General features: G+C 37.4%; 3 protein-coding genes across 3 annotated transcripts; 2 read left to right on the forward strand and 1 right to left on the reverse strand.

The window, feature by feature from the left end:
- Positions 1–5854: 5854 nt before the first annotated feature.
- On the forward strand, positions 5855–13611 carry LOC104221897 (kinesin-like protein KIN-5D). Its single transcript, XM_009773041.2, has 23 exons — positions 5855–6073; positions 6314–6649; positions 6737–6866; positions 7446–7601; positions 7677–8153; positions 8408–8505; positions 8588–8744; positions 8837–8906; positions 9010–9086; positions 9179–9232; positions 9317–9397; positions 9492–9603; positions 9914–10000; positions 10099–10274; positions 10919–11080; positions 11158–11265; positions 11382–11540; positions 11634–11717; positions 12070–12275; positions 12386–12487; positions 12577–12686; positions 12770–12921; positions 13024–13611. The coding sequence occupies exons 2-23, from the start codon at positions 6462–6464 to the stop codon at positions 13237–13239; spliced, it is 3162 nt and encodes a 1053-aa protein (XP_009771343.1). The 5' UTR covers positions 5855–6073; positions 6314–6461; the 3' UTR covers positions 13240–13611.
- Positions 13612–14479: 868 nt separating this feature from the next.
- Positions 14480–22612, forward strand: LOC104221896 (putative respiratory burst oxidase homolog protein H). Its single transcript, XM_009773040.2, has 15 exons — positions 14480–14817; positions 15152–15247; positions 15337–15499; positions 15578–15626; positions 15708–15821; positions 16239–17045; positions 17162–17254; positions 17342–17457; positions 17535–17637; positions 17807–17898; positions 17982–18129; positions 18682–18816; positions 18890–19018; positions 19095–19173; positions 22374–22612. The coding sequence occupies exons 1-15, from the start codon at positions 14580–14582 to the stop codon at positions 22481–22483; spliced, it is 2472 nt and encodes an 823-aa protein (XP_009771342.1). The 5' UTR covers positions 14480–14579; the 3' UTR covers positions 22484–22612.
- Positions 22613–32378: 9766 nt separating this feature from the next.
- On the reverse strand, positions 32379–33569 carry LOC104221899 (WUSCHEL-related homeobox 3-like). The gene is made up of 2 exons (XM_009773042.1): positions 33225–33569; positions 32379–32570 (listed from the first exon to the last, which is right to left on the reverse strand). Exons 1-2 carry the CDS (start codon positions 33567–33569, stop codon positions 32379–32381), a joined length of 537 nt encoding a protein of 178 aa, XP_009771344.1.
- Positions 33570–72089: the final 38520 nt, after the last annotated feature.

Raw genomic sequence — 72089 nt, forward strand, 5'->3', positions numbered from 1 at the left:
CCTCGCGCCGTCGTCGTCGCTTGGCTCGGCTTTGGCTTTGTCAAATGATCGATGAGATTAATTTTTTGACAAAGTTTATTTAATTAATTATTTAATTAATTATTTAAGAATTAATTAAGTGCCAGTCAGTTCATTAACGGAATTAACTGAAATCCAAAACGCTAAACTGATTTTCCCTTTTGTACACATTATGAGCAGACACCTCTTCCTTTCAAATATCTGTTCACATTATAAACAGATATCACACTTCTTCTGACAATTGCCTATAAATTCCGAGGCATGGCTTCATTTTCACATACTGAAAAAATATAGAACTTCCTTTTGAAAATCGTGCATTCTACTTCGCAGTTTCTCTTTCAAATTCGTAAGTGTGATTTTGCTCCGTTCTTTGAGTTCGTTGGTATCCTGCAGTTTGTATTGTCACTATTGCAGGAAGGTTTATTCTGTTTCATCCTGGGAGGATTTAATCCATTACCTTGCCAACTTGTGAGGGGGTTAAAATTCCTTAAGGACGCACAAGGAAATTGTGGACTCGGAATATTTCTTATAGTTTACTGTTTTTCCAGTTTCTTCTAACAATTTTTTTTTTCTAATTTCTATTTTAACACAATAGCGACAACAGTAATTGCTCTTTTTACAATAGACTTTTTAATTCAGATAGGAAATAGTAACGGCTATTTCACTTTTGATAAATACCTATATGTACTGGCTCAATAATGGAGTTATTAAACTGGTCCAGCTTTTGGCTATACCCTTTTACGGGCTTAAAGACAGCAACCTTTTATTAAACGTCTTGATAAGGTAAACTCGGCGCTAGTCAATGAACTTAAGACGGCAACATTTAAACGTTTTTTTCGATCTTACGCTGAATTTTTTTTATAACATGTAGAATCACAAATTTGTAGTCATAAATTAGCCTTAAAATAAAATCAAATTGGATTATACGTGTCATAAAGAAAGAGTTAATTTTATCTATGGTCATTGAACTTTTATGTTTATTACCCAAAAGTCACTTTTCTTTTTTTGGTTACGTAAAAATCATTCAACTTTGTGTTCATTACACAAAAGTCACTTTTCTTTCTTTTATTACACAAAAATCATTTTACTTTACTCTAGTTATCACAAAAGTCATAGTTTTACTTGAAAAGTCTATTATGCCCTTGTTATTATGTAAACCTTCATATTTATGTAATATCTTCTATATTATATACTATATATTATATTTTTACCTATGTATTTTATTTATAAATAAAATAACTTAATATTATTTTATTTATTATTTTTATAATATATTCGTATATTTAATTTTTTCTAACTTTAATTTTCAATATATATTAGTAGCATTATAAAATTTGTCAGTAACTTTAATATATATTAGTAGAGAGAAAAATCGGCAAGTACATTTCCGTGAGAAAATTCGCATGTAAACAAACAAAGAAAATGATGAAAAAATCATATGTTAATCTGAAGAAAAATTCCTAGGTAACTCTACATGCGAATTTAGCTGCGGATATTTTTTGGGGGATTTACCTGAACAATTGGGTATTTTATACTACTGAAATTCGAGAAAAACCGTTAAAAAGAATCGACCAAAGTTGGTCGATAATGACTAATAACCGTCCAAAATGCAACCATTAACGTGTTGTCGGTATTTTGAAGGTCGGAAGGTCCAACCAACCAAAGTTGGTCGGAAAATTACCGACCAACTTTGGTCGCCAATTAAATTCAAAAAAAAAAAAATTGCTAAAAAAAAGTTGTTTTATAATGCTACTAATATATCTTGAAAATTAAAGTTAGAAAAAATTAAATATACGAATATATTATAAAATTAATAAATAAAATAATATTAAGTTATTTTATTTATAAATAAAATACATAGATAAAAGTATATTATATAGTATATAATATAGAAGGTATTACATAAATATGAAGGTTTATTTAATAACAAGGCATAATAGACTTTTCAAGTAAAAATATGACTTTTGTGATAACTAGAACAAAGTAAAATGATTTTTGTGTAACAAAAGAAAGAAAAGTGACTTTTGTCTAATGAACACAAAGTTGAATGATCTTTACTTAACCAAAAAAAAGAAGTGACTTTTGGATAACAAACACAAAAGTTTAATGACCATGGATAAAATTAACTCCATAAAGAAACACATTTTTTTCTTCTAGAGAAATTTGAGAGATATAAATAACTTTCTTAAATTTCTAAAACATCACAAATAATATCCGTGAATTATTTTTAATAATGGTTGTGTTTGGATTTACTTACGCAAGTCAGAAATTATTATATCAAATATTCACATTCTCCCATCAATGAAAAAACAGCATAACTATCCACTATAAAATGTAGACAAATATGAGAAAATCATCTGACAATTTCGTCAATACTAGCTAGAATTTGAAGATTGATATATATCATTATCATCATATTGATTTCATCTATTGCTAGCAACACTCCTTAATAGAATCTGAACACTGATATATCTCATAATCGTTATATCTATTGCTAGCCCCACTCCTTAATTAGTATCGAAGAAAAGATCCTTGAGTAGATGAGAAAAAAAAAATCAACATCATTGAGTAAATCAATCACTATGATTTCGAAATATTATGGTATTTTAGTAAAGTCAAACAAGATACTCATATATAAGAGAAGAAAGGTGAACTGGTCATACCTTAGCAGCCGTCAATATGGGCTTGGCCCGTTGGGCCAACCCAACCCAGCCCAACCCAGTCCGTGATTTAGTAAAGTTGGGCTAGAATTTTTGGAGCCCGCTTAAAAACGAGGCTTTTAAGCCTGACTCGAGTAAGCCCGTGGCCCGTGAGGCTTGACTGAAGCTGGACCGGGTCGTGGGCCTAAAAAATATTTATTTAAATATATTAAAAAAAATAAAAAGTATACTGCCTTTAGAGATGAAAAGTCAGAATTGGATCTTTACTAAGATGAACCAAAACTTGATCTTGAGAAATTTCAAGAGATTCTAGAAAATATCTCGATCTTTCAATGATGGTGCGTGATGTACTTAGCATTCTTATTACCATTGTACCATCAGAATCAACATTTAGCATTGGTGGCGTGTTCTTGCAAAGTACAGAAGTTGCATTTAGTATGAAAATATCCAAACACTTGTTACTACTCGAAATTGGCTGCACAAGTTTTCCCGAACTCAAACTGGTAATATTTTTTTATGTGAATTTAAATATTATTAATTTTTAAAATTTATTATTTTTAACATTTAACTAATTAATATTGCGTATGAATTGTAGATGAAAGTGAAGATAACCTTGTCACAATCGGATTCAAATGTGTTTGATGAAGATGATGTGTTGGATATCTCATAAGCATCATGGATGTTCACTTGAATAGTTCGTTTTAAGTTTTGACTTTTAGTGAATGAAATATAGTCATGTCTTTTACTTTTTTAGTATTTATTGTGATATATTGGAATAATATAAAAAGTTATTAAGTTTTGCGAATTTTTTCCAATAAGATATTTTTTAACTTTTAAATAATTATCTTTTTTTTAGGTAGACTAGCCCAGCTCAGCCCGTCAATTGCTAAAGCCCATATGAGTTGGGCTGGACTAGCCCGGCCCGACTCATATTGACAGCTCTACAAATACAAATGAAGCTATGAAAGTGGTAATTTTAGTTTTCAAAGAGAGTTGACATTTAACGTATGCTAAACTTGCCGAATGTCGCATCTGTATAAGCTCCTAAAGCACTCAGAGACTATTTTTTGGGGAAATAAACCTTGAAACTATAAATAAGAAGATTCTTGAATTCAAAATTAACACCCGAGAAGAAAAGAATTAATTCAAATCATCCCAACATTACCGTATCCATTTTCACTAATTCATATATTTTAAAATAACCCTCAATATACTAATAAAAAATTAAGTTTCTTAATACCAACTCGATCAATTAATACATGACATGTATATGCACATACACTATCACTAAATCATAGTACTACAACAATAACAACAATTCGGTAAATCATAGTAATAAATTAATATATATTTTTACCTTAATATATCATTTAATTAATAATAAATTAATAGTATAATTTAGTATAAACACCGGATAGATGTAATTTTTTGGAGAGGCTACACGTCGTCCTCAAATCAGTAATTAATCAAGTAAACTAGTAGGAGTAACTAATTTTCACATTGTTAATACACAAATAAATAAACACCATTTTAGCATTCTCACCTTCTTTGTCGTTATTCTCATTTTCATTTTATAGTTGAAAATTGAGATAATTTCTCGCCTCTCGGTTAAGAATTTTCCAAATATCATTGGCAAACGGGGCGGGGGCGGAGCGGAGCGGGTTTAAGCTTATGCGGGGCGGGGCGAGGCGGGGCGGGTATGGGGCGGGTGCGGGGCGGGTTCAAGAGTATTTTTTAATTTCACTGCGGTTGTGGGTTGTGCATTTGTTTAATACCTGCATCGCACATTTGCTGCTTTTCATCAAAGAAGAATCAAATATTTTCGTAGAGTTGTAATCTACTTTCTCAATTGGAATCTGTTTTATAAACGTTCCCTTGCTCATCTTTATATCTTTATTTTTATTTTAAATTTTGTTAGTTCATATTCAGATATTACCACTTTTTTAGGTCATTAAAATTTAATATTGATGCGTCTGTTCGGTAGGAATGTAGCATACTAGTTTTAAGAAGCTATTTTAAAATTGATTATTATAATTAATTCACTAATTAAATTACCACTTTTATTATGGAGTAATACGCTAAAAGATGTTTTCTAACAAGATTAGTAGTAGATATATAGTAGCACATTAAAAACACTATGGACATAACTGGAACTATCGAGAAAAAGAGACAAGAAGGCCATAGGTTATCATTAATTTGTTTGGAATTTTAAAAAAAATAGAAACTACTTGTTAAAAATGAAAAAAATGATTTTTTTGCTTTGCGGGGGCTGTGCGGTGCGGGTTTGTGCGGGGCGGGGTGGGGCGGTTTGAAAACAGAATATCTTGCTATGTGGTGCGGGGCGGGGCAGGTTGAACTTTATGCAGATTATAGATGAACCCGTCCCGCCCTATTGCCATCTCTAAATGTCAATATCTGCTTTCTTACATTAATTTTTGAGTAAGTATTATTTATTTATGTATGAACGAACTCTTTAATTTTTCAACAGATATGCCTAATAACCAAGAGAATTAGAAAACAGTTACTCGCTCCGTTCCAATTTATGTGAACTTGTTTGATTGGGCACGAAGTTTAAGAAAAAATGAAAACTTTTAGAATTTGTGGTACTAAACAAGTCAAAAAGGAGTACAGAATATTTGTGCGGTTATAAAACATTCTTATTAAGGATAGAATTGTAAAATTAAGCTATTGTTTCCAAATTTTTAAAAGGTCATTCTTTTAGAAACGAACCAAAAAAGAAATAGGTTCAAGTAAACTGGAACGGAGGGAGTACTACCGTAAGTAATTTGAAATGGAACAACGAACTTCCCACCTTAAACCCGACATCCTTCCCTCCAAGAACTTCCCACCTTGCTCTTGGGGAGACTCAAACTCACAATCTCTTAATTGGAAGTGGGGGTTGCTTACCATCATAACAACCCTCTTGTCTGGAAATGGAACAGAAATATAAATTCGAAAAGCCTAAGCCCTAAGCTCACCTTACTTATCAATTATCATAGCAATCAAACTCTGTGGCATTTCTCGTAATAATTAGCAAAAGTGTGCCCTCTCATGACCAGATCCTTCAATTTTATTTAAAGCCTTTTCTTTCTGTTTTTATGTTACAACGGTCAAAAATCTATTTCAAATGCCCCGTAACAGCCACAAAATCTGAGTTTTCTCTTCAACTTTATCTCACGTCACGCGCATATGCACACAGCTGCTCTTCTCAATTCCTTCTAATACTATTTCTTTTTATAACCATAAAAGAAGAAAAAATCACCAATTTATCACAGTCTATTTCTTTTCAAATCAAAATCACTACATTCTCTCTCCAAAATCTTCTCTCTAAAACATCGCCGTTGTTCTCACATTGTGTTGAATCTCTCAACGGCCGCCCGGCGATTTCATCGTCGGTAAGTCTACACATTTTCTTAGTCGTTTGTCTGTATCGTACAAATATAAATGCATATACTTCAATCAATGTATTTCTTCTTTTTCCGATTTTTTTCATGATTTTGTTATTTGAATAATGAAATCTCAATTCTCAAGCATTTGATCAATCGTTTTCGATTTGACGGTGAATTTTCGTTTGCATTTACCTCTCACATCTGACGTGAAAATCTACATTTTCACCTCTCCTTATACTGTTTCAGCGCAATCGAGTGACATTGTGTTTCTGGAAGTTTCTATATTGCTACATCAGGATTTTGTTCTTAGATTTCTAAACGAGCTGAGTTGAATCAGAGAATCGGTAGAAACGGTTGTGAGATTGGAGGATATAATTAGAAGATCATTCTAGAAATGGAGTCGTCGCAATCTCAGCAGCAACAGAGAAGAGGAGGAGGTGGCTATGTCACGCGGTCACCGTCGCAGACACCGCGGTCGAGCGATAAGGCGGCTAGAGATCTGCGATCGGTGGAAGGAAATATGAGTGGAAAGCATCATGACAAAGATAAAGGCGTCAATGTGCAGGTTATTGTGCGTTGCAGGTTAGTAAAATCAGAGCATTTTGGAGCTTTAGTGTAACCTCTGAATTGAATTGATTGTATTTGATGGAATTGTTATGAAATATGCAGGCCGTTGAGTGAGGATGAGATGAGATTGAATACACCAGCGGTGATTTCCTGCAATGAGGGAAGAAGAGAAATTTCTGCTATGCAGAACATTGCTAATAAGCAGATTGACAAAACATTTGTCTTTGATAAGGTTTTGAATTTTTTTTATTTGATTTATCCTTATCTTGATAGCATTGGTACTGAAATATAGATAAAGGACAAATGAACATTGGCCAAAACGAAAAAAGAAAAAGAAAAGTGTAGAGTGTATAGTTAAAACGGTAATTTCAAGTAATAATTCGGACACATTGCCTGTTTAGAGCAGAATGATACAAGGAATTCATATAATAACCAGCTCCTACTAGTTTGATGCTAGAGGTGTATTTGCCGGCTTGATTGATTTAGACTGAATGCCCATACTTCTTGAGTTCCGGTACAAAATTAATTTTTCTGGTTCTGCTGAAAAAAAGAAAGATTTATACTTTTTGAAAATATATAGGACTTCTAATACTTTTTATTTGTATTTGCATAATATTGGCATGAGATGACTTTAAATGGAGTGACGTGGTCAGTAAGGATTCATATAGTTGACACCAACTTGTTTGGGATTGAGGCATAGTTGTGTTGTTGTTGTTGTTGTTGTTGCAAAGAAGAATAAAAAAGGTTGTGAATCAAGATATCTGGTGATTCTTGAGATGACACTAACATTGTGTTGGTTAATGCTATCCAGGTCTTTGGTCCTATGTCCAAACAGAAGGACTTGTATGATTCTGCAATCTGTCCTATTGTCTTTGAAGTTCTAGAGGGCTATAACTGCACAGTTTTCGCTTATGGGCAGACAGGAACAGGGAAAACTTATACAATGGAGGGAGGGGGAAGAAAGAAGGTTGGTAGCTGTTAGAAATGCATTTGTTATGCTAATTTCTTCTTCATATTAATTCATTACAGTCACCCCGTTTAGAATGGGGAATTTCCAAGTGATGCAGGTGTTATCCCACGAGCTATAAAGCAAATCTTTGACATATTGGAAGCTCAAAGTGCCGAATATAGTGTGAAAGTAACATTCTTGGAGCTGTATAACGAGGAGATAACCGATCTTTTAGCTCCAGAGGAATGTAATAAGTTTACAGATGACAAATCTAAGAAACCATTAGCTCTGATGGAAGATGGTAAGGGTGGAGTTTTTGTTAGAGGCCTGGAAGAGGAGATAGTATGCTCTGCAAATGAAATCTATAATGTCTTGGAGAAAGGTTCTGCTAAAAGGCGTACAGCTGAAACTCTTCTTAACAAACAGAGCAGTCGTTCTCATTCTATATTCTCTATCACAATTCACATCAAGGAATATACTCCAGAAGGGGAAGAGATGATCAAATGTGGCAAACTTAATCTTGTAGACCTTGCGGGTTCTGAAAACATTTCACGTTCTGGTGCAAGAGAGGTGAGACATTAAAATTCTGTAATTCGTTAACCATTGCATTTAGCAAGTTTGTTAGTAAGAAAAGGAAAAAAGAAAGAAAGAAAAGAACAAGCGTGCAAAAGTTGTTTTAGAAATGTCATAATTTTACCTTCTTCAGGGCAAATTATCCTGGAAGATACTTCTCAAGTTCTTTTTGGTTCTTTTTCCCACTTTGATTGTGTTTTTTCTGTAAACATTATAGTAAACTGTACTAGATGATAGATTTTCTTTTGCAGGGCAGAGCGAGGGAAGCTGGGGAAATCAACAAGAGTTTGCTTACACTTGGTCGTGTTATAAATTCTTTAGTTGAGCACTCTGGTCATGTCCCATATAGGTGCTTAAAAATCCATATCTATATTACACAATATTGTATGAAGCTTTTTACATACCTTGAGAAGCAGTTGTTGGTATGTCAGGGAGAGCAAAATAACAAGATTGTTGAGAGATTCATTGGGAGGGAAAACAAAGACATGCATAATTGCGACAATATCACCCTCCATTCACTCTATGGAAGAGACTCTGAGCACTTTAGATTATGCTCATCGTGCCAAAAACATAAAGAATAAGCCAGAGGTCAGTTTTCTGTGGACAATCAAGCATTCTCAAAAGCCGTCTGTTTGATTTTGTGTTCAACTGTCCTTGACTTTTCTTTTGCTGTTATTTAGATTAACCAGAAGATGATGAAATCTGCATTAATGAAGGACTTATATTCTGAGATTGAAAGACTGAAGCAAGGTGATACTGCTTTCTTCTTCTCTTTGTACATGAATCTCTATCTCGGATGCTAGTTAGATTATTTATGTTTTGAAACATAAAATTTCCATTTTAATGCCAACAGAGGTGTATGCTGCGAGAGAGAAGAATGGCATCTACATACCAAGAGATCGATATCTCCAAGAGGAAGCAGAGAAAAAGGTTAGGCCCTGATCCATAGATCCCCATGATTGGTCGAATTATCCTGTAATCTTTTCTCATTTATGGTAAACATGTTTTTTCTCCTCTCTCAGGCAATGTCTGAAAAGATAGAAAAGATGGAACTTGACTTAGAATCTAAAGACAAGGTATGCTACTGATTAATAACTCAGCTAGATCTTATTGACCATTGAGAACTCAAAACTCATTACATTTTTGCCTGCTGCAAACAGCAACTCATGGAGCTTCAGGAACTGTACAATTCTCAGCAGTTGTTGACCACTGAATTGACTGACAAACTTGACAAGACAGAGGTATATGGAGTTCTGACCCCACCTAATATCAGAAGCTTTCATTTGTTGTCCACCTCTTTCTCATGGAGATTAGCTATAATTTTGTATCTTTCAGAGAAAGCTTCAGGAAACTCAACATACTTTGGCTGATCTTGAAGAGAAACACAGGCTGGCAATTACAACAATAAAAGAAAAGGAATTTCTGATAACGAACCTTCTAAAGTCTGGTAAGCTGCATCCTCTGCGCATTGTCAAGGCAGACTCTTTCGATTAGCCATCTGCTATTGTTCTGAAATTGCATGCTTTTCCTCTGAACTTTGGGGTGAATATATTTTTTTTTGGGGGGTGGGTGTGGGGGGTGGGGGTTATGCAATTTTTGGTGTTTTTATAAACAATTTGGGATGAGGTCATATTTCTCTTTAAGGGAAATAATACCAAATTCACCAAAGGAGACACATTATGGAGTCTGGGTTTTTCGAGTCATTTTACCTTTCGGATTAGTTGTATGAGATATTTAAAGCGTACGTTTTCTACCAGAAAAATCACTGGTTGAGCAGGCCTTTGAACTTCGAGCTGAGCTGGAACATGCTGCATCAGATGTCTCAAACCTGTTTGCAAAGATTGGTATGTCAACAGCTTTTAAAGACTTGTAGATGTAATGAACTTTCTTTCTCAAATAAAGGCTGCATTGCACCTACTATACTGATAATGGTCGATTTCAGAGCGCAAGGACAAAATAGAATATGAAAACAAAGTTCTCATTCAAAAGTTCCAATCCCAATTAACTCAACAGCTTGAAGTTCTGCATAAGAGTGTCTCTTCCTCAGCCACCCAACAAGAGCAACAACTCAAACACATGGAGGAAGACATGCAATCCTTTGTATCTAGCAAGATTGAGGTATAGTTGACTTAAAATTTACCATGTACCTTTTAAAGAAGACACTCTACAATGTTTCTGGAAAAAGCTACAAGACTTAAAGTATGCACTTCTCTATTTACACTTACAGAATTCATTGTTTTCATGATGTCATGTCTACAAAGATTTAAGCATCCTTGACTTAACTAAATTAAGGGTTGGCCTTGCAATATTGCCTAGACCCAAGGATGTGATTATCATCATCTACATACCATTTTCGAGAAATTGCAAAAGCGCTTCTGTAAAACACAATCAAAACTATGTGTGATCCAAATTTACATGTCATATTCAGCAGTCGTCATGTGTCCTCTAATTATAGTGATGGATGGTTGATTCTCCTTTTCTTTTAACTCTTTTTTTTTTTCTCTCTCTCTCATATTCCTCTCAATAAATTTCATACGTGCATTTAAAAAATATCCATTCTGATGCAGCGGAATCTAGATGAAAAGACTTAAATCCAATTGTCTGAACTTAGCTAAAAATCTGAACCTGCTCTTTTGTGTCTCAACACATTTCGCATGCATGTTCAACCAGTGTTGGGTATAAAAAAGTATCCTAGCTAGCCATACATGCTTCAGAGATTCTTACTCCTGATAAATCAGTATGGGTTTTGGTGTACTTTTTAGGCTATGGAGGAGCTTCGAGGGCGCCTAGACAATTTGAAAATCATGTTTGGGTCGGGTATCGAAGCTTTAGATGGTTTGGCTGGGGAGCTCGATGGCAATGCTCGGTCAACTTTTGATCGTTTAAACTCTGAATTTTCTAAACATTCATCTGCTCTCCGAGAGGTATGCCTCTTTTTTAATTCTCTGAGAAATTCCAGGTAGTATTGACAATCAGCTTATCTCTTTGTATCGAAATGTAGCTTTTTGAGGAGATTGGCTTTGAAGCTAATACCTTGGTTAATGATCTTCAAAAAAGTCTTCACAGCCAGGAGGAGAAACTAATTGCATTTGCAGCACAACAGCGTGAGGTATCAGTAGTTTCTATTTTGTGAAATCTTCCCCCTTCACCCCTTGGTTCCCCTCTCTATAGCTCTCTCCTTTTCCTTCTCAAGTTTGGATGCTTTATATTTTGGATGCTTTATAGGCTCACTGCAGGACAATCACAACGTCAAGGTCATTTTCTGAAGTTACTGGCAACTTCTTTAAGACATTAGATATGCATGTCTCCCAATTGGGTGATATAGTGGAAGATGCACAGACAGTCAGCGACCAGAAGTTTTCTGAACTTGAAAAGAAGTTTGAGGTAATTGGAGTCATCCATGTGCATCTCTATTTCACTTAATGAAGGTCAATATGCATCTTAGCCCCGTTTCATATGGATATCTTCCTTTTACAGGAATGTGCTGCCAATGAGGAGAAGCAAATCTTGCAGAAAGTGGCGGAACTCCTTGAAGGATCAAATGCTAGGAAGAAAAAATTGGTATGGTGATTTATTGGTCATTTAAATGCGTGCATCATGATTTGCTTCACCAGCTGAAGAAAGGCATCAGTACAGTTTTGGCTAAAAATTTATATTATCCCTAAACCTAGACAAAGCGATAGTACTTGTACTTCATTGACCAATAAATATGGCAAAAAGATGCATAATCATGCCTAGTTTTTATGTATGAATTTTGTTTCTAGTGCTTGTACTTAATGATGGAATAATGTTATTCTTCATTTAACAGTGACAAGAAGAATACATCGTGGATCCGAGATGACAATTATTGACTTAATACTTTATCTACTGTAGACTGCGAAAGCTAATGGATATTTTACTTGGTCTGCTCTAGGTTCAAACCGCAATTAATGACCTCCGCGAAAGTGGTTACAACCGAACCAGCAGACTAAAACAAGAGATGTCAACCATGCATGATTCAACCACTTCAGTCAAAGCCGAATGGACCAATTATATGGAAATGGCTGAATGCCATTATCTTGAGGATACTGCTTCTGTGGAAAACGGGAAGAAAGAGATGGAGGAGGTGCTACGGTCTTGGTATGTTCTCCTAGCATATACCATATCACCTCTGATGAGTACTTATGTGTTCTTTGGCTGCTGAAGTTTTTCTTGGCCTCTCTCTGCTTACTTGAATACATATTGTGCAGTTTGCAAAAGGCAAAATTGGGTGCTGAACAGTGGACGAATGCTCAACGCGCTTTGATTAGTCTAGAGGAAAGAAATGTTGCGTTTATGGATAAAATAGTTAGGTTGGTTGATTCACTTGCTATTCAAGGATTTTGTCTCATAGTTCCAATATATCACCTTTTATTTACTGTGAGCTTGTATATTTTTGTAGCGAAGGATTGAATACCAATGAAGCATTGCGTGCACAGTTTTCTTCTGGCGTGTCATCTACTCTTGAAGACACTGATGTTGCCAACAAAAACCTACTCTCTTCCATTGACCGTAAGCTATAAAGTTTAACACATATATTAATGACCTTTGCTGGCTGCTTGGTATCTTCCGGCTAACTAAATTAAGATCTGCAGATTCATTACAACTTGACCGTGATGCTTGTGGAAACCTTGATTCCATGATTGTTCCTTGTTGCGGAGAGCTGAGAGAATTGAAGAGTGGGCACTACCACAAGGTTGTTGAAATTACAGATCATGCAGGGCAATGTCTTTCACAAGAGTACATGGTAAGGACATAGCGTTATATGACAGAAACTCTCGTGTCTATTATGTAGGGAATGTCATTATTCATGTAATTTGTTTCTCCAAATCTTTGTCACTTGTACTAGGTTGACGAACCATCATGCTCTACACCGAAAAAGAGAGCTTTCAGTATACCAAGCGTTGGTTCCATTGAAGAGCTCAAAACTCCTCCATTCGAGGAGTTGTTGAAATCATTTTGGGATGGAAAATCACTGAAGCAAGCAAATGGAGATGTAAAGCATATTGCAGAGGACGCTCATTCTTTGAGAGATTCAAGACTTCCCCTCACTACTATTAATTAGGACTATAGAAATTAGATATGGAAGCTGTACATAAGAATTCACCTACATGGACGAGTGAGGGATAGGTTAGTCGTAAGGGCCCTCCACCTCCAATCATAGCGTTGGGGGTTCGAGTCATCAAGGGAGCAAGTGGAAGAAGCCTCTATTGGGCTCTCCTTCAGTGAGGGTTTTGGATGTGGGTTACCATATCGCAAAAAGAAAGAGAGAAAAAAAGTTTCCTACATGTAATTTATGTTAGTGTATCCTATTCTTTAAATTATTATTGAGAAGAGTTTCACTTGTTTGAGCTCTTCTACGAAGCAGAGTTGGGAGTTTTCTGAGACAATGACAAGAATATAGTGAATGAGTAGCTTTGAGGTGTCTTTTGTTCAATGTGACATCTTGAGGTCATTCTTTTAAATTTTTAAATTTAAATGGAAAGTTTAAAGTTAAATTATTTCTAGCATAAAAATGGAAAGTTTAAAATTAAATTATTTCTAGCTATAAGAAAGATGTGTTACATAAAATAAAACAATGAAGTATATCATTTTGGATATTCATGGTAAATACAGTTTGACTGAGAGAAATGCTTGGCCCATGACAGACTTTGGAAAGCAATAAATCAATGGAAGAAGAAATTGCCAAATTAGATCCAAATCCAAGTCAACTGACTTATATTTGTGTACATAAGAGTCCGACAAATATTAGAAAAGGTTCTAAGCTTTCATCATTTTATCCATCAATGATAACTTCAAAACCCAAAAGCTTAAAGAGAAAAAGAATATCAAAAGGAAATAAATAAATAAAAGCAGTGGAGGACGACGTGCTTGCAAGTAGGAGCTGATTGGGGATCACAAAGGACTACTTCTTGCATTGAACAATTCGAACACGTCTTAAAGATGCATTTTCCCCACCAAATTTGATTCCCAAGAATGCAAGCATTGGAACATTGATAAATATATTTAATCATATGATCTGTCCCTAGCTTGCTAAAATTAAGATATTGTATTTGACATTACGGGTTAATGACAAATTGCAGTATCTTATGTATAAATCCAGTCATTTAGTGACTAAACTTTCATTCAACTACTCCTTGGCTGTTTTAAAATTATTCAATTAACTCAAAGAAAAGAACATGAATGCAAACTAAAAGGGACGGGGGGTGGATAATAGTCAGACTACATTTTAGCTGCTGTTTAGTGGGGGACACTATGGTTTTTGAAAAACGGTGTATTGTCAAACAACTGACTTAACGAACTCTCCTCTCTTTTCCCTCTATGCTCTAAAATCTCTTTTTCATCCACCAAATACAAATTCTGTGAACAGAGTATTTGCATCAAAGAAGGAGAGAATCACATAGTATGATGCCCATTGACAATGGGGACTTATCTAGAGACAATTCAGTGAAATGGATTCTTGAAAATGCTGAAATAGATAGTGATGTTCCGGATAATCAAGAACCTGTTAACCAAAAATCTTTCAAGAAAAATTTTAGCATTTCAAGAAGAAGAAATGGAGTTGTCCCAAGAATGGGGAGGATGCAATCAGGGGCTGCTAGAGGCCTCAACAGCTTGCGCTTTCTTGACAGAACAACCACAGGTATTGAATTCTGTAACTATTCTCATCTAAAATGTGTGAATTCGTTTTGATAATGGGGTGACGAATTACTAGGAGGTACAGGGTTCGAGTTCTCTATGGTAGCTAAAAACCCCCATAGTAGGTCTTCTACTTTGGTACTCTAGATTAATTGGACCAATAGATTCTGGACGCCAACTGATTATAGATAATGGTGGCGGTTAGATTTGAACACATGGGCCCTCTATGTGCTCGATCTAATACCATATTGAATTGTGTGATAATCTCATCAGTTAGTAATCTATTACAAAAAGAAAAAGGAAATTTTTTATTTACTGAATTATATTTTCAACAACAGGGAAGGAAGGAGATGCCTGGAGAAGTGTCGAGAAACGCTTCAATCAAAATGCAGTTAACGGGAGGCTATTCAGAGAGAAATTTGGGACCTGCATTGGTATTTTGTTCAACTTTCTGGCTTTTTCATAGTATAAACTTACTTTCAGTTATAGCAGAAAGTAACATTTCTATATTTTGCATAAATAGGTATGGGAGAAAGCAAGGAATTTGCTGGAGAATTATTTGACACATTGGCAAGGCGTAGGAAGGTTAACACAGAAAATGGTATAAATATAGATGAAGTGAGAGGATTTTGGGAGGACATATCAACTCAATCTCTTGATGCAAGGCTTTCTATTTTCTTTGACATGTAAGAAGTTATTCAATGTGAGAAAAAAAAAACTAAAAGCCTTGTTTCTAAAGAACTAATGATGGTCAAATATTTCAGGTGTGACAAGAATGGTGATGGCAAACTATCAGAGGAAGAGGTAAAGGAGGTGAGCAAAATGTACCTTGTAAATATTTTCTTCTTTCTTCTTATTTTGCAAGTCTATCTACTAAGTATATTTGTGAAAAAGGTTCTAGTGATGAGTGCCTCAGCAAACAAATTGTCAAAATTCAAGCAACATGCACCTACATATGCAGCTCTAATTATGGAAGAGCTTGACCCTGATCACATGGGATATATTGAGGTAAAGATGCCACTGAAAAATGCTATTTTTCTCCTATTTTTATAATGTATTTAAGTTATATAAGCTGATAGTATAAGCAATTTTTGCACAATCTGCGCAAATTTAATCGGTTATAGCAGTTTGCCCTATCTTTATGAAGAGTTATCTATTATTATAGTTTAACATAATATACGACAACAACAACAACCCAGTGGATTCTTACAAGTGGGGTCTTGGGAATGTAGGATGTACGCAGCCATACCCCTAGCCTTAGAGGGCAGAGAGATTGTTTCCCACAGACCCTCCGCTAAAGAAAAGATGAAAGAAACATTGACAGCAAGTAGATAGTTTAACGTAATATGATTCTATAAAAATCTATACACTATCGATGTGCAGAACTTAAACTCCTTTATTATCTCGTCTTGTACTTGAAAGCAGATGTGGCAACTTGAAGCTCTACTAAGAGGGATGGTGGGATCAGAAGAAGGGGAAAAAACTCTGAAGAGATCGCAAACACTAGCAAAAACCATGATACCGAAAGAATACAGAACTCCAGTCAGTAAATTCTTATGCAAAACCACAGAGAAAATACAAGAAAACTGGAAAAGAATATGGCTCCTAACATTATGGTTGTGCATAAACTTGATACTCTTCATATGGAAGTTCCAACAATTTAAAAGGAAAACAGCTTTTCAGATCATGGGGTATTGTGTTTGCATTGCTAAAGGTGCAGGGGAGACACTTAAGTTCAATATGGCTCTCATTCTCCTTCCTGTTTGCAGAAGAACTCTTACTAAGCTCAGAGAAACTTTTCTTGGTTCAATAATTCCCTTTGATGATAACATCAATTTCCACAAGATAATTGCATGGGGAATTGCAATAGCAACATTTATTCACGCGCTCTTTCATATGAGCTGCAATTTTGTGAAACTAACATCATGTCCGCAAACCAAATTTATGACACTTCATGGAAGCAACTTTGACTACCACCAACCGACTTACTTGAATCTCGTTGCATCTATCCCCGGAATAACAGGGATTCTGATGACACTTATCATGCTTTTCTCATTCACATTGGCAACACATTCATTCAGAAGGAATGTCATCAAATTGCCTTGGCCGTTCCATCATTTAGCAGGTTTTAACGCGTTTTGGTATGCACATCATCTGCTTTTCCTCGTCTACATCCTCTTGATCCTCCATGGCTACTTCATATACCTTACCAAAGAATGGTACAAAAAGACGGTATGTTGACATCTCTAGCTATGCAGTAAGTTATGTGGTAACTTGAAAAATGCACATCAATCATATTATGGCTTTTAAAATCAAACTGGTGATGAAAGAATACTTGTGTTGTGCAGACATGGATGTATCTTGCAGTTCCAGTACTTGCGTATGCTACGGAAAGAACTCTCATTGTCTATGAGCACAGCTACCATGTCAATATCATAAAGGTTTTATTTTGAACAAATTTATTATCAACTTTAACCAATTACAGAAGTTGCTGAATTCAGATTTTATTTGGTGTTAAAAATATGCAGGCTGTCACGTATACAGGGAATGTACTTGCATTATATATGAGTAAACCTCCTGGATTCAAGTATAAGAGTGGAATGTACCTTTTTGTTAAATGTCCAGATATATCAACCTTTGAATGGTAATTGAAGAAACACAAACTCTCTCACTGCAATTACAAATCTGGCCATCACTTTCCGCTAAGGAAGTTTTTTACAGGCATCCATTCTCAATCACTTGTGCACCAGACGATAACTATTTAAGTGTCCATATACGTACATTGGGAGACTGGACTACAGAGCTCAAAACCAGATTTGAAAAGGTAACAAATTTGTTCTCCAAGCCACTTTCATTTGCTATTTAATGAGCTAAAAATAATAAAATTCATCAAATGTAATTACCTTTTAAATGAGTGAATGGAAGTTAAACTCCTTGATGAATGGTGAGGGCAGAATATGTACTTTTGTTGATATTAAAGCTCTCGTTTGCAGGCATGTGAGCCTCAATCTGCGAGATCAAGGAAAGGAAGTCTTGTTAGAATGGAAACCAAAGCATATTCAAATGTTGAACAGTCTCAATGCGAGTATGAAGTGTGTTCTATTGTCGTTACAGCTGCTAATTCTCATTTTGGAACTTATAATATGTATGTATTTTGACGAAGAGCAGATTTCCCAAAATCAGTATCAAAGGACCTTATGGTGCACCAGCTCAGAACTACAAGAAATATGATATACTTCTACTGATTGGCTTGGGAATAGGAGCAACACCATTTATCAGCATTTTAAAGGACCTTCTAAACAATGAATCTGAATCTGTAAGTTCCTACTTCCAAAACCATATTTTGCTAATACTGAGTGCCACGAGAACATAGGAAATTTTACCTCCTATATCAAAAGTATAGGAGGTACCTTTTATACACCAAAATTATTTTTTATAGCTACCTTTTATATTATAGCTACCTTTTATATTTTATAGCAAAATAAGTATTTATGGTATATATTACCATTGAGGCATGAAATACGCTATTTATTTTTTTTCTCTCTCCTAGACAGCTCGACATACCTATTTTTAAGGTGATTGCCGTTACTGTATTCATGAATATATGGCGCGAATACATGTGAATACATGCACGTACAGCTGAAATACCCTGATTTTTAGGCGTTTTTGCTGCTGTATTCATGAATACAACAGCGCGAATACACCATCGTAACAACTGAATAGTAGCTATAGGAAGTAATTATGTATATGGTAGCTATAGAAAGTTAATAACCACTAAACAATAGTGGTTTCTGAAAATTCCTCTCGAACATATTACTAAAAAAAATGGATTGATTTTGCTACTACTAACTAAATTCAACTAGTGCAGAATCAGCAAGTTGGTGAATCGTCTAGTAATAAGAGAGGTCCTAACAGAGCATATTTCTACTGGGTGACAAGAGAACAAGGATCATTTGATTGGTTCAAGGGTGTAATGGATGACATTGCTGAATATGACCATAATGTGAGTTTTCAAAACATGATTTTCGTTGTTTCCATAAAATTCAACTAATACATTTATAATATATTTTGAGCAGGAATTGATAGAAATGCACAACTACTTGACAAGTGTATATGAAGAAGGAGATGCTCGATCTGCACTTATTGCAATGGTGCAATCACTACAACATGCTAAAAATGGAGTTGATGTTGTCTCCGACAGTCGGGTATTATATATATATATCCTCTTTACCCATGATTTTCATTCAAACAATATTGTTATTGACACAGCTTCTATAACAGATAAGAACACATTTTGCAAGACCAAATTGGAAAAAGGTATTCTCTCGCTTGGCAGCAGCCCATCCATCCTCTCGAATTGGTAAGCCCCCTTATTTTTGAAAAAGAACGCATATTGTTCCAGTCTCTACAAATCTGATAGAAATGTTCCAAATAAGTTCTGACTTACCAATTTCTAGCCATTAATCATAGACTTACCAAAAAGCACATATAAAAATTAAAAACCCAAATAAATAAGCTTCTTTCTCTTCAAAAATGTACACAAAGATCTTCTTCCACGTGATCAACAACATTAGATGCAAGACAGAAAGAAAATTTTATGGATGATGTAACAAACAAGGTGATGAATGCAAAAAAAAAATATATGTATACAAAATTCCAAAAATCTAAGCAAAAAATAATATTTTTCAATGGGTATAGTTGAAATTCATTGAAAACATATGGATGAGTCGATATACAACATTTGAGGAAGATTGGAGGTGATTTGGTATCAAAACTCGTAGATAAATCGAGTTCAATTTTTTTTCTGCGACACATGTATCACATACACAACTATACATGTCTGATACACATTTGATATAAATATGATGCATATGTGATACACATATCATTTTTTTCATGTTCATCTTCTACTTTGAATTTTCAATTCAAACCAGCTCAAAACTCCACCAAATCATCCCAAAGCTGAGATTCAAGCTCCTTAAAATGTACCCAATCTATTCTAATAATACCCACTCAAAAAAAGCAAAAAATTGATTTTTTTTTGCCACAAATGGCTAATTGGCTACTATTAGTAATATTTTATAAATTGACCAATTTTTGTAATAATCTACTTATAAATGGATATAGCCGGGAGTTTTTCCAAGGAAATTTCATGGATGAGGTGGCAACGAATATGATGAAATACAATGTGTTTGTGTATATATATATATTAAAAAATCTAAGCAAAAAGGACCTTTTTCAATGGGTATAGTTGAAATTCATTGAAAACATATAGATGAGTAAATATACAAATTTAAGGAAGATTGGAGGTTATTTGGACTGATTTGGTATTAAAATTCGTAGTTAAAATCGAGTTTAATTTTTTTTCACATAGATATACATGAGATACACATTTGATACCAATATGATACATATGTGATACACATATTATTTTTTCATGTTCATCTTCTACTTTGAATTTTCAATTCAAACCAACTCAAAACTCCACCAATTTACCCCAAAACAGAGGTTCAAACTCCTTTAGATGTATCCAATCTATTATAATAACACCCACTAAAAAAATAAAAAAATTGATTTCTTTTTTGGCCACAAAATAGCTAATTGGCTAATATTAGTATTATTTTATGAATTGACCAATTTTGTAATAACCTGCTTATAAATGAATATTGCCGGCAATTTCTCCAAGAATTTAATTGTTATTTGGGTAAGTCTATAAACATGTCAAATTAACTTATAAGCACTTCTTAACTTATATATTATTTGGTGAGTACCAAAATTAGGTCATCTAAGTCGGGTTGGTTTGGGTTTTTTAATTATCAAACCAAACAAATTATGTCGGAAATCTATAAACCAAACTAAACTAACAAAAGTCGGGTTTTCAATCTCGGTTTCTTTTCGGGTTTTTTTTCAATATACTTTTTATAGCACAAAACATATAATTTGTGCTTAAAATATTTATTTGGTCTCAGTAGGATACAACTATAGAAGGTATTACCTAAGAAAATGACACAAAAAAATGTAAGATGAGTCATATCATTATACTAAAATAATCAACAATAAAGATAATAAAATCGCATAAAAACAAATATTGCTAATTAATAATGAAAATGAACATAATCTAAAAGCACTAAATAAGATACAACTATATAGGTATTACCTAAGAAAATAACACAAAATAATATTAGATGAGTCATGATATTGTATTAAAAAATTCGACACATAAAGCCATAATGATAGTGAACATAATCTAAATGTACTAAGCCATATTAAAATAAGTACAAGTAATATATTAAGTATTAATTACATGATTAAACAACGACAAAAATAAATTATTCATTTTAACTACTTAAACCAATACAACAACAACCCAGTAAAATCTCACCAGTGGAGTCTGGGGAGAGTAGAATGTACGCAGACCTTACCCCTACCCTGGAGGGGATAGAGAGGAACTACTTAAATCAATGCAAAACTAAAAAAATAAATATCCAACACTATTATCATTCTTAATATAAAGTTGAAGTTTTTTTGTTAGTATTATTATTGATTTGGTTTTGGTTTGGCCTTTATTTGAGTTATTAATATTTTTAAGCTATAAAACATATTAGACCATTCAAAAAATTTAAGTCCAAACTCAAAATAATCCATTAAAAGGGAGAACTATGAAAAATTTAAGAAATATTTATAAATTACATTATGATAAATATTTTAAAAACTTTTATACCTATAATGTCGGTTTGGTTTGGTTTCGTTTAATTTTTGTTAGTTAAAACAAAACCAAAATAATTATGATCGATTTTTTTCCCAATACCAAACCAAATCAGACCAAACCATAGTGCAATTTTTTTTCCGATTTGATTCGGATTATTGATTTGGTGCGGTTGTCGGCTTTCTTTGTATGCCTTACCCAAACTTAGGATTTTATTAGCTTACAAATACTTTCGGGTTTGATCAAATATTTATTATTTCGCATCCATGCACAAAAATAAAAGCTCTATACTCGTTTTTTTTTTTTTTTTTTTTTTTTAATTATAAAACTGCCCATTAATACGTAGGCTGGGATATATTCATCTTCCGACAACAACCATGTTTGGAGGGGGCTTGGCCTAACCTCCATTTACAATGCATTGCTTACTGTAAACTTAACCAGTAAGATATAGATGAGGAGGGGGTTTATGGACAAAAATAAATTTATTATCTCCTCCTTTTCCTATGTTTAACTAACAAAAAAATTATATTTTTCATATCTAATTCTAAAAGTGGGAATTTGCCATTTATTCATCAGGAAGAGTCCTTTAGCACCTTTAGGCAACTGATGAAAGGACGAGTAAATAATTCCCTCTGTTAGATTAGAAGCATCTTTGGCCATACTCCTCCATTCCATTTTCGTGCTTTTTCATATAATGATATTTTTACATTCATATTTTTTCTTATAAACAACTTACTTTAATTATTTTAGTAGAAAAGAGCTTAAAGTGCTTATCAGTATTTTATATATGCCAAAGATATTAACTGCTTATTCTTAGTTCCTCATGTGATGTTTTAACCTATGATATATTGCAGGTGTGTTTTACTGCGGAAGTCCCACTCTAACAAAACCACTTAGAAGGCTGTGTCAAGAATTTAGTTTGAATTCATCCACTCGCTTCAATTTCCACAAAGAAAATTTCTAGAAATAGTGTCAAGAATATGTTGCTTGATGTATATTTGGGAAAGTCGGACTTTATTTCAGTCCTTACTCATCTTGCTTTTTATCTGTTTCAGACATAGCAATGATTCGAATTATTTATAGTTCTTGATCAGCTGTCTGCAGTTTCAGCAATATTTAAATCATCAACATTAATTGGAACAATGACAATTCTTATTCAAATCTCTTTTCATATACTCCCTCCGTCCACTCAGTCCAAATTTACTTCTCCACTATTGACTTGGCACACCCTTTAGGAAATAATAGATATCATGGTTTACTATATCACCCACTATTTATTATATGTTGGAAAATGAATTGGAAATAAGTACTCACTCCAGTCTACTTTAATTGATTTTTTTGGCTATTTTCACACATACGAATCCATCCACCTTTTAACATTAATTAACTGACAATAATAACCTTTACTATCTCTTTAATTTATTCATTGAAAATATAACAGATACTCTGAAACTCTTTACTCCTAGAACAACTTTGAAAAAAAAAAGAAATTAATTCCTTTTTAATATCTGAAAATTCAAATATTGTACAAAAATCAGCCAAAAAATCAATTATAGTGGACCGAAGGGAGTAGTACTTATTAATAAGAAATGTAAAATAGGTATAAAATAGAAAATTATACACTGGTTTTTCAAATTGGACAAATAAAAATGAACATCTATTTTTAGTATAGTGGATAAATAAATTTAGACTAACAAATAACATATGGACATATGTGGCAATTTTTATAACATATATTCTTTCAAAAATTAAATTAAATCTTCACTAAAACCATTGTAACGCATGCATTAAAATTGCTTTATCGTATAGTTCACAATAAGGCCATTCGTCTTATTTATGGTATCCAAGATACTTTTTTTTGTCTTATGTTAGGCCATTTAATAGAGATTTTTACATTTCTATGTCATATAGTAAACTATATTACCCTTCACGCTTAACTTTAAATATAATTACCTTTTATATACCTAATTACCATTTATGTATATTTTAAGTGTTTTAATGGTATTAATTAGTCTCCTAATTTAACTCTACTGTATATTCCCACTTCCTCCAAGTTTCTCTCTCCAAATCCCACACCCTCACCCACGTATCAAACCACACCCCATGATTTCCTCTTCAATCACCCACTATTTCCTCTTCTAAAACCAGCGAAAATCTGTAACCCCTCCACCATTGACAACCATTAAAAAGCTTTGAAGCTTTGAATTCGAATTTGGGTTTTCAAAAGACATTGTTTGTTTGGATTGAATGTTGTTGCAAAGAATTGAGAATTCTCTCTACGTCTCTCTCTATATTTCAATCCCAAATTTCAGTAATGTAAAGCAAAGGAAAAGAGAGCAGCAATTCCACCATTGACAGCCATTAAAAAGCTTTGAAGCTTTGAATTCGAATTTGAGTTTTCAAAAATTATTATTTGTTTGGATTGGATGTTGTTGTAAATAATTGGGAATAAGGTTTGGAGTTTATATCTCAATTTTGAGGGGTTTTGGTGAAGATTAGACTTGGTTTTGGATGAATTTCAGATTGAAACTCGAAGAAGAAGAAGAAGAAGAAGAAGAAGAAGAAGAAGAAGAAGAAGAAGAAGAAGAAGAAGAAGAAGAAGAAGAAGAAGAAGAAGAAGAAGAAATTTCATTGTAGATCAACTAATTGATCTTCCTTCACACTCCCCCTCTCGGCCCCCACCCACTTCCCCCCAAATAATCTCTCACACTGATTTTCTAGCACCTCCCAAGAAATTGGATGACACATACCCACATATAAAAAGATCAAATAAGGAAACCATTTGAGGTCTTCTTCTTCTTTGAGAAAACGGAGCAACACCCATATCTCTATTTTTTCTTTTTTGTGTTTTCAATTTTAGAATTTCACCTAAACACCATAAATACAACACTAAAATCAACCACCGTCCATTTTTTTCGGCAAACAAATCGTAAAGACCCAGTAGCTCTAACTATGGTTAAAAATTACCGAAAATGAGATTAAAATTTTATGAATGTCAATAATATTGTTATGGCGTGGTTGCTGCTATTGATTATTTTTCAAGACTGAAGGAGAGGAGGCGGATTAATGGGGGAAGACCATGGGTGAAAACTGCCGAAAATGGGATTGAGTTTTTGTGGTGGTTAGTAAAGGTGAGAAGGAGAACAGGAAGAAGATGAAGTTGACGGGGGACGCAAAAGAGGGGCAGAAGGAAGAAGATGAATGCGGGGGGGGGGGGGGGGCTGCTTTGGTTAATTTGAGGGGAAAAGGTTTTTTCCCTTCTTTAAATTCATTTTCTTTTTTGGTTAATTATATATGTGTTAAGATTTTATTATAAATTACACGTGTTGTTCACTAATTGGCTCATTTGACACGCAACAACAAGTGTAACTCGCACATATAATCTGTTGCACTCGGGTATTTACTCGATCTACTTAATAGACATTTGAAGTATCTAAATGATTGTCACGACCCAATTCCCGAACCTGGTCGTGATGGCGCCTCTCATGAAGACAAGGCCAGTCATTCAACCCAATTCATCCTTTTAAGACAATTAATTAACACAATTATAGTATAAACATGGTTTAATAATATCCAATAGCGGAAAGTATAGATAAAATATGGAAATCCAACCCAACTCAGCCCTAACCGGGGTGTCACAAGTCATGATCTACTATAGATTTTACTAAATTCTACAAAGTATGGAATTAGGAATAAAGTCTGAAGATATCATAAATAACAGAAGATAAGGGAGAAAATGGGTCTGCGAACGCCATGCAGCTACCTCGATAACTCCGATGAAAACTGAACAGCAGAAAACTCGCTCTATGCCTCAGGAATACCTGTACCTGCACACATGGTGCAAGGAGTAATGTGAGTACTCCGACCCAGTGAGTAATAAATATAAATAATGACTGAAGGTAAGAAAACACGTTAAGGCACACAATATTCTATACAGAAGCAGTGAAATCATTTAAAATAACAATTCAGTGAAACATCATGTGAAATTTCTTTTAAACCAGTAAAACAGGTAATTTGGTAGTGAAATGACGAGTAGAAATCTGCCCCTCGGGCTCAATATCAAAACAACAAGTAGAAATCTGCCCCTCGGGCTCAGTATCAAAATAACAAGTAGAAATCTGCCCCTCGGGCTCAGTATCAAAATAATAATTAGAAATCTGCCCCTCGGGCTCAGTATCAAAATAATAAGTTGAAATCTGCCCCTCGGGCTTAGTATCAAAATAATAAGTAGAAATCTGCCCCTCGGGCTCAGTATCAAAATAATAAGTAGAAATCTACCCCTCGGGCTCAATATCAAAATAATAAGTAGAAATCTGCCCCTCGGGCTCAGTATCTCAGAACAGTATCAGCCTCTCAGGCTCAGAACAGTATGAAGCAACCAGTCAATGAAATAAGAGCACATAATTATTATGGCAGATAATGCAGATAAGGAATAAATGCATGAGTGCAATGCAATGCATATGACGGTACCCTCTGGTACCCACTACGGCGTGCAGCCCGAGCCATCCATATTTATTTATCGTCGATGGCGCTCACTAGGGGTATGTACAGACTCCGGAGGGGCTCCTACAGCCCAAGCGCAATATCAAGCCATCTCGTGGCATCAAATCTAGGCCCTCGGCCTCATATCAATATCAGTATAATCACCCAGGATCTCGGCCTCAATATCAACGTAATCAACCAGGCTCTCGGCCTCAATATCAATGTAATCAACCAGGCTCTCGGCCTCAATATCAATGTAACACTGTTGCGGTGCGCAGCCCGATCCATGCTCAGTCCAGAAATCATCATAAGCCCCTTGGGCATTCGTAAAACAATAGTTCTCAACCCAAAATATCATTTAGAAATATCATTTAAGTTTTCAAATCTTAGAAAGATGGTTGAGTTTGCAAAACAGTATTTAAAACCTTGGACTGAGATCAAATGATATGCAAAATATGCGAAAACAGTGATATCAATCCCTGAAGGATTCAAATAATTGGCAAGAAGCCCAAATGTAACAATCAAATCTAAGTAAGGATGATTCTCAATTTAGTTCAAGTAGAAAACACGGTAAAAAAACATCTCTCGGGACGGACCAAATCACAATCCCCAATGGTGCTCTACCCCACGCTCGTTATCCGGCGTGCAAGTCACCTTAATATAGCGTTACAATGTGAAATTTCGGGGTTTCAAACCCTTAGGACATCATTTACATCAATTACTTACCTCAAGACGGCCAAAAGTCTAGCTCGCTATGCCCTTGCCTCTCGAATTGGCCTCTTCCTGCATCAAATCTATCCAAAATCAAAATGAATATGTCACATTATGCTGTAGGAACAATACCCAATCGAAGATAACTGAAAAATCCCGAAATTTGGCAAAACCCGAGCCCCGGGCCCACTTCTCAAAATTCAGAAAAATTAACATCAACGGATTCCTTATCTCGCCACGATACATATAAAATTTACCAAAATCGGACATCAACTCGACCCTCAAATCTTCAAATCTTATTTTCAAATTCCTAGGCCTAAATCCCCAATTTACTCCTCAAAAACATGTAATCTAGTCGGATTATTCGATGATAATTTAATATTATGGAGTAGAAATGATCACAAGTGACTTACCTCAAGATTTCCCATGATTTCTTGCTCAAAAATCGCCCCAAGCCGTGTTCTTTCACAAGAAAAACGTGAATGAGCTAAAAAAATAGAACAGCACAAATAAAGCCCATTTTGGTCGCTAAAAGACCTTTCCGGTCGCTAAAGGTGCCAAATCTGGTCGCTAAAGGTGCACACCAGAACCTTCTGCACCAACAATATTTATTTTCACTAAAAAGGCTCTAACTCCACCATACAAACTCTGAATTCGATGATTCTTATTCCTATGAGTCACAAATAATGATACGAACATAGTCCTTCAATCGAAACTCAATTCGGAGCTCGTTTGCTCAGTACGATATCCATTTCGCTCGTTAAACAATTAACAGATGTTTCGCGTCAAAAACCCAATCGCGACTTGATGAAATTAGAAAAAACTTCCAGATCAGTCCTATAATTCATTATCAAAATTCTGGAAGTCTCGAAATCAAATTTCAATCTCTAGAACTAAAAATGGACCTTTGGATCATTATGTGCTTATGCTCAAAACGACAAAAATCTTCCAAAAACTCTTCCAAAACTTATCTGAGCCTCATGTGACCCCGACCAAACATGCCAACACACTCCATAACATCATTCAAACTTTTTCCAATCAACAAAATACCTCAAACAATATCAAAACCATCAATTCACATCGAATTCAAGCCTAAGTTTTCCAAAAACTTCCGAAACACGCATTTGATCAAAAACCCGACCAAATCACCTCCGAATGACATGAAATTTTGCACACACATCCCAAATCACATAATGAAGCTACAAAAACTCTCGGAATTCCATTCCGACCCTTGAATCAAAATCTCACCTATCAACCGGAAATCGCTAAAATACTACTTTCGCCAATTCAAGCCAAATTCCACACCAAACCTCTAAAACCAATTACGATCACGCTCCTAAGTCATAAATCATCTAATGGAGCTAGACAAATCATAAAAATTCTGATCCAAGATCATTTACACATAAGTCAACTCTTGGTTAAACCTTTCAAATTCAAAGCTTTCAACTGAGACTATTCTTTCAAATTCATTCAGATTCTTTTTGCCTGAAAACCAAAACCAACGATCTACATCAGTCATAATACATAACACGGGGCAAGTCATGCCCGAGAACTGGCGATCAAAGCGCAAAAGCTTAAAATGACCGGTCGGGTCGTTACAATGATAAAGGGGTCAGTTGAGGTGTTCAGTTGATCGTTGAGGACAACTTAAAGGGGCGCTTTATGTATTTCGCCTTTAACACTCTGTTTCGATCATTGTTCCCCATCGTTTTATAATGTATTGTTGTATTGTATCGTATCATTTTAAGAATACAATGTTTGGATAGATTGTATTGTTTATTATTGTTAAATAATATTTTACTGTTTGGTTTGACTATATCGGACTGTACTGTAACTGATAAGTTTACTAAAATACCCTCAATTATTTAGATATTAAATTTATCAAAAATTATGCATACAAATGATTTTAAAAAATAAAACAGAAGAAGGCAAAACACCTTCAGAAACCAGAATAGAGGAGCGAGACAGAAGAAGGCAAAACAAATGAACATAGCTAATCAGAATTGAGTTAAACGCAAATTAGGAGAAAATATAAAACAGAAGGCGTTAAAACACCTTTAATATTAGCGGCAGAAGTTCTGGAAAAAAAGTAGGTTATAGGTTGGAGATTTGGAGTTAAAATAGAAAAAAGGTAAAGGGTAAATTAGAATTGTGGAGCAATAAGTTAGGGCATAATTGGAAAGAAAAATAGGAAACAATCCCACCACACCAAATCGGTTATTTCAAAAAAGGGGACTTTTCATTGTTCCGGAACAATGAATTTAACAATACAATACAATCAATTTTAATGAAACAATCAAAACAGACATTATTTTAGGATAACAATACAATATGATACAATGGGGAACAACCATCCAAATAAGCTGGCGCTTTATGTATTTCACCTTTAATATAACCTGAGCAAGACTACTAGCAGGGACCTACTAATGTAACTATAATTTATATAGAATACTGTCTAAGTAACGGACTGGAAAAACTTATAATGGTTGCATCAAACTATATTAATTTGTGATAAAATTCAGGCAAAATCATATACTTATTAATTGGGTTAATTTCACTGATGGTCACTCAACTATGTTTTAATTTCACTAAAGTCACTCAACTATTTTTTATTACTTAAAAGTAACTAAACTTTCACATTATCACTTAAAAGTCATTTTTGATCAAACCCCTACCATAAATATGACATGGCATAAAATTTAATGAAAAAAATTCAAAAATAAATGCCACATAAGCTTAAATGGATCATACCCACTTTAGATCCATTTCTTCCTTAATGTGATTTGACCCATAACCCAAATGCTTTCAATTAAAAAAATATTAAATTTCACATTAGTTTAAAATGATTATCCTATACTACAAAATTCTTGCCTTTTCTGTTACATTGTGCTCATTTATAATTATGCTATACTAAAAAAATTCTTATCTTGTTTGTATGCCACATCCTAGTCATTTTATAACTTTACTGAAGTTAAAATACTATTGTATCCAACTCACATAACATATTTATAATTTTCTAGTGAAATTAAAATAGTATTGTATTCATCTTACATAACATATTAATGTATCATAAGCATACAAGAATAATAATAATAAGGCTAATAAGAGTTTATTTTTACAATAAACATGCAATTACAAACAACCTATTGCAATTGTTTAGACAAAAGAAATATTATATTTGTACGATAAAAACCCCCCACAAAAAAAATCACAAGACCTAATTTTATTAGGGGTGTGTGTTTTTCCCCCTATTGAAACCCATTTGGGTTATGAGTCAAATCACATTAAGGGAGAAATGGATCTAAAGTGCGTATGATCCATTTAAACTTATGTGACATTTATTTTTGAATTTTTCTCATTAAATTTTACGTCATGTCATATTTATAGTAGAAGTTTGAGCCAAAATGACTTTTAAGTGACAAAAAATAGTTGAGTGACTTTAATGAAGTTAAAACAGAGTGACCATCAGTGAAATTAACCCCTTATTAATTATAACTAAATGAATAAAATTTACGTACAAATATGACTTGTGTTTATTGAGTTGATGTAAAAAAGAGCACGAGAAAGTTCTTGTCAGTTGCCATTAGTGGACCATCGACCGATCTCTGACGATTGGCTTTGAAGATGAAATGGACTAATTATTGATACTATTTAACAACATTAGTGGCCGATCATTTTGTTAAACTTGTACAAAGATTACAATGTGATCCAACAAATATGAGAAGAAAAGATTTAACCAGCAAAAAAGCAAAAGAAATTAAAGGGAAATTAAAGCAGCTAAGAGATACGTCGAAAAATAGGAGTATATGAGAAATAAAAGATAAATACTCTATTTGCCATGTTTAGATTATTTCAGATTTTCGAAAACATAAATACTCCACATTGAGATGCATATTCGAAGTGAAAGAAAAGTTTTAAGATAATCAATTTTAAAAATTGTCGGCTTTGAGTTAAAGACAAATTGTGACTACCATCGGAAAGATTCTACCGTGCATGTATATTGGGAAATAAATGTGAAATTTGGAGATAAGTGGTCATAAAGTCAAATCTCGGCTGAAACTTGGTTTAGTGGAAGACAAATCTACTAAATGACATTCATAATTTTCATTCTTGCCTATTTGATTATATTATTTCTTATTAATCCATTTTAAAAAGTTATATGTTTTATAATTTAAAAGGATAATTAACAAGTTTGTAAAGAACCACAAAATCAATTGATCCGATAATTTCATAGACCTGCCTTCATGTTTCCCATCACAATACCTTCCTTTATGACGCTTACATTCCTTAATGTTGGGCTCAACCAGCTCAAAAACACCCATGACATAATGTGATATTGTCTGACTTGTACGGTTTTTCTCAAATGGCCTAACACCATTAAGAGATCCGTATAACGTTATCAATCTTTTCAGCTAATAATGTAGGACTTTGTTTGCACGGCCAATACTTAATTTAATTTTTTTTTAACAATTCTTTTTACCTATTTTTCGTTGATGTAAATACAAGTTGATTATTTCTATCAAAATGCCATTTACTACAATTGAAGTCAGATTTATTAATATTTAAAAAAAAAAGGTCATTTCTTGCTATAACCACTTGTATGTGAGTGTCACAAGCAAACTTGTCTGGCGTGGCTTCGCTTCACCCATTGGAAGGAAGCTGATCACTGGTCAGTGTCAGAAGTGCAAAATTCTTTGAAGTCGCTTCGTTACACTCATAATTGAATGCTTTCGATAACAGCCAATGACGGGAGAGGAATAAGTATTTAGGGAAAAGGATTTTCGAACACAGGAATAATTTTTTTTTTAAAGAATTTGTTAAATATAAATTTTTATAGAAATTATTAACTAAAGGATTTAATATCAGGAAAAGGTAAATTTGTGAGATTGCAATTTTTAATATTAATGTAAAATAAATAAAAAAAATTGTTACCCAAAAAAAAATTAAAATAAGAGAGGTAAGTGCAACATCATAAACCACGAGGTCATTGAGATAGAAACGTCGGGGGCGGAGCTAGAGATCGGAATACGGGTTTGGCCGAATCCAGCAATTTTTTGCTTATACAATATATTTATGTTAAAATATTCATTAAATATAATTCAGAACCCACTTATTAACACTTAAAATTGTCATTATAAAATCAAAAACTCGTAATGTTGGAATCCTGGCTCCGCCTCTAAAAAACGGAATATTTCTAAAATTATCTCATTACTTTAAATTCTTACTTTATCCTTAATAACATATTATCCACAAAAGTTTCGTAACATGTTTAAGATAAGCTCCAAAAAAAAAAAAAAAAATTCTTTTTTAAACTTTATGTTCATTTACTCAGAAAGTTATTTCTTTTACTCTTACCTTAGAAAGATCATAAGTGTGCCTACTTCTCCTCTACCATTAGAGCAACTTCATTGAGTCATGGGGTCTTAGGCAAAAAATGAAATCAACCAATTAAGCATGCACACCCCGATCGACGTACAAACATCAGAAAGTTAGAAAGGAAAGATGCATGTTTCTAACTCACATAACTCAAACTACCGCGTAATACACGAGTCAAGAGCACTAAACTCTTCAAACAATATACTTAACTACATACCACTAATATATATTAGTGATATATAAAGCATATTAAAAAAGAAGATTTATAAGTGGTGCGCTGCTCTTGTGTTCTAATCCTTGAAGCCAGTCGTTTCAACGGGGAAGAGTTCTAATGTCCTGAGAGGTACTTTGTTGCTGCAATGGACAATATTAGAAGAACCCTTGTCTGTCATCAAGATCCAATCTCTACCGTTCATCCTCATCATGCGATTTCCCCAAAGGTAGTTCATCATTTGAGGTGACACTTCTGTTGTTGCTTCAACCTAGAGATAAAAGACGAGATATATCAGAATTAACATTTATCCTAAAAATATACATGCTTATAGACTTTGTTGCTATATTGAGGACACTTTCTCTTTTTCCTGTACTAGGTATTATACTAAATCACATAAATTTACTACTGTTAAGTGATATATAAACTAAGTTGAGAAGACCTATCAATTAACATTGTTTAAGTGGTAAAAGTGTATGTACAAGGGTAACATTGAGTGTGGATATATATATTTTTCGGATAAGAAGAGCACCTACAAATTATGTTAAAGAAGATTTTTGAAATATATGGACTAAAATAAACCATAAATATTTGTGTGTTTGTAAATCAATTCATTAAGGGTAAGGTATGAGTTCTAAAGATATAGTATATATTTTTTTAAATAAGGTGATTTTTTTAGACGGACTAAAAAAGAAAGAGTACCAGGAGTATTTAACTTTGCATGTATGACTGGGGCGGAGATAGAGTATCATATATTGTTTCGAACCCTATAATTTATGCTCAAACCTTGTATATATTGTACAAAGAAATGTATATCAAATATTTGTGGATCTATCAAACAATCATTACTACTATATGAAGAAAAAAGCATACGTATGAAAGCGATCTCCCTTACACGTACAAACCGCAACAAACAAAAGTGTACCTGATGAAGAAATATAGGTGGAGAGTGAGAGTAAACTTGACTGACAGTAGTAGAAGAAGAAGGAGAAGGAGAAGGAGAAGGAGGGTTTTTGTTGTTGATAATGAGTTGTCGATGATCATCTTTAGGGTATTTTTGCAAAAGTTGTTTTCTCATCTTATGCCTGTCTCTAGCTTTGTGGTTTTGAAACCAGTAAAACACATTCTTCCACTGAATCTTTCCATACATAGAAAGATGGGACGTTATCATTTGTACTTCTGAAGAATTAGGATTTGTCAACCCTTTTCTGTACAAGTCCTGTAAGATCATCAGCTGTTGTGGAGTTGGTTTCCATCTAGTTCGAGGCATTTTGTGAGTAATTGTCAAAGTACCTTTTTAGGGTTTTAGAAGAACAAACAGTTGTGCTTTTTTGGGAGATGTTTCATTTAGGGTATAGTCATCTGTACTATAAATAGATAGACAAAAATACAGATGAAGACGTCAAAGTGGCACTGAAATAATAGTCATGCTGGTGTCATCATAAGGAGAAGCATTCAATGAGAATCCATCATTGTTATGTCAGAGAATTCAGATAATAATAATAATAATATTGGAGAAGTCATTTAAGAAGGTTGGTTGCTGCTTTCTGCATTATCGTCCTTATTATTAACTCATTTGACAGAACGAATCATGGGAGCTTAGAGTGTAGGGTCAGAAACATTTCTTTTCATTTGCTCGTGACTCATTACAAGTTATTAGTAAAGGTAAATGTACCTCTATTTAACATTTATATCAAATCAACCAATTTAATTATAAGAGTAAAAATTTAAGTGATAATACATATACTTAATTATGGCAAACTGATAAATATGTATATAAAAGATGGAGCATGTGTTTTGCAGTCATTCGTTTTGCGTAAGCACTAGGCGCAAACATGGGCGGAGCTAGAACAAAGGTTATGGGTTCAACCGAACCAAATAACTTTAATCTAATTTCTGTATTTTGCCTTAAGAAATCTATAGAATATGTATAAATCATTAATTTAGAACTCAGTAATTTGAACATACTAGAATCTTGAACCCATAAACTTCAAATTCTTATTTTATCTCTGGGCCCAAAGAATTTTTTACCTTATAATACATGTATAAATAGGGGTGTTCATAAAAATCCGAAAACCCGAACCAAGCCGAAAACCAAACCAAACCGACCAAAAAAACCGATACTTTTTGGTTTGGTTTGGTTTTGGTTTTGAAATTTAAAAACCGATCAAATTTGGTTTGGATTTGGTTTTAATTAAAAAAAACCGAACCAAACCGAATATAGGAGTAGCTATTTTAAATTTATTATTACACCTATATATATGTATACCTTTATACAAAGTTTTAAATTTTATAGTAAATATTAATCGTTTGCACATTTAGTATAGTTCTTTACCTTTACATTCTAGTTTAATTGGTAGTTTTCTTTTGTTAAATGTAAGAATCTATTTCATGTTAAAAATAAGTATATTTTTAATTGAGTCCTTAAATTATTCATCACTATTTGATTCAATTATCATCAATATATCTTGGTAAATAATAGATTTCTCAAAGGGCAATTGATTTGATAGTGTTACGTTGAAAATGTGGTCGCCGAAATGTGTGTTTGGTAGTGTATGTCTTATATTTAAGAAAAAATCGACAAATAACCGAAAAAACCGAAAAATCGACAAAAACCGAAAAACCGACAAAAACCGAATCGAGAAAAAACCGGCTTAATTGGTTTGGTTTGGTTCTAATATTTAAAAAACCGACTTACTTGATTTCCTTTTTGGGAAAAACCAATCCAAACCGAATCATGAACCCTATGTATAAAACTCAAAACATGCATTATACGGTTGTCTATTTCCTAGATCATACCCGAATAAAATTATAAGTTATATATTATCTGGTATGTTCTTTTTCGTGTTCACAAAAATAATACATGTTTAAGTTATACTTGAATTTTTGCATATGCATTAATTAGAACGGGATAAAATATGGAATAAGAATATGGGTATTACTGTATTAGTAATTCAAGCTTAGTGTTTACTGTAAATCTTTTTCTATAAACAATTATTGTTGAGCAAATTCCTTCACTTCTGAACAGCTGAACTTCAGTACTTGTTCAATCACACCAATATTTTTCTAGTTTAATATTTGCTTTGCTCAAACTTTTGCGTAGTAAATCTTACATCCAGCCCGCTTCGGCGGCCAATTATTGAGGCGGCTCATTATTTCTGTAATATTTGCTAACGGCAAATCAAAAGAAAAAGAGAGGAAAAAACTGCACTCTTAAGGACAAAGTAGCTGGCTTTCATTACGTTATGCACTAAAATTGATTCAGTTACCGTACAACATGCATAGAATAAAACCTATTAAATACTCTGTTACATACATATACAGTCATAGGCGTACGCAAAATTTTTTGTAAGCGGTATCAATATTTAAAGAAGTGAATAAATGAATTCAGAATTTATTGTTTACCTTTAGCGTACATATTAATCCTAGTCCGTCTGGTTTTCAATTTGGTTTTAAATTATACTGCCTACATCAAATTTTTCACAAAAAGGAGCTTTAAAAACTTAAAAGCACGCATTCTATACAAAATTCAGTATCGATCACTCAACCTCTCCTAGACGAGAGAAGCGCTTGATCAGTGAACTAATCAAGTGTGTTTGTTCAGCAAGGTTATCTTAGAATATATATTTAAATAGGATATTGTTTCATGTAATTTATATGTATCTTTTATGAAACTTTCCGGCGATGACACTGCTTCACACAAGGTAGATCCGCGCGGTATACAGTTAGACCTCTTTATAATAGTATCCTTATATAACAACACTTCTCTATAAAAGTCAAATTTTTCCGGAACCAAATCTCATGTTATATTATACTATATGTTTTCTATAACAGCAATTCACTATAACATTAAAAAATATTCGGAACAAACAAGACTGTTATAGAGAGGTTTGACTATACATTCTTTTATTACTGTTTCACCCGAAATAGGTGGAAAAAAAAATTCCAAGGTACAGTGACTCTTGGTAAAAAAATAATCCTTGAGATGCAGTCATACTTAAGCAGCTCAAATATGATTTTTGCATTGCATCATTCCTTTGCCATTGTTTACCTCGAAAATGATAATTACAATTAGATTTGATTTTGTGGTTCTAAAAATACGTGATCTGTTTTAATGCTAGTTGTTAGGCAATAGGTGATAATTATGAGACTAGGAAATAAGGTATGAACTTGAAAATAGTGTGTTTAAGCAAACCAAGCGGCTGAGAATCGAGGCCTCGAACCTGATTATACGGGGCCTCGAAGTTGAGCTTGATACTGAGCTATGGACAACCGATGAACGGCTAACAGTATTGAGAGCTTTGATGAAGGCTCTTTATGTTCAATAACGAGCAATAAATGAAGAACAATAAATAGAACACGATAAATTCAAGCAATAAATGTAAATAATAGAATCATGAGAGAATGTGTTAGAGAGCAGGAATGTTCTTGTATTGAATGTTGCAAGTGATATTATGTGTTTTACAAAATAACAAGGATCCCCTTTATATATGAGGGGGAATTCCAACATAGTACAAATGCATTTATTACAAAGATATATGACTGGTACATCTATTTAATGTCACGGTACGGGCTTGTACTAACTTAATAGGCTTGGTCAGCTTTAGTCACGTGCCTTGAGAATCTCCCACTCGTTTATCATAGCCACTGATTTACTCTGCCCCGAGGTCGAGCATATTGGAAACCCTCAGGGTCGGGCCTCAAACCTGGCCTCGAGCCTTCCAAAAACGGGCTGAGGGATACCATAACGATCATAAAATCGGGCATTCCGATTTTAGCCGTATACAGATAGTCCCCACGTTTCTTAGAATGAAAATGATAAGAAATGGTCTTGAATTCTCGCCTATCAGAGCATTAAATGCCATGACTCAAAAGTCGCGCAGGAGTCGCTGTCAACACGACTATCGAGAAGCCCACGAACCGCTACTGGTTTGGCCCTTCCGTTTCCCAAACGCTGCCCATACGTCTCTATAAATACCTCAATTGCCTTGTTATTCACACTTTTACAACATCTTCAATCTTATAGAGCTAAGTTCACCATCTCTTACATTCCTTTCCCTTTCGCGCTTGCCTCCTCACTTCCTTTCTCAAAAACCTTTTTATAGCCATGGCTAGGACCTCTAAAATAGTACCTTAGAAAGAGGGCACCACTTCTTCATCTCGGTCATCCAGGGGTAAACCAAAAGTACCTCCAACTGTCGAATAATGTACCCCTACCAAATTCGATATAATATCTGATTTTTCCGTAAAAAATCCTCCTGCTACACCAGGCCGATGTGAAGACGTGTCTCGATATATCAGCATGGTGACCAATACACACGGGGTGAAGGAAGACTGCCAATCTGTGGCCAACAGTGTTAGTTGGGATTCCTAGACCTACTGAAAGCATAATAGACCATAAGGCTGGCTTTCTCAGTGTATATACATACCCCTTTACTCTAGGTCCCGTAAATTCTTCGGGCCTTTCTCCCCCGTCAATAGATCTTGTGATTCTCGACTTCTGTCGTGAGTATCGGGTGACGCTTGGCCAAATCTATCCTTTATTCTGGAGCATTGTCTATATGATCCGATATTTTTCTAACCAGGTCGAGGGTATGACCTTAATTCACCCTCAATCACTTGGTCAGACTATATAGCCCCTGTATCTTTCGCGGTTTGATCAAGCTTCATCCTCGATCTGTGAGGACGTTCTTTTCGAGCATCGATGAGGACAGGGATCACGGTGGATGAGACGGTTTGTCCGAGTAAGGACCTCGGACATAATCCCAGCCAATAGGATGCCATTCCCGGAGGAATGGAATATGCAACGTAAGTGCCCTTACCTTGAGCATGTTTTATTGTCCTTTTGCCCCCTTTTGAAAAATGATCTTCTTTTGATTGTGTAGTCACCGCTTAGTACCCAGGCGCGGTTCGGAACCTATAGGGATGGATTAGATAGTTGGACTCCAATTTTCCTTATATTTAGCGTTCTTTCTGTGATTTGGCCAGAACACGGTGGTAGCCCAAGAACCATGGTATGCTCTTTACCGTTATCTTTGCTAGGTTTCCTTATGAGTATCCTTTTTGGTGGAAGTTTGATGCATCATGCTTGTGTAGGCCTTAGGGATGAAGGGTCGATGAGGCCAGCCCCTGCTGGTGAAGAGGGCACCTCGAAACCCCGCAAGGGTAAAAAGAGGAAGAAGGAAGTTTTGACCGAGGCTTCAATTAAGATTGATGCCATGGTATCAGCTTCGGCTGCTATGGCAAGTCCTCGTACCGAGGATGAAGGTGATAGTGATGATGAAGGGCCTTTGGTACAAAGGACGATGCGAGGTACAGATGCTTCGCAAGTTGTTGGGCGAAAAGCCACCGAATTAGGGGTGGTCGATATAGACCAAACCCGTGCTGAGGAGACCCTCGAGGAGGGTGCGGGCACAGCCCCCGAGTTCCAAGTCGGACATGGTATAGTCCGCGCCGATGGTCTCGCTGTTGGAGACTTTGGAGGGCCTGAACCTGAAGCTTCTCGGGGGCAAGATGAGACCCTTAGGGAACTTAATGCCCTGGGTGGCTTTATTTTTGGCCATTCGTACTCACCGAGGGAATTTAGGGATACACAGGACCCGACTACCGTTGGTATTGAGGCTTCCCATAGGGGGAAGATATGCTTGAAAACCTCATCGATGGTATTGATGAGGACATTGACCACGATGCTCCCATCATTCTTGAGGAGGCGGAAAGGCTTCAACAATAGGTGAACATATTTTGATGCATTTTTGGTGTTTCAAAAATTTTTGCCCTTGTTTTTCTAACTTCCCTATTTTGTTGTAGGCTAAGAAAATGTATGATCATGCCTTTTCTAGGCTCCGAGACCAGCTTTTGTGCTGTGGGAAGGAGATCGAGAAGCTCACCTCGGATCTAAAGGAGTCGAAGGCCTCTTATGCTCAAAAGGTGGATGAGTTGAGCGGGCTTCAGGCTAGTTTGGAGGGAGTGTGCCAGGAAAGGGCTGGCCTTGCTGAGCAGGTAACATGGCATCCACGAGTTTGTTTTTATTCTCGTAGCTTGATGCTTACAAACTTGTTTTGTCTTTGCAGGTAGGGAAAAAGGATGCCATCATGGGGTGACTTCAAGAAGAGGCCGTGGCCAAGGATGCGGAGATCCTCGAGCTGAGGGAGCAAAATGAGGCCGTGGCCTCGGAGAGAGACATTTTTGCGATCGGAGCTGGAATCGACCCGTGATCTCCTACAAAGTGTCCAAAAGGAGGCTGCTGCACTATCTGCGGCCAAGTCTAAGGCCGAAGAGGATGCGTATTCATACATGAAAAATGCCGCTACTGCGTATGAACGAGCCTGAGAAATATTGGAGAAAGCCAAGCAGAAGTTGGCTTAGGCCGTCGCTTACGCTCGTGCAAAGGCAAGGAGGCAAGCTCTCGAGGAAGCAAGCGCTAAAGGCGCTGATTTCTCAGCTGAGATTGAGGAATCCCGAGACTTGGAGGAAGAATCGGCATTCTCCGCCACTTCGAATAAGGGTTCCGGATATGACTCGGAGAGTAGTGACGGCGAAGAATAGGCCTACGTCGTCTTCCATTCTTTTTTGTGTATGAATTTCTCGGGGGAAAAGGTCTTGCAAAGACGCCCCTTGTAAATATATTTTTGGCAATATAAGAAAATTATTTTTCTTCAAGTCTTCGAATTTATTCTTAACACTTATGTAAAGTTAGTCTGTTGAATTTTGACGTTGGCTCTTCGGAGCCCATATTTGGAATAGTCGGGACCCTCGAGATCGGGCACCATTTCGAGATTAGGTTGGTAGCTTTTTAGAATCAATGCTTGTGATGACTCCCAAGCGCTGTGTGGCAGTATCATTTATGTGCCACGGTTGTGAAGTGACTGGGGTGGTCCCACCAGTACACTTCCCCAAAAATAGAACTGACATGGTCAGAATTAATTTGCCTTCAGGATAGGCGAACAGTCGCTGCTTGCTCTATATATATGAATTTGCTTATCTCTTATTTGAGGACTTCGCTACTTTGGGTAACTATCCCTATTATAGAGCTCTTTTCTGTGCTAGTTCTCTTACCATTCCAACAGCTTTCGCCCAAGCCTTTACCTTCCATGGCTGCTACGTCCAAACCTATTCATTAAGAAGAGGAGAGTTCTGCCTCCGCTTTGCGCTCAGTTGGTGGTACACCACCGGTATCTGGTGAGCTACCCTTGAGATGCATTGTCACGAGGAGGGACTTTGTGTTAGAGAGACCTCCCAATGTTCAGGGTCATCGGGAGCATGCGTTGAGGTTTATTTCCTCAATAGGGGAGGAGCACCTCGAGGTAGTTAGAAAAGACTACGGATGGGGAGAAAAAGTGTTACTGCAGGTACTCTCCTTGGAAGAGAGCATCATGGCTCATGTCGAGGGGTTTTTGAACGTATATACGTACCCCTTTACGTTGGGTCCCCTCGATAGAGTCGTGCTCGAATTTTGTAGGAGATGTCGGGTTACCCTGACACAGGTTCACCTGTCATTTTGGAGGATAGTGTTCATGGTAAGGTATTTTGCAGATAAAGTCGGGCTCGAGTTCACCCTTAGTCATCTCCTTAGACTGTACTGGCCCTTGCATCATCGAGGCCTGATTACTCTGCGACGTTGATCCACTTGGCCCTTTGTTGTTAGTAATGAAGAAGATGGGGACTGAGGGTGGATGAGTCGTTTTGTTCGAGTGCAGACTGTCGATATTATCCCTGCAGAGTTCCTTCCAATTCCTGAGAAATGGAATTTCACACATAAGTGGTACACTTTTGTTCTTGTTATTTTTTCCCATAGTGAAGGTGGACTCTGTAAAGATGCTTTCCTTTCCTTTTCTTTTTTGCAGCAATCCCATGGATGCCACACGAGGTTCCCGACCTAGCGGATTGGTCTCGGAAACTGGCAGTTTGCTCAACTTACGATGAGCGTAAGTGGTGAGATCTGGCCAAAGGTAGATGGGAGACAAAACATCACGGTACGTGGTATGTGGCTTGCTTCCTTTGAAAGGTACTTTCTTTTATGTGTACTAACTCCGTCACCGAAGGCATTGGAGATTTTTCTGAGATGAGGCCGTGCCCCCTCGGGGAGGAGGAAGAATCGTCGGCTTTAGGGTCGAGGACTGATAACAAACAGAAGGATTCCTCGAAGGACAAGAGTGCTCTTAGCGAGACAAGTCCTACTCGAAGGCTCAAAGAAGATATATCTGCTGATCCTGCGGCATCTGAGGCTTCTAGCCTTGGAAAAATGGTTCCTCTCTTGCCGCCGTTTTCATTTCCCATCGAAGGTACTTCGAGGGATACATGTGTTCAGCCACCGTCCTCGCACCCCGTCAAAGGTACTTCGAGGGATATTCGAGACCAGGAGCAGCCTAAATCAAGCGGGGTGTCGAACGACCGTGTACCTATCGCGATCAGTTCAACTGGGGGCGGTGAGACCAGGCAAGTAGGTGCACGCTCAACCTTTGAGGAGGCTCAGCAGATTTGTTCTGCGGTGAGCCTTGGTCAATTTTGTCGATCTTCTGATTTCACATTTTCGTTTTGTCATTGAGCTTCTTTTCATAGGCCTTTGACAAGCTCATGTCCGAGCTGCTCCGCTGTGAAGCCCGGTTAAGGAAAACCTTGGATGGGGAGAAATCCCTCAGGCTTCTTTGTGATGAAAGGGGAAAGAAATTGAGGCACCTTCGGTACGAGGCGAATCAAAGCCTGAACTATGAAAGCCACCTTGACAAACATGTAACTTTTGCTCCGAGGGAACGCATGATCCTTCTTCTATCCTTAGGGATTAATATTTTGATACCTCAGTTGCAGGGCAAGGCAGAGAATCTGGAACACCTTTGGGGCGAGGTTGGTCAGGCCAAGCATGAGTGTAACGAGCTAAAGGCTCAGATAGATGCCCATGTTGCGGCCAAGAAGAATGCTCTGGCCAAGGTTTTTGCACTCGAGGTGCAGCTCCGGAACGCCCGTGAAAAAAACTTGATTCAGACGAGTAGGATTGCGAGGCTTGAGTCCGAACTTTTAAAGATGAAGGCCGAGGTCGTGGATGCTCGGGCTGAAGCTGAAGAGATTCAGCTAAGTTCGACAAGAAAGTGGCCGTCTATTTAAAAGACACTACCAAAGCTCGGGCTGAGCTGAGAGGAGCTTCTGATTGAGAGAGCAGAAGCAATGAATATGCTTGGTGTAAATCTTGGAGGGAAACCCTTGAAGTGATTCATGCTGGGGGCTTCGATCTCTCGAAAGAGATAGCGCAGGCCAAGGCGGATGAATATGACACCAAGTTCCTTTTGTCCGATACCAAAGATAATGAGGAAGAGGCCGACGTGCCACAGTCCTTGAGGGGGACGTAGACTAGGCTTTTTGTTTTTGATTCTTTGTACATGGCTCTTAGAAAACATCTGCAAATGTAGCCTTGCATTGTTTCATATGTGCATAGATAAAGAAACCTTTCGGTTTTCTCCTTCCACGAATTTCTATTTACTTGTGTATGCCTTTCTTTGTCTTGAGTTTTGATGTTTTGTAAACGATTAGCCAGACAAATTGGCCTTTGAGTAGAAACCCTTAGGTTTATAATTTGTCCCTGGGGCTTGTTAGACTGGCTTATAGGATCTTACGCCTTTGCCCTTAGGCGCCTTTAGTTAACTATTTTGGGCTTAGTCTCCAAGTCAGATTTTGACTCGAGCTCATTGACCCTTAAGTTTTTGAATTTTAAGCTGGCTCTTAGGCTCTTATGCATAGAGTCGGTACGACCTCTTAGCAATAGTGGCTCTTACGCGTTGGGTCGGTATGACCTATAATGTGGGCTGGCGACTGTGGCTCTTATGCATTGGGTCGGTTCGACCTCTAATGCAGGCTGACAATAGTGGCTCTTACGTGTTGGGTCGATACGACCTCTAATGTGGGCTTTATTTTTTCCTCGCTAAAGACATTTTGAAGTTTTTGTGCTCGCTCGACTCTTCGACAATTCGATAAGAACCTCGATTGTGAGCCGTTATGTAGCGATAAATGATCACCTCAAGAGGTTTTGCTCGATGGCTGAATTGTTTCGAAGCCTATTATTTGGAGTTGATATGATTGAAGCTCTTTTGCTTATAATAAGGGTAGCCTGATTAACCGGTTCTTTTCGAAGTTTTTTTGAAGTAATTGAAGGCCTGTGATTTTATAGCGATGGTCGGGCATCCCTAAGTCGCGTGAGTTTGGCCGGAGCCTTGTGACTGGAGTCATTGCGTTTGGCCGGAGCCTTTCAGTGTCCGAGTGAAGTAGTTTCGGCATTTACATCGAGGGTATGCCTTTTTAGGGGCCTTACAAATTCGAATGTATAGCCTTACTTTAAGATCGGGATTTATGCCTTTTGTAAGGTCTTATGAGCTCGAGGTTGCCCGCATTGGGTCTTATGTCCTCGAGTTTTCGATAGGGATGACAGTCGGGGATAGTCCCCGAGTCATCCAAAGTTTCCCGGCTCTGGAGTCGTTCCTTGTAAACTTGGTATTGCCTCATTGAGAGCTTACGAGTTTGAAGTTTCTGACCCGGAGGCCATGTGGCCTCAAATTTTTGGCGTCAGCCCCCGAGTGTTCGGGAATTCTCTGGCTCTAGAGCCATTTCTTATGAAAGTAGTGTACTTCTTAGAAGCGTAACACGTTTTGTTGGAGGGGAAATATTCTTTGATTACTTGGTACAAATATACATATTTTCGTCGTCTAGGGCTCAATTATTCTATGCGGACATGGTTCATTTGACCGTTTGGCCCGATACATCATTTTCCTATAGAGACCCTTTTTTGCTTATCTTGACTTCTTCGAGAAGGTGATCTTCAAGGGGGATGCCCCCCATCGTTCGAGGTTGATTGAAAAGAAGCCTTGAAAACTTGTGAAATTCTCCCTAGGTAGCATATAGATGTTGCTTCATTAAAAACCTTATCGATAAAACCCTTCTTGGGATAAAACCCGATCGAAGGAAAAGAGTGCAACGTATGCTTTGAAACCTTAAGGTCTTCGAGGTGGGTAGCACTTCGACTGTTCCGATCAGACATCTGCACAAAGGTTAGTGTAAGATGTAAATAAAAGGGGAGATGGTTATACCTTAGTGGCATGGCGCTTTGAGCCTTAGTATGGGTCTCGATATGCTTCGAACGTTAGATTTTGGGACACGACACGGTCCTTTGCTCGTTTCATTCGGGTGTAGCAGAGAATGTGTCTCGTGATTGCTACTTCACTATTTGTTTATCCTTTGACTCCTTCGATGTGGGAGGCATTGACGTTGGTGTCACATCATGCATCGCGAACATTTCCCTCGCTATATGTTTTTACCTATACACGATTTTTATTTCGTCCTTCATCAAAAACTTCATCATTTGATGAAGGGTTGATGGTACTGCTCTCATGCAGTGTATCCATGGCCTTCTGAGCAAGGCGTTGTACCTCATATCTTCTTCGATGACATGGAATTTGACATTTTGGATCATGTCGGCCACATTGGCCAGGAGGGTGATTTCTCCTTTTGTTGTTTCGCTTGCCATGTTGAATCTGTTGAGGACTCGAGAGGCGGGCACGATTTAGTCAAGTAGTCTGAGCTGCGCCACTACCTTCGACCTGATAATGTTAGCCGTGCTACCTAGATCCATAACTACACATTTAATTTGAAATGTATTCACAAGAAAAGAGATTACTAGTGCGTCGTTATGAGGCTGAGACAGGGTCTCGATGTACTTATCGCTGAATCTGAGAGCGTCCTCGGGTGTGTAACCTCGAGTTCGCTTTTCCCCGGTGATGGATTTTTTTGTTCTTCTGATAGTGGGTTCCTATGGGATGTCGATTCCTCCCATGATCATATGGATGACATGTTGCGGCTCATCTGCTTCATTTTTCCCGTTTGCCTCTTTTTCCCGGAACTAATTTTTGGCTCGGTCGCTGAGGAACTCCCGGAGGTGCCCTTTGCTGAGTAGTCGGGCTACTTCTTCTAGGAGCTGTCTACAATCTTCGGTCCTATGACCTTGTGTGCTGTGAAATTCGCACACTAAGTTAGGGTTCCTCTGCGAAGGATCTGATAGTACAGGTCTTGGCCACCCGGTATCTCTAATTTTACTGATGGAAGATACGATGTCTAAAACGTCAACGTTGAAGTTATACTCTGATAGGTGGGGTGCCTCCGTCAGTCCTGCATGTCTGTCGAATCCGACTCTACTCATGAGTCCCCGAGGATTCTGACCTCGGTCTGGTCTTCGATCATTTCGGGGTATGCTACGCCTTGGGGAGTTTCTCCTATCTTCGGTGTACGGTTGTTACCTTTCCTTGTTTGGATTTGGCTCCTTTACCAGGAGTCTGCTTGGATATACCGAGCCCGAAGGGGCTCCCAGTTGGTTGTCCTCGACCCTAATCTTTGATTGGTATCGATTGTGGACATTCGACCAGGTCAAGGCGGGATATTCAACCAAATTCTACTTCAGCTTCTTCGAAGACACCGAGCTTCGTTCGTTCAAACCTTGGGTGAAAGCCTGCACTAACAACTCATCGGAGACTGGTGGTAATTCCATCAGATCCATTTGGAAGCGAGATACGAACTCTCGCAACATCTCGTTTTCTCTTTGTTTGATTTTGAAGACGTCGAATTTTCTTGCAGCCACCTTGATGACACCGGTATGTGCCTTCATGAAAGAATCTGCCAGCATGGCAAATGAGTCTATTGAATTTGGATCTAGGTTGTGATACAACATCATGGCCCCTTTCGAGAGTGTTTCCCCAAACCTTTTTAGCAGGACGGATTCGATCTCGTTGTCCCTCAGGTCGTTTCCCTTCACCGCACAAGTGTAAGCAGTGATGTGCTCGTTGGAGTCTGAGGCTCTGTTGTACTTCAGAAGGTCAGGCATTCTGAATTTCTTCGGGATGGGCTTTGGAGCGGCATTTTACAGGAATGGCTTTTGTACGAATTTCTTCGAATTAACACCCTTTAGGATCGGGGGTGCGCCCGGGATCTGATCGACCCTCGAGTTGTAGGTCTCTACCTTTTGTCCTTGGCTTCTATCATTTTTTTGCCTATTTCAATCCTCTTTGTGAGGTCCTCGAGCATCTTCATAATAGAGGGGTCGGCTACTGACCCGTTGTTACTCGATATTTCCAGTACCTGTTCGGCTCGAGGAGCTGCTTCCGGTGCTGCTGTGCTTGGAGTTTTTTGATGGCTTTGCAGTTGAGCAATCGCCAGCTGTTGTGCCTGTAACATTTCAAAAATAACATGAAGGCTAACCTCTTGTTCCTCCCGAGATGGGGTTTTCTAAACTTCTTGTTGGTCTCCTTGTCGTATGCTCCTTTTAGTGTGGGAGCTTAGATCGACGTGTTGAGCATCAGGTGAGACCACATCCACGGGGATTGGCTCTGGTGCATCCTCAGGGTTTCGTGGTGGCACACCAATACCTGACACAGCTACACTATTCTCTCCATGGTCATCAAGACCGTTGTTTCATATGCATTCACTGAGTTAGACTTTTTGACCTGAAATCAAAGATTCTTAGGCAAGAAAAAGCGTAAAAGATAACTTGTGTTATGTGTTAAACTTGCAAGAAAATAATCACTATTATATTTAGCCCCACGGTAGGCGGCAAACTGTTTACCACGAAAATGGTAATTACAATTAGATTTAATTTTGTGGTTCTAAAAATACGTGATATGTTTTTATGCTAGTTGTTAGGCAATAGGTGCTAATTATGAGACTAAGAAATAAGGTATGAACTTGAAATAGTGTGTTTAAGAAAACCGAGCAGCTGAGAATTGGGGCCTCGAGCCTGATTATACGGGGCCTCGAGCTCGAGCTCGATACTGAGCTATGGATAACCGATGAAGGGCTAACAGTGTTGAGAGCTTTGATGAAGGCTCTTTATGTTAAATAACGAGCAATAAATGAAGAACAGTAAATAAACACGATAAATGCAAGCAATAAATGTAAATAATAGAATCAAGAGAGAATGTGTTAGAGAGCAGGGAATGATCTTGTATTGAATGTTGCAAATGATATTATGTGTTTTACAAAATGACAAGGATCCCATTTATATATGAGGGGGAATTCCAACATAGTACAAATGCATTTATTATAAAGATATATAGTTGGTACAACTATTTAATGCCACGATACGGGCTTGTACTAGCCTAATTGGCTTGGTCAGCTTTAGTCACGTGCCTTAGGAATCTCTCACTCGTTCATGATAGCCACTGATTTACTCTGCCCCAAGGTCGAGCATATTGGAAACCCTCGGGGTCGGGCCTCGAACCCGGCCTCGAGACTTTCGAAAACGGGCTGGGGGATACCATAACGATCATAAAATCTGGCACTCCGATTTTAGCCGTATACAACCATTCAAAGTCAAAATAGTCAAATAGTACTAGGCCTTATGTCTTAGTCTTTAGGATTTACTCTTTACTTATTTTCTAGTTAGATTTATTTGTTTACCATTTTAAGGGTCGTTGTTTAACATGTATCCCCATGATTTAAAGTGTTGCTAGACCTGGCGATATATTTAACTTTTATCCTTATTTTTTAAAATATTATAAATAAACACCTAGTGGCAGAACTTCTCCTTCCTCTCCCTCTTTTCTTTTAGAATCCGGAACCAAAATATGGCTTTTTGGACTCAAAACACCAAAATAAGTAAAAAAAAAAACAAAAACAATTGGTAACCTTTTTATATATAACACATGAATTACATGCAGTATACCTTAACGTCACATTTGTCCGTTAAGGTATAGCACATATATTTAATACGCTATACCTGTTAATTGACTGACCCACAATAATTGATGGGTATAGTGCATGCAATTTATGCGCTATACGTACAACACATTTAATTCATGTGCTATATCCACCAATTATTGTACCCATCGCACTGAATATTTGCTTACCTAAAGACCAACATTCCTTCTTCAAAAATTTATTCAAAAAAATTCATTCTTCAACATCCTTTGTATTTTGCTTACTCATTCTGAAATACTTGCTTACTCAATTTTTTCTGCATTTAGCCATAATGTCTGAAGAGCGAAAAATTAAGGATGTATTATTTTTTTTGGGGGGGGGGGATTGGTGAGGTTGCCGTGGAGAATAAATCAATACACTATAGTTGTTCTCCATAATGTATTCCGAAAGATATTCATATTTGCTTACTCCGCAAGGGGTTTCTTGTTATGATGAGTTTAACATTGAAAACGATGAAATATTGATTTTTTTGAGGACTCCAGATGAACACCGGGAGCTTCTTGTGATAAATATGCTGAAAATGTACGTCAAATCTGAAGACGTCCGTAATATTGAGGTTCCGCAAAATAGGGATAACCCTCAATCATCTGGTGGTATTTTTAGAGTAGTTTTATCCGAACATGTTTCTCTTGAAAGAGTCTGGCAAGATCTAAACTTATTTCCACAGGCGAATGAGGATTGTGGACATTATTTCTCCCCAAGTTTATATAATTCACATGCCGAATGATAAATTTTAATTTTCCTTGTTATTTGTCCACTGCTTGAGACTAAGAACTGTCTCAACTCCCGCATGAGGCTAAGCCGTGTCTCCCCATTTGCATAAAGCAAAGAATTGCCTTCTCCTTGCACGAGACTAAGCCCTATCTCGATTATTTCATGAGGCTAAGATCTGCCTCCATATTTGCACAAGGCTAAGCATTGCCTTCTCTTTGCATGAGACTAAGCTCTGTCTCAATTCTTGCATGAAGCTAAGCCCTGCCTCCCTATTTGCATAAGGCTAAGCATTTCCTTCTCGTTGCATGAGACTAAGCCCTGTCTCAATTCTTGCATGAGGGTAAGCCCTGCCTCCCTATTTGCATAAGGCTAAGCATTGCCTTCTCTTTGCATGAGAGTAAGCCCTGTCTCGATTCTTGCATGAGGCTAAGCCCTGCCTCCCTATTTGCATAAGGCTAAGCATTGCCTTCTCTTTGCATGAGAGTAAGCCCTGTCTCGATTCTTGCATGAGGCTAAGCCCTGCCTCCCTATTTGCATAAGGCTAAGCATTGCCTTCTCTTTGCATGAGACTAAGATCTGTCTCAAATCTTGGATAAGGCTAAGCCTTGCCTCCTTATTTGCATAAGGCTAAGATCTACCTTTCCAGTACGAGACTAAGCATCGTCTCTCCTTGCATAAACACAATGTTGCTCTACTCCAAACCTTGCATTATTCTCTTCTTTCGGGGATAAGCTCTTCCCCCGGCCCTATATAAGACTAATCTCTGTCTTGTTTTATCTCAAGCATCATGCCTCTGCATATCATGGGCTGATATATAGCCAATTTGTCCAGAGGCATCATAGTCCGAAGGCGTCATCCTCATAGCCTGAAGACACCGTGTCATGGCCTGAGGATATCTCAATATTACACATCAATATTCAAAGGTGTCATGGTTCAGAGGCACCATTCTCATGGCCCGAGAACATCATTTCATGGCATGCGAATCCCTTATCTCATGATTCATGGCCCGAGACGTAATGGTCTAAGGGCATCATCCTCACCGTCCAAAGACAACCTTCATGGTCCAAAGGGAATTTTCATCATGTTTAAATTCTTGCAATAATCCACATATACTAGCACGAATCGTATTTTAAATTTTGCAGGTGATCCAGGAAGTAACTGTTCTTCAAACTAGAGCAATCTTCGTTCCAGTTTCTGTTTGCAACGTTCACATTCCGAAAATGTTTAAACCACCATCAATTCCTGTTTCTTACTCAATGGCTATTCAGATACTTGCTCCATAACACATCTGTTACATTTCAGACTCACATTCATAACTCGGCATGAATCCATCAGATACTATCCTTCCCAAAAGAACCCTTTCCGAAACACACGACTATTCCTATAACAATTTCATCGGTTTCATTCACTGTTGGGTCCAGAACTATACACAGCCTGATTCCTGTAAAACCAAGGATATGTAGGCAGCTCAAAAACTAGAGTGCAGCCTATATTTTTCAAATCACTCCATTCGGTCAAAATCGGTCATCATTTATTTACCCGACAACTCTTTCATCCTTTCTGGATAAAGAGGGGCAGCTGTTGATACCCAATTTGTACCTCACATATTTTAAATATCCATATATACTTTCAAAATAGTGCATCAGCATCATCAAGTATTTTTTCTAATTTTTTCATAATTTTAAAAGATTTTTAAATCAATTTATTCCCATATTTTATTGTATAAATAATCATTAATTGCATCACAAATTATTTTTATAATGATTTTATCATCTAATTTTATCATTTACACCTAGATTAGGTTTTATTTATTTTAACATATTTATCATAAATACATTTGCATTTTAAAGGCTAAAATTGCATATTTTACAATAATAGCCTATATATACTTATAATTACTTTATTTATGCAAAAAATACCTTTTTATATTTTTAAAGTGTTGAATAATTTTTATTAACCATTTTTATGCACCAATGATATTTTTTTTATTCATTTATTTTTTTATAAATTATTTGTTTAATAAATTGGGTATTTAAAATCTGGCCCCAATTTTTATTGATTTTTCGGACCAACCCCCAACACCTACCCAAATTCTTAGCCCAACACTTAATCCCAATCCATAACCCCCTAACCCAGTCCGAAACCGACCCAACCCTTTTTAAATCACAGCCGTTGATCGCTGATATCAACGGCTCATATCACTCCCTTCCTTTTAATTAACCTACCTATCCCAAAGCCTAACCCTCATTATCCCAGCCCCGCTATCTCTATACTCTCTCGAACCTTCACCTCCTTCTATCAAAACCTAGCGCCGTCACCCCAAATCTCTCCTATTCTGGCTCAAACATGGAATCAATCCATGACTTACTTACCTATTTTGTGTTATTCTATCATTATACGCTCGTCTATGGTATTACTTAGATTATTGCCCTATTTTTGGCAAGAACTACCTCAATAACGGGTATATTCATCCAGATTCTGTGAAGATCTAGACGATCTTTCGTCCATATACATGTTTTATTGAACGATTTTCAAAGCATCAGTCTCAACTAGTGTTTGAGACCTTTTCTTGTTCTTTACTGATTTCTGATTGATACTCTTTCCTTTCTCGTATTTGACTAATATTTTCCTTATTTCTATTTAATCTGCCGTGTTTCCTTTATTTTTACCTTATTTTGCCCTAAATCTGATTGTTAATCGATTCTTATGTGATACTTTCCTTATTATCTGCCGTATCCCCTTATTTTAAGTGTTACTCACATGATTACATGCCATTATTTGCTGTTAATATACTGAACTCTTTGCTTATGTATTATTTTCCCTAAAAAATTAGATCCTAATTGATTCTGTGTTTAATACTTACCGTGTTTCATGTTTATACTATACTACTATATAAACCCCATCCCCTTTCCCTTTAGAATAAAAAAAGAAGAAATCAATAGACTCTCACTAAAAAACTTGGGGTTTTGGCTCTGTATTCTCTTTTCTCTCTCGTGTGCTTCTGGTCTTAGCCGGCTGAAAGCCAAGGCCAAGTAATTCTGGGCTCTCGACTATTGTGGTGTATTTCTTGTTTTCTTGCCTAACTGGTGAGTGACTATCCTTTTGTCATTTTATTTCTATGGGTCCATGAACTATGTTTATGATCCAGTATGTTTAAAGTTTACTTTTTGAGCATGATTCTGCTAATTTTATGTTTATATGAGTCTTCTTAGTCCTCTAATTAATACTGTTAGTTTTGAATAATATAAATCATCTTAGGTGATTAGCTTAATACCTTCTAACTTGTTTCATATATGCTATTTTGCTAATTCTGAAATTGTCCTGAACTTAACATCTTTAGGATAATGCTAGTACATTCATCAGTTAATCCGTCTTGAGTCTTTACAAACTTGTATTGTTATTAAAACTTTCTTTGTCACCCATGTATCCTAAATAACTTGTCTTTTAGTATGTCTTTCACTCATTTGGATTCATGTGATTATCTCACTGTTTGCCTTAATGCATTGTCTAAATGTTTTTGTGATTGAAAAACTTGTCCTAAATGCTAGCATGTACACTCAGCCAAATTAGACCGTTTAGGCTTTAACTTATCAAGTAATATGCATCTGTGCATAAACAACTTTGCAAATCTTGCCAATTTGTCTTCTTAATACAATTTTGCCTATATTCTGTGTTTTAAACTCTGTCATGATGGCTTTCTAAAATCAAACCTGTTTTAAAATCTGTCCTTTACCATTGTCTCCTTTTATATGCTGGTACTTTTAAACTCCTATTCTTAGGTTCTTTAGATTCTATCCCTCACCTCCTCAGTGTGAGCATTGCTCGGGGTTCATATGAGACCCTTGTGAACTCTGACACACTGGGGTTTGGTTTCTAGTCTCTTTTGAACTGTTTCTGAGTATTTGTTCTTTAGTGTGAGCACTGCCCTGGATTCTTGAAGCCCTTGGGAACTTTGATACACTAGAGATTTGGGTTCTGTGTGCTATGGGTGAATCATTCACCTCTGATTATTATGTACCTATGAAAATGAGTCTTGGAGCTGCTATGGTTTGAAGGCCTGGGTTGCCCTAGTGTATTTGGGCCTGTTGTAGGCTCTCTATAGTTTATTTCATTATTATTATTATGTAATTCATTCACTAATCTGGTATGTAATAATTTTGTAACAAATAATTCTGGGGTATTTAATAAATTGGGAAGGGTTTCTTATTTTCATTTGCAAAGTCGAGTAGAAATCTTGCCTATAGAGTCTCTATTTGTGCTGTTAATTCTGCTTATAAGTTCCATATTATATTGTTAAAAATCCTGCCTATAGGTCTATGTTACGTTTGCATGTTAGAAATCCTGCTTATAAGACTATCGCTGTGATCTGTTAGAAATCCCGCCTTTAGGTGTATCAATTTGTCTAGTAATTGTGTGTTAGCAACCATGCCCATAGGATTAATACTTGGCTTAATTAGGTGTGCAAATTATTGCTTGTATACTGGTTAATTCTAGAAATCATGCCTATAGGGTTAAAATCAGTCCACTCGTAAAAATCATGCCTATAGGGTTAAAATCAGTTCAATTATAGAAATCATTCCTATAGGATTCAATTAAATAATTCTGAATGTTTTTATGTGATTATCACTTCCAATTACTTAGACAACATGCCTATAGGGTTTAACAATAATTCTGGACTTATGATTATGATTATGATTTACTGTTGAGACACCCAGATGTTGTACTGAATTAAAATCAGTAGGCAAATATGCCCTTAGGCCTAGTCTAGAACTTTCCTAAATAGAGGTCCCAATGCCTCCGGGACCTTAGGTAGGGGACGGGTAGTGCACACATAGGACACGAGTTAGAATCAACTAGAGTGCTTTAGGTAAAAACTCAAAGATAGTAATTGGGAAGCAGGAGATGATAGTCTGTGCTCGCTGAATAATATGAGTAACACCCCCGTCTTAGGGGAGTTACGAAGTATTATTTATGTTACACGGGGTGATCCTATAGGCTAATAAATTTAGGACCCCCATCCTTATTAAATAGTTTATTCGCTTCCTTAGACTAATTCGCATAATTTAAGTTCGGCCGGGACCCACCGTTGTGGACCTCGAGCGGTGCCTAACACCTTCCCTCAAGGTAATTTGAGCCCTTACCCGATCTCTGGTGATGCAAACTGGTATAATCTGAGTTATTTGCTATAGGTTCCCTAACGCACCTTAATCCATTAGGTGATGACTCTAACAACCAATTCCTTTTCCCTACTCTCTCAAAAGGAGTTGTCAAAATGTCGAAACCCGATTTTGCGAGAAAAAAGAGGCGTGACAAGGGGCAACTTCATGCCCAGGGAAGTCCATCCCAAATATAAATAAAAAGGGGCAACTCCATGCCCTGGGAAGTCCATCCCAAATATAAATGTAAAGGCAACACCATGCCCTGGGGAATCCATCCCAAATATAAATGAAAAAGGCAACTCCATGCCCTGGTTAGTCCATCCCAAATATAAATAAATAAGGCAACTTCATGCCCTGGAAAATCCATCCCAAATATAAATAAATAAAGCAACTCTATGCCCTGAGAGATCCATCCCAAATATAAATAAATAAGGCAACTCCATGTCCTGGGAAGTCCATCCCAAATATATATATATATCAACTGCGCTAACTGTGAGAGGTGCAGACTCCAGAGGGGCTCCTTCAGCCAAAGCTCTATAATAAGCCAGATCTAGGCATAAATGAATAAAATATGCTGTAGTGTACAGCCCGTTCCCATAATAATAAAGCCTATAAGGTGTTACACCCCATGTTTTCATATGCAAAAGTACGTCGTAAGTCAATTGATATAAGCTCAGAAATGAGATCATCATGTTAACTTCGGGGTTAAAAATATTTAATATCATGAATCACAAGTACAAGATGGTTAGAAAGGCTTAGCAACTAAACATATTAAAGAAAATAAGTTTTGTCAAAAATCGATAAGTTTGGAATGTTATAACATGCACTATAGATGAGACTAGGGGTGTTCATAAAAATCCGAAAACCCGAACCAAGCCGAAAACCAAATCAAACCGACCAAAAAAACCGATACTTTTTGGTTTAGTTTGGTTTTGGTTTTGGAATTTAAAAACCGATCAAATTTGGTTTGGATTTGGTTTTAATTAAAAAAAACCGAACCAAACCGAATATAGGAGTAGCTATTTTAAATTTATTATTACACCTATATATATGTATACCTTTATACAAAGTTTTAAATTTTATAGTAAATATTAATCGTTGGCACATTTAGTACAGTTCTTTACCTTTACATTCTAGTTTAATTGGTAGTTTTCTTTTGTTAAATGTAAGAATCTATTTCATGTTAAAAATAAGTATATTTTTAATTGATTCCTTAAATTATTCATCACTATTTGATTCAATTATCATCAATATATCTTGGTAAATAATAGATTTCTCAAAGGGCAATTGATTTGATAGTGTTACGTTGAAAATGTGGTCGCCAAAATGTGTGATTGGTAGTGTATGTCTTATATTTAAGAAAAAATCGACAAATAACCGAAAAAATCGAAAAACCGACAAAAACCGAATCGAGAAAAAACTGACTTAATTGGTTTGGTTTGGTTCTAATATTTAAAAAACCGACTTACTTGGTTTGGTTTCCTTTTTGGGAAAAACCGATCCAAACCGAACCATGAACACCCCTAGGTGAGACTAGGGTTCTAAACATGATAAGGAGGTTATTTATGAGTTATTTTAGGCTTATGATAGTCGTGTGTTACGTTTTGAGGTCAAGCGAATTGTGGAACAAAAGTTGGCAAAGATCATCACAAGTTACATTCATAAATGTGCTGAAAATTAGGTCAAATATAGCGGCTCTTTTCTACCAATATTCATGGAATTACATGATGATTCACATATCAAAGTGAATATATACGAGTTTAGTTTCTAACGCATTAAACCGTTTATCGATAAAACATTGGAGTAGAGAGATATTTGCAGTTTTGCGAGACTGCGCAGACTGCATAGGTGACAAGTAGGTGTGTCACTAAAGCTTTTTGAGCAATACATTTCGTGTGTTATATAGGGTTTTTTGGACGTATTTTATACCAAATTGGAGGTCTTTGAATGTACTTTCCAATGCTCTTAACCGTTCATTCATACGATATTCGGATAAAAAGATATATGTATCGGAAGATGGGACAATGCTAGGGTGCCAAGCTAGCACCTCTTTGAAGAGAAATACGAGTTAAAACATATATATATATATATATATATGTTTTAACTTGTATTTCTCTTCATTTTTCATAGAAAATGACCAGAGAACCCCCATAAATTACCCCTTAAGCTCTCTTCTAGGGTTTTAAAGAAGATTAACATACCGGGTATGAAATCAAGAAGCAATAACATTAGACCAATCTCTACGACGTAAGTATCGGTATACCACCTCTCTTTTCCTTTGTAGTTTGAGTTTTGGAAAGTACTTCATGGTTAAGAAAATACCTACTTTCTGTAATCAAGCTTTTAAAAGCCAAGGAAGGTTAATAAATTCGTTTCCTAATAGTTAGAATTCACAGGATAGTGATCGGAAGCCGTGAGTTCAATTTATTTCACTTTTAAAGGACTGTTTTGTAGTCCACTCATATTGGCCTATTGTGCTACTGATTTACTGAGTTTGCAAGGATGAAGGGCGTCGAGAAACTCCACATGTGGTGGTGTAGTAGGCTGGTCGCTCATCGTTACAATTTCAGGCTAATTGATAACTTATTTATTTGCTGTGTTATGGTATATTTGGGGTTTTTGTTGTATTGAAGGCCCCGAATTGTAGTTGCATTTTTTTGAGTTGCTAATTGTGTTGTGTTTGTATATCGCCTATAGTAGGCTTGAGGGAGCAGTAAAATTAGGGGAAATGCTGCCCGTTTTATTTTAGAATCGAGTTTTCATTTGATATACGTGATATACTAGCGCCATCTAAGTTGTACATGTATTTCTTTGTTATAGGCTTGGTGCTCTAGATTTCATAAGCTTGTCGTTGAGTTGCATTGATGACTTGAGGTATGTTAAGGCTATCCCTTATTTCCTTTTGTCATGATACAACGAAACGAGCAAGAATCTATTTTTAGAAGTACTAGGGTTGCCTATGTTATTGATTTCTCATGTGTCCTACTATCATATCATCTGTTTATGGGTCTCATGACATTCCGAAAGATCTTATTGGCTTACTTCATGATGCATTGTATTCATTTATACATCTATATTGACCCATGACTAGATAGCATTAAATACACGTATATTATATGTATATGAGATATGGGAAAAGGTTACTGCATTATATACGCATCACCACCTGATCAGCTGGTATACATTGATGATTTTGCCCACAGAGGCCGAGATGATATGATGGGATGCCCTCAGAGGCTCGATGCTGTTATGTAAGTATATACCTACGCATGATATGATATTTATATGCACATGCATGACATTATTCATAACTCACAGAGCTATTCAGACTTACATGTTGATCCCATTACTCTATGTTTCTTTCATGTCTTTTATATACTACTTTTTATGCCTTACATACTAAGCACTTTATTCGTACGGATGTTCCGTTTGCCTGGGGATACTGCATTTCATGCCCGTAGGTTATGATAGATAGGTTGACAATCCTCCTAGTACGCTATCGGCTAAGTGGAAGATGTTGGTGCACTCTACTTGCTCCAGAGTTGCATATTTTGTCAGTATGTCTTGGACATGTATTGATTGGTATGACGGGGCCATTTTATGACCTTTATGACATTTATTCACTCTTAGAGGCTTGTAGGCAGATATCAGGTATATGGATACATGTATGGCCTTGTCGGCCTATGTTTTGAGTTTACAAATGATCAAGTCGACCTTATAGGCCCGTACGTCACATATATAAATTTCTATATCATGTTAGGTCATCCTATATCTTGTATTCCCTTATGTTTTATTTTGGTTATCTCATGACGACCCTTTTGGACCATTTACACAGGATAATTCGATAAAAAAGACATGTTACGCTAGTACTCGGTTGAGTAAGGTATCGGGTGCCCATCGTGGCCCTCCGGTTTGGGTCGTTACAAAAGCAGTATCAGAGTAGTTTTGTCCTAGGGAATCTAGAAGCCGTGTCTAGTAGGGTCTTGTTTATGAGTATGTTGTGTACCACACTTATAAACAGGAGGCTATATGGCATTTAGGACTATCACTCTTTCTTCTTAATCTAGATCGTGTGGTAGAAATTAGTTGTAAGAATTAAAATTCCTAAATTCTATTTTATTCGTAATTCAACGATACCTACATCCAGAAAGACAGTTGGTAAGAGATTGAATGTGGTTTTGGAAGAGTTAAGTCAGAGAAACTCGATTTTGTTTCATGCTTTTGATGAGTAAATGTGAGGTCTTCAACATATCTTGTGAGTACTAAGTTGCGTAAGCTTCTTGATAAGGAGCCCTAAGGCATGAATCTATCCACCCATATGGTAAAAAGTAATAAGAGAATCAAAAGGTAGATACAAGTTTGAACAAGTAAAAGAAGCAAGGTGAAGAATGGTAGGAGCTACATAGTTAATGAAGATTATTAGTATTTACAATTCACGCAGAGAAATATAAGCATTTTGCGTTACCTTCAATAGTAACAGAGATACATACAATTGGCCACACCCATCTCAGTTATGCCCTATGGGAGCTAACATATATAGTTTAAGAGAAGGATGGTATATCAGGATCGAGCTGGGGTTAGAGTAACCAAAAATAGTGGTTGGATTGTTATCATTAGCTAACATTTCCAAAGGATAATACAAATGTGGTAATAGATCTCCTTGTGAGACACGTAGATGGTGCACTCTAGAATAGTACAGTTAGATATGAATACTAGAATGTTCAGAAATTTCAGAAGATAGGCAGTGGAATCCTAGAAAGGATAAATATTTACATTAGTATGACTGCCACCCCTAGGAAAAAAGAGAATGTTAGGCTATATGAAGAGCCAGTGAGATGAAGCAAGGGGAGCTTAAAGTGAAAGAATGTTTTGTTGAATTTTTCAGAATAAAGTGATAGAAAAAAATATTAGTAGGAGAATAAGAAGAGAGTAAATGAAGCATTATTTGTGAGATGTGATAAATGGGTGATAACGGTAAATCAAAAAATGACAGAATAATAGAGTCTATAGTCAAGTGAAGGAAAATACAAGAGGTGACAAGCCTTGAGACAATAAAAGAGTATAGGCCATAAAGTCATATCCTAATTTAGAGAAATGAGTTGGTGAGTCCAACGTGATTACTAGAAGGAAAAGCTAGACCCCAGAGTAATAGAAATCATTATGGGCTAGTGAACAAGATAAATTAAACATGTATTAAGGACCGAAGGATTTGCTTATAGTCAGCATTGTGAGAATTTCAGAGACCGCGTTCCGCCAATAATAGAATGGACAACAGAAGAATAACCTTTAAAGGTCATTTAGGAAGACGCTTTCCTAAAGCAAGCAGTGTGAGCAGAGTTATGCTTAAGGGACTAAGGGTGACAGTTACACTAGGTGTCACCCTTGTGCGTAAGGATTTAATTATTCCTGGTACAGAAGGGTTACCATAAGGTGAGAAAGGGTCATTAATGATGTGAAAAGATACCAAATATGAAGAGGTAAAATATCTATAGGTAGATTGTCCTAGCACTAAATCTTAGTACTCCCCTAAAGGGGGGAAGATGGTGTGATGTGGTATTAAGTCGGAGTTAAGTGGTTCAGGTAACTATGGAATGGTAAAGGAAGAGTATGGTAAAAGGTGAAATGGATGAGGATATATTTATGCAGATCCTACAAATATGTTGGGACTCTAGAACATTATGCAAGAACGACGCCAGGGAGAGGTAGTAAGAGTTCCCCGCTAGGATGTTATTGATAAAAAAGTGTGAATGGACACTTGATACATCAGGAGCCAGTGCGAGAGGTAAACAAATAAAAAGGACATATCCCAAGAGAGATTACGCAGAATATAGATATAATAATGGACCAATGATTAGTTAGTAGTTGATTCAGGAAGAGCCTAGTTATGGCTAGACAAGAGGATACAGATAAATTAACAAACCCTGCAAGATAAACGTAGTGAACCCCAACATAGGGAATCCTGTCTCGTAGATATGACGTTGTAATCCTTGAGAAATATTCAGATAGGAGTTGGGGTAATTATAGGTACCGTACAAGAATTATGGAAATAAAATAGAGTGCCACTGGGAAGACAATCAAAATTTTTAGTTCAGAAGAGACTAGACAAGCCGACATTTTCTAAAAACACATTTATAATTTACAAAAAGATAGTTCAAAACCTTTTTCATAACAGAGATTTCATAAGAAGAGTTAAACTCATAAAAAAATTGCGGAAAAGATAGCCCGACATCGGAGTGTCACTAAGTCATGAGCATCTACAACCGATCTAGAATTTACAGTCTACAATAATCCATCAAATTCCATAAAAACAAAAAGAAGGGCAACAATGGAAGGAGAGCCAAGGGCTGCGGATGCTGGCAGCTGCCTCAGAGATCTCCGAGCGGTCAACCACGCAAGAGCTCAACGATTCCTACGACCTATCTCACCTGGATCTGCACACAAGGTGCAGGGAGTAACGTGAGTACTTTCAGCTCAGTAAGTAATAGAAATAAATAGGGAACTGAGAAGTAGTGACGAGCTATGAAAAATACAATTATCTCAATATCTTCCAAATAAGAGCAGTCATGCTTTCAAATTCATTAGTGTAAGTCACATCAGTTCTTGCTCAAGTAAGCCAGATCTCAAGTCTATCAGAATTTTGTACAACAAGGACAAATAACAATTAAATGTAACAATTAACTGAAAGCAAGTACAGCCTCTCAAAGCAATAGTTACTTAGCTCATCTCAACAACTCAAACACTCGGCTCTCAGCCCTCAATAATCATACTCAATAGGTATCTGCGCTCACTAGGGGTGTGCAGACTCCGGAGGGGCTCTTTCAGCCCAAGCACTATATTACTGCGGTGTGTAGCCCGATCCAATATATAAACAACCATAAGGTTCGATGCTGTGTGCAACCGATCCAATATATATATATATATATATATATATATATATATATATATATAGCCCTAAGGCTCATTGCGGTGTGCAACCCGATCCATATACACTCATATAGCTCAAAGCTCGGCACTCAGGCCTTATATCAGCCACCAATCTCACCAGTCCCTCGGGCTCTCAGAAAACATAGAATTCAACCCAAACAAAGATAATAACATTTATCAATGATAAATAGGAGGGGACGAAGGTAAAATATGCAAGTAATATCATGATTAAGAACAAAACAACAAATAGCAGTTAATTCAGCAAGTACACGACCTCGCGGGTCTTAACAGTGATATTACAAGTCCTAAGCAGGATTTTTAACAGGAAGTACAGCCAATTTCCATAAAAATAGAGGGACACGTAGTAAACAGTAGGCTAATCAATTCTGTAGTCTCACGGGACAGACCAGGTCACAATCCTTATGGTGCATGCCCACACACCCGTCACCTAGCATGTGCGTCACCTCCAAAATAATCATACAACACGATTTCCTGGGTTTCATACCCTCAGGACCAGATTTATAACCGTTACTTACCTCAATCCCGAGCAAACTCCTACTCCGCGATGCCTTTGCCTCTCGAATCGGCCTCCAAGCATTCTAAATCTAGCCAAAAGTAATACAACAAAATTAATATATGCCTAGGAATCAATTCCACAAGGAAACTACTAAATTGGACTCAAATCCCAAAATTGGCTCAAACCTGGCTCCCGGGCCTACGTCTTGAAATCCGACAAAGATCATAAAACTAGAAAGCCCATTCACTCACGAGTCTACCCATATCAATTCCATCAAAATCTGACATCATTTGGTCCCTCAAATCCTTAAATTACTCTCTCTAAAATTCCAAGCCCTAACCCCCACTTTTCACTTTAAAACTCCACTAATTAGGTAAGAAATCAACGAAAAAACACCATAGCTAATGATAATAGAGCTCAAGAAACTTACCTCAGTGAAAAACCTTGAATTCCCTTAAAAAATCCTCCCAAAAGCTCCAAAGTCCGTGTTCAAAATGGTAGAAATGCAAAAATTCGCGAAGTCTTCTATTTATAGGTTCTGCCCAGGCTTTCCGCACCTGCGGCTCAATACCTACCCCTACGGTGCCGCATCTGCGCAAAAACCTCGGCATCTATGGAAAATCACTTAAAATACATGGACCACTTCTGTGACTCTAGACCACATTTGCGGTCATCGCAGGTGCGGGATTGACATTGCACCTGCGGACCAACACACGCACCTGCGCCCTCTCTTCCACTTCTGCAGCCATCGCAGGTGCGGCAAACCCCTCGCACCTGCGGACTCTGCCATGCCCTTTTCCTTTCTCTTCTGCGATCACATTATCGCTTCTGCGGCTCACACCTGCGACTCCCACTCCACAGGTGCAGTTATGACAACTGAGTTCACTTCAGCAAATCCTCCAATTTCCAAACTTGTTCCGTCAATCACCCGAAATCAACCGGAGGCCCTAGGGACCTCAATCGAACATATCAACAAGTCATATAACCCCATACGAACTTAGTCGAGCCTTTGAATCACTCAAAACGACATCAAAACACCAAATTACACTCAGATTCAAGCCTAAAAACTTATAAACTTCCGAATTGCACAACCGATGTCGAAACCTACCACACTACGTCTGAATGACCTCAAATTTTACAAACAATCACAAATGACACCACGAGCCTATTCCAACTTCCGAAAATCCATCCTGAACCCCATATCAAATTTTCCAATACCGACCGAAATTGCCAAATTTCAAACTTTCCCTAATTCAAGCCTAATTCTACTCAGACCTCCAAAACATATTTCGGACGCGCTCCTAAGTCCAAAATCACCTAGCAAAGCTAACAGAACCATCAAAATTCAAATTTGATATCGTTTACATATAATTCAACATCCGACCAGCTTTTCTAATTAAACTTCTCATAAATAGAGTAAGTGTCTCATATCCTCTCCGAAACCACTCCAGACCCGAACCAACTTACCCGACATATAATAATATAGGTGTAGAATACAAAAAAGCAAAAATAAGGAAAAGGGGCTATAGCTCTCGAAACGACCCACCGGGTGGATGTTATGAAATACAGTTATTGAAGTATAGTATTGTCCCCGGGTGGATCAGGAAAATAACTTCAAATGTTCCCCGATGAGACGTAAACCCTAGTAAAGATGTGTTACGTAAGAGGTTTTAAGTTATCAGTGGTAGATTATAGATCAACATTAAGTTGAATCAACAATATATGGGAAAAAGCTACAAGGCATGAGATGAGATTAGGTCGTCGTTATTAAGATGAACAGTAATGAGGAAGCATTAAAGGACTTAGATTTATACATATAGGATAAGCAGCGAGAGAGTAACCTAGGGTTGGGTAGCAAACCTCAGTAATAATAAACCGAAGTAAGAGTTATGGTATAGTATGACCTACCTAGATGTAGTAAAGCCATAAACATAGATAACCGGGTCTATGAAACAAGATATAGCAATAATTGTAAGTTCGACAAAGTACCAAGCGAAGAACTTTCGTACACCTATAGATGCTTAGAGGGACATCTTGTCATAGTTCTGTATATGTTCACAAAGTGTGGCCTAGAGATTGGCTGAAAGCTGTAGGAAAAATGGGAGAAGAGTCGCATAGGTACACATACAAGGTCAGAGTGTTACATGATGCATGAAAGAAGTTAGCAACAATTACGAGATTGGAATAATTCCGACTAGAAGCCGTGGTGTGAAAAAGAGGCCTAAAGAGGAGGGGGGGGGGGGGAGGGGGGAAATACCCTGGCCTTTGGATTTATGAGTAGAAAAATTGCCTAGATGGAAAGGACAATATTAAACCATTCATAAAATCTATTGTTTTTGCGACTGATAAGCACAACAGTCAATATATGCGGACGAATGTTCCAAAGGTGGGAATGATATTACACACCATATTTTCATATGCAAAAGTACGTCGTAAGTCAATAGATGTAAACTCATAAATGAGATCATCATGTTTCCTTGGGGGTTACAAATATTTAAGATCATGAATAACAAGTACCAAGATGGTTGGAAAGGCTTAGAAGTTAAACAAATTGAAGAAACTATGTTTCGTCAAAAATCGATAAGTTTGGAATGTTATAACATGCACTTTGGGTGAGACTAGGGTTATTAACGTGATAAGGAGGTTACGTTATGATTTATTTTAGGCTTATGATAATCGTTTGTTACATTTTTAGGTCAAGCGAGTTGTGGAACAAAAGTTGGCAAAGGTCATCACAAGTTACATTCATAAATATTCTGAAAATTAGGTCAAATATAGTAGTGCTTTTCTCCCAATATACATGGAATTACAGGATAATTCACATATCAAATTGAAGATATACGAGCCTAATTTCTAACGCATTAAACTGTTTGTAGATACGATATTGGAGTAGAGAGATATTTATAGTTTTGCGAGACTGCGCAGATTACATAGGTGACAAGTAGGTGTGTCACTAGTCAAATAACGTGCAAATTAATCAAAATATACTCAAATGCTTACAATTTATCAATTTATAAAAATTTTCAACTCCTCTCGAAAAGTCAACCAAACGTCAATAGTGGGGCTCATATCTCAGAATCCAACAAAAATTATAAAATCCGAACCCGCATTCAACCACAAGTCCAACAATAACAAAATTACTCAAATTCGACCACAACTCGGCCTTTAAATCCTCAATTAAAATCTATAAATTTTTCTACCATTTTCAACCCAAAATACTAATTTGTTGATAAAAACAATAACAGATTCGTGTAATTTACAAAAACCGAGTTAGAATCACTTACCCCAATCTATATGGTGAAGATCGCTTAAAAATCGCTTCAATCTGAGCTCTATAGCTCCAAATGTGTTAAAAATGACCGAAACCCCCGTTTTAGAATCTGTCCATGCAAGTCGCATTTGACACCTGAGACTTATAAATCACATTTGATACATGCGATTTGCCTCTGCCCCAGAAAATAGCAATCTTTGCCGACACAAAAATGGGCATAACTCTCTTGTACGATGTCCGTATTCGATGATTCTTTTTGCTATGGCTCCGTAATTTCAATACGGATCTAATGATTTAATCACAACTTGATTTGGGGCGCATTTGTTTAATGCGATACCACTTATGCTTGAAGAAATGATGTCGAAACATACTAGAAATATCCAAATTAAATTTCGGGCATACGCCCGAGTCCAAAATCACCATCCGGACCTAACGGAATCATCAAAACTCTGATCCGAGGTCGAATACAGAAATTCAAACTTGGTAAACTCTTTTAACTTAATGCTTTCAACATGAAATTTATTCTTCTAAACTAATCTTGAAACACCTGAAAACCAAAGCCGACAATACACTGGTCATAATACATCATGCGAAGCTACTCAAGACTTCAAATAGTTGAACAGAATGTAATTGCTCAATACGACCGGTCGAGCCGTTACATTCTCCCCCACATAAACATACATTCTGTCACGATCCTAAACCCAGACCTGGTCGTGATGGCGCCTCTCATGAAGACAAGGCCAACAAACTATTCCCAATTCGACGTTACACAGTTAAATAACAAGAAAGCAGTTTAAAACATGATTTAATAATACTAAGTAGCCGGTAAAATCAATAAAATACAGAAGTACAACCCAACATAGCCCGATACCGGGGTGTCACAAGTCATGAGAATCTAACAACATAGAATACCCCAAAGTGACTACAGAGTTTAGTACAGAACTAAGGACATAAAGGAAAAGAGATAGAGAGGAGCTCCGGGCTGCAAATGCCAACAGCCACCTAAAGACTCCTCAGATCCGCCTGAAGCTGGAACTGATCAGCACTTGGGAGCGGGACCAGCTACGCCTGAATCTGCACATAGGGTGCAGGGAGTAAAGTGAGTACTCCAACTCAGTGAGTAACAAATGTAAATGAAGACTGAAAGTAAGAAAACACGTAAGGCACAAGACATTCTATAATGAAGTAGTAAAACAATTTAAAAACAGTAAACCAATTAAAAGATAAGTAAAATCCCTTTTCAACAAGTAAGCAGATAGTTGACAGGCAATTAAGGAAAAATAAACACGTAAAGGTTCTCCCCTCGGGCACTGTATCAACAAAACCACCACTCGGGCAACATCTTAGAACAATACCAGCCCCTCGGGCTCAATCTCACATCACAATGGGTACCCGCGCTCACTGGGGGTGTGTAGACTCCTGTAGGGGCCCCTTACGGCCCAAACGCAATATCAAGCCACCTCGTGGCATCATCACTTGGCCCTCGGCCTCATATCAATCAAGCCACCTCGTGGCGTACATATCTCAGGCCCTCGACCTCATAATCAGTATCAAATGTTTCCTCACAACATAGGCCCTCGGCCTCACTCAGTCAAAAATCCTCACAAGCCACTCGGGCAATAGTAAAATAGTGTTTCTCAGCCCAAACATCATTTAAAAATATCATTTAAGTATTAAAACTGAGTAAACATGGTTGAGTACGAAAAATGTGGAAAATAACATGATTGAGTTCAAGTATAAAGTCAAAATAGTGAGAAAATATCAATAAAAATCTCCGAAGTGTTCAAATAGTTGGCACGAAGCCCAAATATGGCATTCAACCCAAATAATGATGATAACAAATAGATTTCAGTCAAATACGCAGTAAAACCGTCAATCGGTACGGACCAAGTCACAATCCCCAATAGTGCACGACCCCACGCTCGTCATCAAGCGTGTGCCTCACCTCAATATAGCACTACGATGTGCAAATCCAGGGTTTCAAACTCTCAAAGCATCATTTACAATCATTACTCACCTCGAACCGGTCAAATCTCTAGCTCGCGATGCCTTTGCCCCTCGAATCGGCCTCAACTCGCGTCGAACTTATCCAAAATCAGAATGAGGACGTCAAAATATGCTAAGGGAACAAAGCCCAAGCGAAAATAATCAATTTACAACATAAATCCCGAAATTACCAAAACCCGACCCCTGTGCCCACGTCTCAGAATTCGATAATTTTTACATCAATAGATTACTTATCTCCCCACGAGTTCATACATATCAAAAGTTCTGAAATCCAACCTCAAATGGTCCTTCAAATCCTCAATCAAAGGTCTAAATTTCCAAGCCCTAGTTCTTTAATTTTTGGCTAAATATCCATGATTATTTAGGTGGAATTCACATTAGAATCGAGTTTTAAGTCCAAGAATCTTACCTCCAAGTGATTCCCCTTGAATCCCTTTTCAATCCCCTTCAAAAAGCTCAAAAAACGACCAACAATGGAGGAAATAAACCTCACATTCGTGGACAAGACGACCTTTTAAACCTTCTGCCCAGGCCTTAATTCCTTCTTCACGAACACGGTCAATGCCTCGTGTTCGCGAAGCACCAAATGACTTTGACCAAAAATCCTCTTACGCGAACGCGACATTCCCCTCGCGAACGCAATGGTTCCTCAGACGTACCCTTCACGAATGCACTCCCTCTCTCGCGAACGCAATGAACAACCCGACCTCAGACCCAGCTGACCAAATTACTCTACGCGAACGCTCTGCCCGTCTCGCGAACGCGATGCACGAACATCCAGCCCTTTGAGAACGCGGAGCCTTCCCCGCGAATGCGAAGGCTAAAATCCCACCTTCCTCCATTGACTCTTCGTGAACGCGAGGGTCCACTCATGAACGCGAAGAGTAAGATACCTGCAACAGCTGAAACCAAATTCTGCAATTTTTCTTAACTTAGAATGATCCATTCAACCCTCCGAAACTCAGCCGAGGCCCCCGGAACCTCAACCAAAGGTACCGACATATCCCAAAACCTCATTCAAACTTGTTCCAATCTTCAAAACACCTCAAACAACATCAAATCAACCAAAAACATCAGAGTCAAGCCTAAAATTCAAAAACCTTCCAAATTTCGCTTTTGATCAAAAACCCAACCAAACCACATTCGAATGACCTGAAATTTTGCACACACATCCTATATGACACAACAGAGCTACTACAACTCTCAGAATTTCATTCCGACCCCTATATAAAAATCTCACCTACCAACTAGAAATCGCCAAAATGCCAACTTCGCCAATTCAAGCCTAAATCTACTCCGAACCGCCAAAACTCATTCCGATCACGCTTCTAAGTTCCAGATCACCTCTCGAAGCTATCCGAACCATCGAAACTCACATCCGAGCCTTCTAAAACATAAGTCAACATCCAGTTGACTTTCTTACTTAAGCTTCCTCAAAAGAGACTAAGTGTCTCAAACCTTACCAAAATCATTCCGGATTCGATCCGACCAATTCGATACCATAAAACACGGATAAAAAATTATAAAGAAGCAGAAACGGGGAAAACGGAGTGGTAACTCATGAAATGACTGGCCGGGTCGTCACATCCTCCCCAACTTAAACAAACGTTCGTCCTCGAATGATTCAAGGAACATACCTAAAGCCTCAAACAGGTGAGGATATCTTCTCCGCATCTCCCGCTCGGTCTCCCAGGTAGCCTCCTCCACGAGCTGACCTCTCCACTGCACTTTCACTGAAGCTATATCCTTTGACCTCAACTTCCGAACCTGACGACCCAAAATAGCTACTGGCTCCACATTATAGGTCAAATCATCATCCAACTGAACCGTGCTGAAATCTAGAACATGAGACGGATCCCCAATTTACTTCCGGAGCATAAAAATGTGGAATACCAGATGCACACTCGACAAGCGGGGTGGAAAATCAAGCTCATAAGCCACCTCCTCAATCCTCCGAAGCACCTCAAAAGGCCCGATGAACCGCAAACTCAATTTACCTTTCTTTCCAAATCTCATAACACCCGTCACGGGCGAAACCTTCAACAGAACCTTTTTATCAACCATGTAGGACACATCTCGAACCTTCCTATCAGCATAACTCTTTTGCCTCGAGTGCACTGTACGAAGCCTCTCCTAAATCACCTTCACCCTTTCTAAGGCATCCTCCACCAAGTCTGTCCCCAATAGCCTAGCCTCACTAGGCTCAAACTAACCAATTGGAGATCTACACCGCCTCCCATACAAAGCCTCACATGGAGCCATCTGAATACTTGACTGGTAGCTGTTGTTATAAGCAAACTCTACAAGCGGTAGAAACTGATCCCATGACCCTCTAAAATCAATGACACAAGCATGCAACATGTCCTCCAATATCTAAATAGTGCGCTCGGACTGCCCGTCCGTCTATGGATGAAAATCTGTGCTCAACTCAACATGAGTACCCAACTCTCACTACACAAACCTCCAAAACTGCGATGTAAACTGAGTGCCCCTATCTGAAATGATGGAAATTGTGACACCATGCAAATGAACAATCTCCCAGATATAGATCTTTGCCAACCGCTTTGAAGAATAGGTAGTACGCACAGGAATGAAGTGCACGAACTTGGTCAGCCGATCCACAATCACTCAAATAGCATCGAACTTCCTCAAAGTCCATGGAAGTCCAACAACAAAGTCCATAGTGATCCTCTCCCACTTCCACTCTGGAATATCCATCTGCTGAAGCAAGCCACCCGATCTCTGATGCTCATATTTCACCTGCTAACAATTGAGACACCAAGCTATAAATCCCACTACAAATCACACAATCTCTTTCTTCATTCTTCTCCACCAATAGTGTTGCCTCAAATCCTGATACATCTTCGCGACATCTGGATGAATGGAATACCACGAGCTATGGGCCTCCTCCAAAATCAACTCCCGAAGCCCATCCACATTTGGCACACAAAACTGGCCCTACATCCTCAACACCCCATCATCACCAATGGTAACATCTCTGGCATCATCATGCTGAACTTTGTCCTTAAGGACAAGCAAATAATGATCATCATACCGGTGCTCTCTGATGCGATCATATAAGGAAGACCGAGAAACCACACAAGCCAATACCCGACTAGGCTCCGAAATATCTAACTTCACGAACCGATTGGCCAAGGCCCGAACATCAACCGCAAGAGTCTCTCCCCAACTGGAATATATGCCAAACTCCCCAGACTCACCGCCTTTTAGCTCAAAGCATCGGCTACCACATTGGCCTTTTCCGGATGGTACAATATAGTGATATCATAATCCTTATGCAACTCTAACCATTTCCGCTGCCTCAAATTAAGATCATTCTGCTTGAACAAGTGCTGGAGGCTACGATGATCAATAAATACCTCACAAGACACACCATACAAGTAATGTCTCCAAATCTTCAACGCGTGAACTATGGAAGCCAACTCTAAATCATGAACGAGGTAGTTCTTCTCATGGGGCTTCAACTAACGAGAAGCATAAGCAATAACTCTACCCTCCTTCATCAAAACACAACCAATACCAACTCTCGAAGCATCACAATACACTATATATGAACTTGAAGCTGATGGCAAAACTAACACTGGAGCTGTGGTCAAAGCTGTCATGAGCTTCTGAAAGCTCTCCTCACACTCGTCCGACCATACAAATGAAGCACCCTTCTGAGTCAACTTGGTTAAGGGCAATGCGATAGATGAGAATCCCTGAACAAAACGGTGATAATAACCTGCCAAACTAAGAAAGCTGCGAATCTTTGTGGCTAAGGACGGTCTGGGCCAACTCTGAACCACCACTACCTTCTTTGGGTCAACCTGAATACCCTCACTAGACACCACGTGCCCTAAGAAAGCCACTGAACTGAGCCAAAACTCACATTTGGAGAATTTTACATTAACTTCTCCTCCCTCAATCTCTGCAACACAACTCTCAAATGCTCCGCGTGCTCCTCCTGACTACGGGAATACACCAGAATATCATCAACGAAGACTATGAAAAATGAATCGAGATAAGGCCGGAACACAATGTTCATCAAATGCATGAATGCTGCTGGGGCATTGGTTAGCCCAAAAGACATCACTAAGAACTTATAATGATCGTATCGGGTCATGAAAGCTGTCTTAAGAATATCCGAGTCCCTGATCTTCAATTGGTGATAACCTGAACAAAGATCAATCTTGGAGAACACTCTCGCTCCCTTAAGCTGGTCGAATAAATCATCAATCCGAGGCAAAGGATATTTGTTCTTAATTGTTACTTTGTTCAATTGCCGATAATCGATTCATATTCTTATAGTGCCATCCTTCTTCTTCACAAATAGAACCGGCATACCCCAAGGTGACACACTAGGCCGAATGAACCCTTTATCAAGGAGTTCCTGAAGCTTCTCCTTTAATTCCTTCAACTCCGCTAGTGCCATACGATACAGAGGAATAGAAATGGGTTGAGTGCCCGACACCAGGTCAATACCAAATCAATATCCCTGTCGGATGGCATGCCCGACAGGTCTGCAGGAAACACATCAGGAAAATCCCTCACAACTAGAACAAAATCAATACTGGGAGTCTCAACACCAACATCCCTCACAAAGGCTAGATACGAAAGACAACCCTTCCCAACCATACGCTGGGCTTTCAAGAATGAGATCATTCTATTGGGAACATAATCAGTCATATCTCGCCACTCGATCCATGGCACACTCGGTACAACCAATGTGATTGTCTTAGCATGACAGTCCAGAATAGCACGTTACGGAGATAGCCAATACATGCCCAAAATGATATCGAAATCCACCATACATAATAATAAAAGATCCACATGGGTCTCCAGACCCCCAATAGTCACCACACACGACCGGTACACACGGTCTACAATAACAGTATCGCCCACCGGGGTAGATACATGAACAGATGAAGCAAGAAACTCACGGGGCGTACCCAAATAATGAGAAAAGTATGATGACACATAAGAAAAGGTGGAACCAGGATCAAATAATACAGAGGTATCTTTATGGCAGACTTAAACAATACCTGTAATGACAATATCTGAAGCAATAACATCGGGTCTGCCTGGAAGTGCATAGAAACGGGCCTGACCGCCACCTGATCAACCTCCCCCTCTGAGGAGACCCCTAGCTGACTGACCTCCACCCATAGCTGGCTGAGCGTGTGGTGATGAAGTAACTGACGCTAAAGCCGATGACTGACCCCTCTGCTGAGATAAACTTGCAAGACGACGAGGGCACTGCCTCCACATATGTCCTATCTCACCACACTCATTACAACTCCCATGTGCTGGAGAAGGGGACTGAAGGGAACCCCTCGCACCAGAGTGACTAGCAGATGCACTATGCATAGAAGAGCCCTAAATTGATGGAGCACGGGACGAATCTGAGCTAGAAGGGCACTAAGTGATGACTGCCCCTGATGAAAACTATGAGAACCATGACCTAATGACGCC

The sequence above is a fragment of the Nicotiana sylvestris genome, chromosome 6 (genome assembly GCF_000393655.2).
Source record: "Nicotiana sylvestris chromosome 6, ASM39365v2, whole genome shotgun sequence".
Lineage (NCBI taxonomy): Eukaryota > Viridiplantae > Streptophyta > Magnoliopsida > Solanales > Solanaceae > Nicotiana > Nicotiana sylvestris.

Coding starts and splice junctions, on each gene's coding strand:
- LOC104221899 (XM_009773042.1), bottom strand. CDS start 33,569: ATGCCTCGAACTAGATGGAAACCAACTCCACAACAGCTGATGATCTTA. Junction 32,571..33,224: donor CACCTATATTTCTTCATCAG/GTACACTTTTGT, acceptor TTTTATCTCTAG/GTTGAAGCAACAACAGAAGT.
- LOC104221897 (XM_009773041.2), top strand. CDS start 6,462: ATGGAGTCGTCGCAATCTCAGCAGCAACAGAGAAGAGGAGGAGGTGGC. Junction 12,276..12,385: donor GAGGAGGTGCTACGGTCTTG/GTATGTTCTCCT, acceptor CATATTGTGCAG/TTTGCAAAAGGCAAAATTGG. Junction 12,488..12,576: donor TTTATGGATAAAATAGTTAG/GTTGGTTGATTC, acceptor ATATTTTTGTAG/CGAAGGATTGAATACCAATG.
- LOC104221896 (XM_009773040.2), top strand. CDS start 14,580: ATGATGCCCATTGACAATGGGGACTTATCTAGAGACAATTCAGTGAAA. Junction 15,248..15,336: donor GAAATTTGGGACCTGCATTG/GTATTTTGTTCA, acceptor TTGCATAAATAG/GTATGGGAGAAAGCAAGGAA. Junction 17,255..17,341: donor ACCATGTCAATATCATAAAG/GTTTTATTTTGA, acceptor AAAAATATGCAG/GCTGTCACGTATACAGGGAA.